At 39.9% G+C, this 72,089-nt stretch overlaps 2 protein-coding genes across 2 annotated transcripts; one reads left to right on the top strand and one right to left on the bottom strand.

The window, feature by feature from the left end:
- Positions 1–4,820: 4,820 nt before the first annotated feature.
- On the bottom strand, positions 4,821–13,631 carry LOC142942135 (single-minded homolog 1-like). The gene is made up of 11 exons (XM_076084343.1): positions 13,083–13,631; positions 11,590–11,672; positions 11,358–11,447; positions 11,106–11,214; positions 10,640–10,725; positions 10,106–10,305; positions 9,766–9,872; positions 9,455–9,602; positions 6,747–6,903; positions 6,244–6,628; positions 4,821–5,782 (listed from the first exon to the last, which is right to left on the bottom strand). Exons 1-11 carry the CDS (start codon positions 13,255–13,257, stop codon positions 5,049–5,051), a joined length of 2,274 nt encoding a protein of 757 aa, XP_075940458.1. The 5' UTR covers positions 13,258–13,631; the 3' UTR covers positions 4,821–5,048.
- Positions 13,632–41,683: 28,052 nt separating this feature from the next.
- Positions 41,684–45,296, top strand: LOC142941916 (uncharacterized). Its single transcript, XM_076084041.1, has 6 exons — positions 41,684–41,693; positions 41,778–41,954; positions 42,107–42,278; positions 43,749–43,861; positions 44,020–44,194; positions 44,824–45,296. The coding sequence occupies exons 1-6, from the start codon at positions 41,684–41,686 to the stop codon at positions 44,915–44,917; spliced, it is 741 nt and encodes a 246-aa protein (XP_075940156.1). The 3' UTR covers positions 44,918–45,296.
- Positions 45,297–72,089: the final 26,793 nt, after the last annotated feature.

Raw genomic sequence — 72,089 nt, 5'->3', positions numbered from 1 at the left:
CTGTCTGAGCCTTGGTGGTGGTGTATGTGTGTGTGACGGGGGGCTCAGGATATTGTACTTGTAGTGTTTTTTTAATTTCCTTATTGCTCAGGGATTAGTGGGTTTTAAATGAAGGTGGTTTTGTTACGGTTTTGTGAAAATCATCAATCTTTTGGTATGATTTTGATCTAAAAACAACAAAAAAAAAATCATATTGAATGAGGTAACATCCCGTCACCATGAGACAATTCTATTTTTACGTTTGTGGGATTTACTCTATGGCCAAAGTTTTTTTTTGTTGTTTTTATGTGAACATCATGAGAACCCTGAATGCTGCAGATTCAGCTGATCCAATCTTTTTGCTTAACTTACTATTTAAGTCATCACTCAGAAAAACTAGTGTAAGAAACAACCATCATAGTAAAATGTTAATTTATTTCTTCAAAAAACATTAATGTCATTACACAATGACACTAATCAAAATGATGATAGAATGATGGAATAAAGCACATATGACAAAAGGTATACCTCTATAGAGTCTGCGGGGACCCAGTGGGTAACATGAGGGTTAGAATAAAGAACCAATGTGGACTGTCAGCCACCAGTTGTTTTGCTATTTTTGTGAGAAGTATACAGTAATGAAAATATCAAACCTGGTAACTTTATACTGAGTTGGTGATTTCCCACGACAAATTAATAAGATAACAGAAATGTTATGAATTGTCTGAATGCTTAAAGTAACGAAATGCAGTTTGACTGTGAGATTAAAATCCCTGACATCATTGTATCCTACTTGAAATAGTGTTTGCATTTATAAAGTGTTAAAATATTTTATATTGTTCTTATTGTAAACGGATCAAAACCAGCAAGTATGGTCTGTGTAGCTGAAGCCTGATATAACTTATTCCTCTGTGCTGTAGATAAATACATAACGTCTTTTATCCTTTCATTTCAAACTATGTTTATTAAAACTGGTGAAATTCTAAAAGAAAGTCATCAAATACCAAGAGGAACCGTCTGTAATTAGTGGCATATTTTCAAAGCAGCGCTCCTTACTCAGGTGCTGTGACACAAAGAGAAACCTTATTTCCTTTCCACTTTGCAGAACGACCTCAGTCTCCCGGCTCAGCCAATCAGATCGACCGGATGACCTCAATATCCTGGTCCACCCGATCAGAACATCTAAATGGGCTACGGTGCAACAAGGTCTGCCATAGAGGTGTCACTAAACGCCCTGGTTGAATGATTTTCCCAGGTCCTGTGCTGCTGTCTTGCCCTTGGTCGACTCATTTGCCGGTGACTCACCGGCAGAAGTGGACGATTTTATTGCTGCAGGGGAAATGTTTTGAGTACACAGTAGGATGTTTGCATGGCCTCACACTTTGCAACTGGGTTTTTGAGGCAGGACATGTAGAAGCTGCAATTTCCAAGCTGAAATAAAAATTATAAGACTCTGTATAACTCTCAAAGAGGCCATAAAGAACGCACAAAAATGAGAAAAAACATTGACACATTTTCATCTGCGATGGTCTGAAGCTGCTTCATAAGGATGACTCTTCACTAAGCGCCAGGTTGAATTATGGAGGCACTAGTGGGGGAACACTTTAATTGATGTATGAATATACAATTGTTCCTCAATGTTGGCCCTGAAATCACTCAAGTAGACATTCATGGGCTATTCTTCGCCACCTGCACCCCTGTCTTCTGTGGTTGTTTGTTAGGTTAGGATCTATTTCTCTTTCACTGCAGTTGTGAAACCCTGGGATCTCGCTCCTGCGGTTCCATAGTTCACTTCCACATGGAGCCAATGGCATGACACAGCCAGCATCTTTATCTCCTCTAACTGCAAATGCCTTGTGGTGTAAACAAAGCTGATTCAAGCATGCTTTTTTATTTGCAGTAGCATAGTGTAGTTCAATTAACTGCAAATGCTTTAATTTTGTAGCGCTGTGGTTCATCATGAGAGGTTTCTGAGAGTAAGAAAATAATTAACCTAACACATCTGTTCTTGCTTTCATATCTTAAGATCCTTTTTTTAAATTTATTGCTGATTTATTTGATTCTAGTCCCAACATCTGCTATTCTCCAGCAACTTCTGAATTACTCCAAATTATGCATTTCTACTTCTTTTTTTTTTGTATTTGACAGTGATGGATAGTAACTCAAGTACAGTACTTATACAATACTATTTTGAAATACTTCTACTTTACTTGAACATTTCTGTTTTCTGATACTTCTACCTCTACTTTCATTTCAGAGGGAAGTGTTGTATTTATATAGTCATATTTGTGATCTGTGTAACATTTGTGAATTATGAATTCATCATTGATAAAACCACCAATTACAAAGTCTAAGGGTGCCCTATTAGAGAGTGGCGCATGCTGATTTGGCATACAAAACGTGATATCACTTCTAAAATAAGATTATTTATTATAGATTAAATAACACAGCAATACACAAAGTAGTTTAAACCGTGACCATGCCACAGCATAAAAATGCTGCTTACACATTATTTGATCTATAATTATGCTATAGTATAATGCATGTAATAAATGTAATATAAGTGTATCCAACTAACATTGATAGTACTTGCATACTTTTACTTAGGCAAGATTTCCAGTGCAGGGGTTTGACTGTAATGTAGTATTTTGTGGTATTGGATCTAAGTGCTTCTTCAACCTCTCCTATTCTTTATTATCCGTTTTTTCTCAAAATCTGTGAGAAAACTATTAATTTTCCTCTCTGACGCTCTATAATTGCCTGTTTCTCTCTATAAGACTGAGGTAGAGAGGATTTTGGGTGGAGGGGTGTATCCTAGTGTACATAGTCTGGGCAAAAGGCCCAGTGTTTGGCCACATTTGTAGCTGACTCTACATGTGAAAGCCTTCAGGGCACATCAGGCAAAAGCCCCAGTGTTTAGAAGGGGGAAAAACTCCCTTGTTATTGAAGTATCTCAGCAAGAAACACACACACACACACACAACACACTTCCTTCCAAAGGGTGCTGTAGTTCTACCTCCTGGAATGACAGCAGCAGTAAAATCTGGCAGACCATCACATGGTCATGTCAGCAGTGACTGATGGGAGCTCTGCATCCAGGCCCAGACTGTGTCCAGGTCCCTCACAGCTTAGACAGCGAGGCAGGCCAGCTCTCCAGCTACATGTGAATAACTTACATATATTAAAATACATGGCAGAGAAATTGCCTCTGAGCAGAGGTCAGAGCGGCTAAACGTGCAAGTTCAACTGCCTCGAACAGCAGGAACGTGCTGCTGCAAGTCCATTTAAAATGTGACAGCTCGGTAGTCACACTAGCAGTTTGCTGTTGTAATTACTTGAATGAGGGGTTTGGACAAGGTGTTTGTAATAATGCCCTCCTTTAATTCTTGTTGTCGGGTACATCTAAGAAACTCAAAGAATGAGCTTTTGGATTTTCTATATTTTTAATTATTGTCAACAAATCCCATGGAAAGACCAAAACCAACAAATAAAATTGAAGTTTTATCAATATATATATCTTGTTGTATTATTTGATAAATCGCAAAATGTTTTGGGATGGTTCCAAATGTTTGTCTTTACACGGAAATAAAAACGAATTAACTTAGTATCGTTCTGTCTATGTAAATCTAGATTTATATCTACATCTATACATCTCAAAATGCCTTGAATAAAGCTGGCACGATTGTTCACATTGGATGAACAACAGCAACATATATCTACAATATGTCTACAATTATGGAGTTTTTCTGAGGCAGCAGCATTTTCTGAGCCTGTTCATTCGAGGAACTTTTGTTGTGCAACAAAAATCAAAAGAGACAAAAGTTATTTGTTTGCAACTGTATTCAGATTTAAGACTTTTTAAAACCAATTAATAAATAATCTTGTCACTTCTTGTTCAAAAGTATATAAGATATTTACATCATAAATTAAATAAGAAACTAAAGACATTCAACATGTTTCTATAATTACTTTAACCCTTTAGGCTGTCATGACAAAAAACTAAAACAGATGGTTTTCTTTGAGAACAATTGCATGTAGAGCAGGATTTAAGGATTTAAAACCATACTCTACATATGCTAACAATTTGGCAGATAAGTGAGGTAAAAACAGGAAAAATTATACTCTGATATGTAAACAATATTGTTTCACCACCAACTGTAAGTCGATTCATACAATGCCTATATTTAGAGGGCATGGGGAGATTACAAACGTCTTTTTGTGTTTTACACTCTCTTTGCCCTCTAAGCCAGGGCATTTCACATATACATTAAAACAGTTGTTGACCTGCATATTTTACACTTTTACATATCAGAAGCGTGTTTTTCGTTCTGTTTTTTCACTTTTTCAAATTTGTATCTTATATTGGTGTAATTCAAACACCAAAACAAATTTTATGCGACCAATAACAATTCTACTTAAACAGAAAAAAATGACACATACAGAAAACAGCCCACTGACAAATAAATACCAGGAAACATTGACATCTTACAATAGTGAACCTCTCGCCTCTCCTATGTTGCACTTCTAGGGTCAAACATTGTGCTCTGACCAATTGAGTTTTCAGGCAAAGGGGTAATGGAACAACACGTTTTCCGACTGCCTTTGGAAATAATTTCCGAGACAGATTAACTTGCATGACCAATGGTGCATGAGGTGTTTGGAACAGAAACTGGCTTGATGTTTAACCAGACTCTACACTTAGGTCTCCTTTGGAGGGAGGGGAATTCAGTTCACCATTAAAATAACACTATATTCCTTTGTAATGGAGCAAACCTTCGTCATTTGAAGTGGCATACCAAACATCGGTTCTTGAACACTAGCTACTATATCATCCTCTGATGATAAAGAAAAGAGAATGATATGATACAAAGGCAGGCAAAGACAAATTGTGCTGAATCAGCCACCAAGGGCGCATCAACCCAGTGCCGGTACCTTTTATTCTTTTTTTTTTTTTTTTTTAATTGTCCAGCCATTTGTATCAAGCGCCTGATCAGTGTTTGCATGTGCATAAAGCACCACCACTGTAACATCCTCATCTAGAGAACAGGACCCATCTACACCAGATATCGTCAGCTCCCGTTGGTTATGATAACTGAGGTGGCCTTGTGTCCCTGCATCTGCTCGGCCTGCATCCTCACATGGGACGCCACATCATACTGGACTCCCCCACAGGCCATGCCCGAGTAACTCCGCAGGTTCTCTGGGTCGTACAGGTGCTCCAGGGAGTATCCGCTCAAAGCATAGGCAGCTTGCCTGTCCAGTGGCTGCCTCTCCTGGGCTGGATAGAGCAGCGGGCTCCCCTGCGGCTGTGGAGGATGGGGGGACAGATCCGTCTGCATGTAGTCTTTGGTGAGGGAGAGGGCCGCCCTGGGGATCCCATCAGAGTTGGGGCTGCTAAGACGAGACAGAGACGCCGGACTGGTCGTGTTTTCGTCATTGTCATGCGGACCGAGCAATTTGACACTGTCCTGGTGATGGAGGCGTTCAGAGGTGCTGGGAGCTCCCGGGCCGCGGCACACCACGCTGGTCATAGTGAGCTGGGAGTGGTGCGGTAGTGAGGAGGTGAAACACGGGCTGTGAGCTTTGGCGAGACCTGAGACGTCCAGCGGAGCCTTGTGTTGCTGCAGACGGCTCTCTTCCTCTTTGATCATCTGCTGCGTGGCTCGGATCAGCGTCTCCATCTTGCTGGGCTCTCGAGGGGTTGCCCGGAAGTGGTCACCATGGTAACGCTCACCAGAATCACTGGTGGACCCGCCTCCATCAGGTGAACTCACTACACTGTCTTCATCCCAGTGGCCCCGTCCTGCAAGGAGAGTTCAATGGCCACATTTCAAAACAATGCAATTAATGAATTACATTGTGTTAATAAGTAATTTGATTCTGAATTTACAAAGTGTGTGAAAACTACTTACAACATGATCTGCATCTTATACTTCTTTTCATATATTTTAAGTGCTGATCGTTAACACCATAAGTTGCCTGTGTGATGCATACGTTTTGCTTTAAAAGGGTATAAAACCATGGTCTGTTAGACTGAATGTCTTGGGGGGTTGTTTCCCTGTTTGAGGATGTGAAATGTGAAACAATTTGGCTTTCAATTGCAGGCAATTTTTGAACAGATGGTAGCAATCGGCACACTGGCAAGGGACGGCGTAAACAACTTAGCATGTCCCATAATAACATTTGGAAAACAGCTACCACAAGAAGTTAGGCCAGTGCTATTTTCAGAGACAGATGGTTCTGGTCTCAACCCTAACATCTCACCGTGAATGGCTCCTTGGTAGGATGTGATTTCGTAGCCCTCGCTGCTCTCCACGGACGATTTTGGCAGCGAGAGCACAGAGCGCGTGGCGTCCCACCACACCTCTCTTCCCGACTGGGGGGTTCCAAGGAAGTAGCGACCGCTCTGGCAACGCACGCGGTCACAGGTGGCGGTGTGAGGATGTGTTTGGGCATGGGCGAGATCGTCTTCTGACAGACCCAGGCTGTAACACAGGGAGCCTGAGTCTGGATACAGTCTGTAGGCACAAGATGCCTCCGCAGCCTCACCGGGATCCAGCAGCTGAGGAGATGCAGAGTCTGTCAGCGGGCTCCCTCCCCACTGGCTGTCTTGGTCTGACTCTGAACGCTCTGGATTGAAAGCTGAAAACTGCTCACAGAAACAAGAAAATCCAGTTTATGAGAGTTTGTGAACTTCTTTCTATCAATTGTGCCTGCACCACGTCTCCTTTCTGGATTTAGCTGCATGAAACAGGTTGTTTTTTTACCTGCGGGTAGGGTGACACTCTGGCTTTGGCCTTCGTCTGGGTCAGACGTGACTTGGTGCTCTTCCTGTCTTCAACGTGACTGTCAGCGTAGGGGAAGGCTGGCTTGGTGGGGCTCATTTGGTCCAAAGACAGCTGCATTCCCTTATACTCAGTATCCCTTTTGACACAAACAAAATATATGTTAGGGATAAAACTAAAACTTTGAACCCATATTTATCCAGGTTGTGACTTTTTAGCCATGCTAGCGGCTCTAGGAATGGCAATGTCGGTCAGTCCACCACTTTGGTCAACACTGGAATATCTCAACGACTATTGGGTGGATTGCCATGAAATTTGGTACAAACAAATTCATGTGCTACTCAGGATACATATTAATAACTTTGGTGATAGCCTGACTTTTTATTTCGCGCCTCTAGCAGCTCAACATTTTAATTCATCCAAAACTTTGATTTATGATATCCTGCACAACTGATGACATTCCGTTCAGCCAAAACTGTACTTGTGTTTAGTGCGGATCACAAACGTTTGCATGCTAACTCGCTAAACTAAGATTGTGACACTGCTACAAATTACACCATCAGTATGTTAGCATTGTCAGCACTAAGTGCAATTCCACATAGCTGCTATCTCAGTGTTGATGGTTGAGTGCCTTGCTCAAAGACACTTTGAATGTTGCTGATGGAGGGCATAGTGTTACTTGTTCACCTTTCCCTCCAGGTTTTCCTAATCAACTCCGAGCTTCTCAAACCTTTAGACTAACATTTTCCACAAATAATCTGTGGACCTTCTTTCTTCCTTCTACAGTCTCGTGACATAATCAGTAATTAGTCTGCAGCAGACGTCATGGTCAATATTGAACATAGATAACTTCACTGTACAGACTTATTTTACCAACACACTTTTTATACCATGAGCGATGTGACGACTATGAGAAGTGAAAACATTTCAGATAAATTCAAGAGAAAGTCCTCCCACCTCTGAGATAAATAACAGACACCACGAAGAAAGTTAATCATTCTTTTCTGCCGTGCAACCATTGCCAGAACCCAGCTAGAAAACAATGCGAGTGCGTGAGCGCACACAGACACATGCATGTGGACGTACATTATCGCTGCACTCGACCTCCTTTGCAAGCATCTTATCAGTAAAAAAAAACATTTGTGTAATGCAGGTGGCTTTTTTACTTGTATATGTGCATGCACCTTGTGCACCATCTTTGACATTTTAACCCACTGTCCTGTGGCTGAACTCAAGTGTCGCTGTCGAGGGACTGAAAAGGCTCCTGTGTCAAGTGTTCAGCAAACATGAGCCTATTCTTAACTTATCACATCAACAGTATGTAATAGCAGATGCCTGGCATTTTAAACCCTGTGGCCCATCCCCGACCCTGCACAGCCAGCCTCTTTAATATGACTCTAAATATGACCCATTCTTTATGTACAGCACCTTGGGGGAAATGCTGTGTTTGGATAGCCAGTACACAGTGTGAGTGCTATTTGCTCTTGCAGGTATAGTTGCGGTGGCTGGTTCTGCATCCTATCTGTGCCCTGGATGACTTATGTCTGAGCCAATAATGTTGGGCCTTTGTGCAAACTCAGCTGTGTTAGCCGAATTCCACCTCAGGGTCAATGTCAGAGCACCTCGTGTCTGAAATACGCCACCAGCCAACCTCCAAACATGATTTATTAATGGATTCTTGTTGGGGTAAAATGCTGTCAGGGCAAGGTGATTGAATTGCTGTTTGTTTTTAAATGTAGGTGTTTTTTTTGTGCTCCTGCCGCACGTGAGCTTTTGGATACTTCTGTGTTAGAGCTAATTATGCAATTGGAAATTCACTGTCACTTTAATGCAGTTACTGTGTTTTCTCCTTGCTGCATTGCATTGGAAAAAATATCAATGGGTAGACTGCAGCTATATGCATGCAAGCACATACAGAGAAACGCACACACACCGTGTTACACACACACACAACGACACAAACACACACGCACGCACGCCCCCCCCACCCCCCTCCCCACACACACACAGAAAGCACATGTGGATCAACCAAACTTAACAAGGAAAATCCAACAAGCGCTACAGCTATGAGATGGCTATTGATTCCTAGTTCACCGTTGGATCGATTTTGCTTTCCTTCGACTGCCGATCGATGGTGACAGTAGAGGTTTTTAGATGGGGTTGAACCCTGATGTTTGTCTTACTGTCTCAAAGGGCCTTAGTGTGCTTTGTGCTCTCATAACAACTGCCTGAGCCCTGCAGCCACACTATTTGGTGGGTTTTTACAGAGAGGCTACAGAGGGGTAAAGAGAAGGATTTCTCAAAGAGACACAGAAGCTAGAAGCATGGATCATAAGAGTGTATGATATGATGTTATACTTAATCTAGTTAAATAACCAATGCTCCTCCCTCTGCAAACACCATTAAAAATGCAGCTGCTTTTAGCCCAGCATAGCCCTTTATACCTTGTGTTACGTTAACGTAGCTGTGATTTAAGAGATTTCGGTTCAAAATGGGATAAATTCAACAACCCTATATCTGAAATGCTTGATTCACACTTACATATGAAAGATTCCAACCAATTGGTATGCATGTGTGGTACCTTTTTCTATGAACAAATGTCTCACAAAGTATTATGAATATATTCTTAAATCAAGTTTTCAACTTCTTCCCTCTCTGATTTTTAGAAGGGAATATTAAGTGGGACTTACGTGAGTACATAGTTGACGCTGACTATACAGTGAGGTCTTGAGGACCGGCTGTTGTGGACGATTGTGGCGTAACTCTGGACCCATACCCAGCCACCGTGCTTGGCCAGGAAACGATAATACTTAGTGGTGACTTGTCCTTTTACTAGCACTGAAGGAGATGAAAGAATCAGACAGAAGACATGATTAACGTATTTAACAGTGTGTGATTTCCTGCATGTGGCGGCTGCAGCAGGTTGTCTGAGCAGTTACTGTGATAAAAGAAGGTCGGCCAGCCTGTTGTAAAAGAATGATAGTGCAGGTTTGAAACTCACAGAGGTGGTGTGCACAGCGGAGGTGGAAGATGTCGCAGCCGTGGACATGATGGTAAAGGGTTTTCTCTATCAGGTCCTGGGGCTCATAACCTGTCAGCTCTGCCACCCTGGAGAGAAATTAACCAGTTGTTTTTAGAATATGCAGAATTATCAGGGATACCTCAGTTTCTCTGTTTTGTTTATGTTTTACAGGCAACATTTCTAGTAGTTTCTTGGAGAACTCATTTAACCCTCCTAATGCTTAACAGTAAGCACACATGCTCAATAAAGAACTTTGGATTAGAAAGAAAACACCTCAAGAGAAACAATTATTGTCATGGACAGCAAACTGGTTGCGTACCTGGAGTCCAGGAAGATGAGCTTCATGTCCAAACTGGCCCTGAACATAAACATGTTGCTGTGCAGTTTGATCTCAGTCACAGCGCTGGGCGGCAGGGAGTGACCCACAGCCACCAAACCCACGTTCTGGTAGCAGCTCTCAAAAGGCGACATGTCCAAACTGTACTGACGGATCTTCAGGTAGCCACTGCAGTGGATCACCTGGTGGAAGATTACAGATAAGGAAATCCTGAAATGTTCCTTTATAAAGAAGATGGGGTAGTATGGCATGATTCATAGATGCATATGCTACTGACCACAAATATAGAATTATTATTGAAATACAATATTATAGAAATACAAAAGGATATTATAATGTCTGTGGTAAAAGTAAGGAAAATAGTCTATGAAGAGCAAGGAAATTCATTTGAATATCGGTCTCCATTTTTTTCAATTAAATTAATTAATGAATTATTCTACCGCAATTAAGAATGTTGCTAATTTATAAATAGTAAATTAATACCACAGGCCAGGGACAAAGCTTCATTCTCACTACCTTGTATCCACCACTGGTGAGGCCTGCGTTTCTTTTTGCCAGCACACATTTCATCCGCAAAAAGAAAGAGCGCTCCGCTTCATATTCTGAAGAAAGAAACACTGTTTCAACTAATTGATTATAAAATACAAGTCAACTAAAAAACTCTCATAGGAGCTATTAAAGAAAAATAAAAACTGACTATAGACTGTTGCCATGCGTCTGCTTATTTAAAAACACAAACTCCAAGTCTCGAGTGCATTTTATATATGCAACGGCGTTACATAAAAAATAAATACAATATTAAGCTTTCTTTTTTTACTGTATCAAAGTGCATCCTGCAAGAATACCAAAGCATATTTCTAAGCTCATTTGCATATGTTATCCGTTGCATTTATAAGCTTCATGCTCTGTTATAGTACGATGTTAATTAATTGCAAACAGACGACGTATAATTGGGAAACTGTAGGGAGGAAATGTATTTTACCTTGAACGAAATGTGAGTGATAGGGCTGATGTGGCGTCAGCACAGCTGTCATCTCATCGTGGTCGGCAGGATGGACATATTCATAAATACTGTTCCCAGTCAACTCTACCTGTTGACAATAACTCATGTAATTAACAGGTAAAGACTATGATGACTTAATTTCCAAAAGCAGTTTCAACACGATGTTTTTGTATTAAATTATGAGATTAGCAGAAATGCAGTAAATAATTAAATGTGATCGTACAAACGGACCTGAGACAGTCCTAAATGGACCGACGCTGTCTCGGAAATATACATTATTTTCCCATCTGGAGCCACAACAAAGATGAATCCGTCCAACGTCTGCAAATAAACGACAGTTACCTCTCAACATTATTTCACACGACCATATTCCTGTCTTGCAGATAATTAATAGTTATTACGGTGATAATAATAATAATAATAATAAATAACAATCGGTAATAATACATAATAAATAATATACCTGCAGTAAATGAGCTCCCAGCTCTCGTCCAATATTGTCCAAAGATCTTGTCCGACTTGCATGACCCCAAGCTTCGCCCAAACCTGTAGACAGTGAAATAAGGAATGTTGTTTGGCTGCTGCATGACATTATAAGGAAATGGAGAAGATGACGTGTTTTATATCGATAATGAAAAAAAGCATTACGATATTTAATTATTATTATTATTATTATAGTTATAATTATGCTTCTGAAAAAGGCCGGACACACACACACACTCACCCTCCAGCCAGAGGCATGCAAAAAGGCCTGTTTAGTGTTTAGGCGTTTACAGTGTCCATTCCTGTCTGTCACCTGTTCAGGCGGCAGACATGAATATCGATAATCTGTTGGTGTTGCACAATGTCATGTGTCTCTTATAACAACTGCAATATAGACTTTCAATCTGGAGGGATGGCATACATTAAATGCTTGGATGATATTTAATTTCATTCTGATGCTCCAGAAAATATTATTTTATCATTATTATTATTATAAATAAACAGAATATCCAGATGTGTAATGCTATCCTATATTTAATCACAGTTATGGCCATCTTTCAGATTTTTAGGTCAATAAATCCTTTAGTGTATAGGCCTATATTTTCAGTGTAAGTCGAACAAAGCAAATATAGCCAGTGCTGCTCATTGAAATTCATTCTGTTTCATGAGATATTTCGTGAGCTCAGGTATCATCAATAAATTAGGCGCTGCTGTAAATGGAAATTAAAATATGTGTTCGCTTTCGGACATAGTTTAATATCAATCCCACCAGATGAGAGGATGTAGAAAAAGGACCCTGGATACATAATATAAAAAATACGACATGTGTTATTTTTCCTCATACTTAAAAAATATATTTTATGTTACATGTAATGACAGCAAAACATCATTATATCTGTAATGACAGCACGTGGGCAAGGTTGTTTGTGTCTCGCCAGCTTCGTGCATGGCTTTAGGTAATTAGAAGCCGTGCCGGACCGTTTTTTAAATAATTGGTATGTCTAGTTCTCAGTCACGCCGTCAAAGAAGCCTGTAGAGACCTGTATAAAAGATGGTGGCATGATCGCCTTCTTTAGGCACACTGAATTAAACTCGATCATGATCCATTTGTAAAGACTCCCTGCAGATCAGTGAAAACTGACTGTAATGTTCCTATAATATTTATTTATGGCTTAAAGTGGTTATGTGAGCGCGGCTATATTAACAGTATCCGTTTGAAATTTAATTTTATATAATTTTTTTAATCTTCCATAACATCACTACAGTAGTGTTGATATTTCAGATATTATTGATAACTATAATATTGTATTTGCGGATTTAAAACTATTTATATTGTGGGACTAAATGATAACGGAATATTATTTAGTTTTTGAAAATGTATTTTATTTTATATTATGATATGATATATAATAACGGGATTTTATCCCTCGAAGACCCTTAACATTTTCTGTTTGTTAATGTGGTTTCGCTCACCCTGAGGGAAAACAATTCTCATCTTCAGGTAACTTGTTGTGAGTCTTATTATAGAGGCTTTGTCCAGCTGAGAGGTGATGGCCGACGGTAAAGGCAACATTTTGGCCAGTTCGTAAAATTCACTGTTCTCCTTTTCCCGTCTAGTCCTTGCGGCCGTTTTGGATTTCTCCTTCATTTCGGCGCCTTTTCACTGTATCCTTCCTTGTATGAGACGGTGGTCATTCAAATCAGCAGTTTCACTGATTCCTCTCCGCTTTGACTCCTTTTCATTGCAGATTTTTATCAAATAAAAAAAAGCTGGAGTTTTAATGTCGAATCCCAAAAGAAAAGTGAGAATATCCCTGTTAGATAGGCCTACTCCCGATGGCAGTCAGTGATACTTCAACTGGTTGTAGTCAAACCTCCACGGTACTGCGGTATCGCATCCATGACCTGCAAAACACAGAAAGAAAAAAAAAAAAACATTATTATGACACGTTGATCTGCAGATGACCACGTTTAGACCGACCTTGATGCCACTGTCTCTTGTGTTATTTTTAATTAAATCTGGTGCAGGCCTGCAGATCAGATGGAGCTGACCAGGAAAAACAACACTATTGATACATTTACACATCAATATTTTATGAAAACAAATGTCTAATTTATTGAAGAGGGTATAACCTGGACATGCTCGGCTTTTAACAGAAGCATTACTACGAAAAGCAGCAACAATATTAAAAACTGTACATTAAGAGACAACACGGTGTACAAGAGCGTAATTGAATTTCATGAAGAGATGTAAACAACTTTTGACTTTTAAAACAAGCTCACCCTGCGTGAGGGCACACTTCAAACATGACCGTCTCATGCCATTTTAGCCACCAAGCCAGCCTTTACTTTTTATCTTAAGACCAGTAAAACTTCTGTCAATGAGGTGAAATAAATCTGCATTGTCTGTTGCTTCAGAATAACGAAACAACGCATCATACGGCGGATCACTGCAGTAGTGCAAAAAAACAACAACAACTGTGACACAATCTAACAACGCTACAGTTTTCCCCCCTTGTTTTAATAAAATAACACGTTTTAACATCTAGTATATCTGACAGATTTGTTGAGACGTATATATTTGCAGTATTCCTACCCGCGCTGAGATACACTGTATTTTCCTACACGTGAATCGATCCTGTGGGCCTTGCAGGCAGCCAGCTGGGAATTTCACCTGTCCTGAACCGAGTTCACCAGTCGTCCCAGTTAAGTTTGGTCTCAGTTCCTCCTGGATTTCCACCTGGAAAGGCGAACGGGCCGTGCGCTGCATACACCTCTCCAAATTATAAGGACGCGCAACGAGTGGCATTCATGCCCAACAAGCCTCCTCTCCTCAACTATCTCAATGTCCCTCTCCGGAGCTGCTTTGGACCCGCCCACCGTGCGCCGATCTCGGTTTGATTGGATAGAACTGCTGAAAGTCATTTTGTGATTGGACTCTTATCGGGGGCGTCAGCTTGGTACTGCAAGGTATGCGCGGCGCTTGACCGTGCCTGAAATCAGCTTAGATGCTGTGTTTTTGTCATTAACTTGGAGATCACGCGGATGAAGCTGCAATAAATAGATACATCTTCATAAAATGCACTTCAAGGGAATGTTTTGCATTCAATAAAAGACTGCAGCCGGTGATTATTTTAAGGAAAATATCCAGAATAAAACAAAGATCTTTTTTATTCCAGAGAAAAATAAAACTGTAATGTATTGTCACAGTTAAATCAGGTAACATCAACAATTTTGTTTAGTTTCCTCACATTTCATATCACGAGTTTTCTGTTTTACATGACACCTAAATGGTAAATAATCCGAGTGTCATAATATGTAATCAAGACGAAACAATTTTTCTTTATTTGCATGGCCAAACTGCATTTCCTCAACAGGTCCAGGGGATGTTATAAAAACACAAACACAACAGGGGGATAAATGATTGAAAGAATGTCACCGCTACGGAAAAAAAGGGTTGAAGTCTACTCGTGCCGCTGCTGTTGTCTAACGAATAGGCCTTAAATCCTACATTCAATCCTCTCTCTGATTCAATAATATAAGGTCTCTTTAATTTTACAAAAATGTTTACAACCGACATAAACATGACCTGTTCATCTGTTTTAGTTGCAACACTAAATATTTCACTTGCTTTCTGAGGGATTTCCTCCCTCAGGATTCAAACACGTTTTGGTTCAGAATGGGTTTATTATTGGTTATTCTCAAACACCAAGGCGCTATTTAAGCAGGCAGAGGTTCTAATTATTCGTAAACTTTAAATTTGAAATTTAAATGTTGAGGTTGCATGCTTTTTTTGCGCATGCAGACAACTGGACTTGATGATATTTTAAATTTTCCCTTTCATCAAACCCAACCCGTTGGGCTATTTAGAAGTTGGGATTTTCATCTTTTTAAAAAGCCAAATGCAAAACAGTTTAGGCCTACACCCGGCTGAGAGAGCAGTGCGCCGCGTCCAATAGTTTGGTGTCCGTCAAACACGTTTATCTGAGGATTAATTTCCATGGTGGGAATCAGATGAGAGTGCCTCGGTGCATGTAGTTTTTTAATTAGGTACCGAGCGCTCAGATGGAGGGGGGAAGGGTAGGGGGGTTAGAGCAGCGGGCGCGGTGACGGGGGCGCGGACGCATGGCGGTGAGCTCATTACGCACATAATTAGCCCATAAATTGATGCTGCATCCAGCCATAATTGGAGACACTCCTACTGTCTCCTTCCTTTTGTGTATGCTTGTGTGTGTGAGAGAGAGAGAGTTACTGCATCCTTCACATCTGATGTTTCTAAAGAGGTATACCTATCAAGTCTTTGAAGTTATCACAAGCTCAGTTCTACTTGACATCTCTCTCTGTGACGAATCCCTCATCACTAGATCTCATTTCCTTCCTATGTTTTACCCAGCCATCCACAGGTCAGAGGTCACCGCGTTTTTTTGCCTTCATAGATCCTTCTCCCTGCATTGGTGCTCTAAAGCTTTTTTTGAATGGGTATGCAAACAAAACATTCTTACAATTAAAACAGTCATTGTTAAGGGAGATTCAGCACCTACAGATCAAGCTTAAGGCAGCTTGCTATCATCAGTGCCCCCTCTGTAGTGAGTGACAGCCTGCCAGGGAAGTTCTCTGAGGTGAGCTAGAGCTCCGATCGGCTGCTAGAAGATTTACCCTGCACGGACATCCTGTTAATGCCCCACCACAGGCCGCCACAACAGGGGAGCTCGCTTTGCTGTCCTTCCAACCCCTCCCTACCTCCCTCCCTCGCCACGAGTCTCACCCGTCTTTCCATTTTTATTGTGTTTTACAAATCACGCTTCTCAGTGGGAAGCCGGGCCTGAAATTCTCCCCATAGTTATGGGAGGGGGCAGGTTAGTGAAGGTTATTTAGGAAAAGGATTTGAGGAAAAGGTGGAAAGGAGGTGAGAGGGTGAAGGTCGGCACTAATTGATGAATATGGTGCGGTGCATCATTTCCTCTAACGAGCTCACAGGATGAGCTTCTGTTTCATGATCAGGGCCAGTGATTGTGCCCTTGAGCAAGGCACTTAAAATAACTTTAAAAAGCATATTTTCTCCATTACCTCTAGTGGCTTCCAATCAAGTTGATAGGGTGAAGATTTAATACGATTCAGTACTTGATTATCTTCCTTCAATATCTGCCTTTGCAATGTAGTTGATATGAATTTGCTTTGGTGAGCTAAAATAAACCAGCAGAAACCAGAGGACATCACACAACACTGAGACATGAAACTATAGACCTAGACCGTTTTTGACAGGTTTGCTGCGGTTCTGAGGTACCCGTCTCTCAGATGTACAGTTTTAAAGAAGGATCGTTATCAAAGGATAAATCGATGCAGCAAGCGGAACCAGAGATTCGTCTTTTTACTTCCACACATTTCTTCTTCCTTGTTAAAACCTGGTGCCTACATTACCCACAATGCAACTCACTTTTGGTGTGTTATGCTGGTAGTGGCAAATTTAGCCTTGAGTCGCTAGCCTCAAGCAGAGATAAGGAGCTTAAGATGTCTAGGAAGATCAGATCTTTCTAACTCCACACCTCCAAATTATTCTAATTTTCAAACTCGTAGTCTTCAGCCGTTGTTGACCCAAGTGACATCACTTGAAGCAATTCAACAGACTTTTTAGCAACTCCCACAAAAGGCTTTGTACACATACTGCATGAAGAAGCCCTCCCTAAGACTTGTAAGCAGACTTTGATGTTTAAAATTGGTGTTCTCTTTTTTAGCTTTCAAAACTAAACACCAACCCATCTTTCAAGAATTGTTTTACCAGTCATTCTGGATGATAGCCTACCAAGACCTTGCTAGGCAAATTTTCATCAGAAGTGCTTTGTGAGCATTGATTTGAAAGCTTACATTGGAAAATGGGCCACCAAAAAGTATTGCATTTATGAACTAAATCAAACCTGGAAGACCAACAATAAGTTAACATGGAAATCGTGAAAATAGCAATGTGAATTTGGTAATTTATTATGCTTCACCCTTCCCCCATGTTTCATGAAAATTGGTTTAGTAGTTTCTCCACAATCCTGCTGACAAACAGACAAACATACCAACAAACAATACTGAAAACATAACCTCCTTGGCGGAGGTAATGAAAATGGTTTTGTAGGTTTTGAAATTGACATCATATGCATTGAGCTGACCACAAGTGATCGTACTGCCCCATGTCTTCCACATACAGTAGTTTAATTTGTCGGGTTGGCCACGCTGCCTTGGAGATCCACCTTTGGATTAATAACCTCTTCTCCACTTCCTCTCATATGTCCCTTTCTTATACACTCCCCATAACTTCATAGTGATGGACTAATAAACCGCCAGTACAGATTCAAATAACTTGATTAGATGTTAGATCATATACACTGGGAATAAGACTAGTAGGAGAGATTTACAGTGTCTATATGTGGAAGTGAAGAGACATACAAAACTGTAAGGAAAATTCAGGAGATATTGTGGAAATGGCAACAAGATGTTAAAAAGAGGAAAGAGAGATGAAAAACACAGAACGAGAAAAGCAATGAGACTGATGCACCATGTTGGGTTACACTCTGTGCTCCGAGATTGAAACGGTCGGGCATATGTAAACAGGCTGCATGTTTGACCAAGATTTGCCAGTTGTGTTTTCTGTAAGCTATTACTGACTCTTTGTGTTGTGTTTTCCCCTAAAAGACTGAAATATTATTTAGTACTCCCCGCCTTCTTTAGCTGTTAGTTTTGAACCAGCCACTTTATTTGTACAGTGATGGTTGGACATTTTATATTGTGTTCTTTTTCTCCCATTAGCAGTGACTCTTTCCCATCAATTCTCGCACTCTGTGTCTCTTTCTGTCAGGCCCTTCACTGAGCCCATCTGTTGTGTGCGAGTGTTAATTAACCACGCTGCCATTTCCTCTGTGCGCTGCGATTGAAGGTGCTTGGAGTACACGAGTCAGCCCCGCAAGTTCATCAAAATGCTAATTCAGCCCAAATTAAAGTTGTGATTAACATTACACAGTTTCCTGTGCAGACAAATTGATCCTTCCACGAGCGCTCTCTCTCTCTCTCTCTCTTTCTCTCTCTCTTATGAGTGTCTGGGGAGATGGGGAGAGAGAGAGAGACTTTCCTCTTGGGTGTTCTTGTCATCATTGCTAAAGTGGAAGAAAATCAGAAATAGCCCATAAATGAAGCTAATGCCAAGTGAGAAAGATTTGTGTCTAAATGCTAACCGTTTTCTTTATAACATAAGTCACAACATTATATTTTTCCCGATAAGAAATATGAATTCCTATTTTGCTTTTCAGTTCACATGCATATCAAGCCTTATGTTTGTGTGCATGTTCTGTACCTGTGTTCCTGCTCCGTCTCAGAGTGTGTACATATGTGAGGAACCAATAAGCTGCAGCGCTGATGCTGTGACACAGTTCTAACTGTATTTACCCTGCTCTCCAGCTGCCTCTGCACCTCCCAGACACTGATAGGTTCATGGAAACAAGGGTAAAAAAAGGTCCTATCAACGTAATACCATTATTTTTATCCAAATCCAATGGTATTTTCCCCTTTCATTTTGTAACTGCTTCTTTTTTTATCACCTTGAATTTGACCTCAATCACCTTGAGTTTCAATGCTACTGTCTACAACTTGTAAAATGTTAAACACAAAATACATTTGTAGAGCTGAAAAACAGATTAGTGGCGTCTCTAATAGCTGAGCCTTGTTAATTCATGAAAGAAAATCACCAAATTCGTGGTGCAACAGAGGCGGTGCCATATAAACAACAGCAGCTTGACATTCCCAATGGTAAATGACAGTGGAACGCTTATTTAGGTACATACTGTAGTCTCTCTCTCTCACACCCACACACACACACACACACACAAGGATAAAGTTCTTGTGGTAATGAAAGCCTCTAGCGTTCATCACTCTGTCTTAAGCAGTGGTTATTGAGGCATTAAATATGTCTACACAGGGCTCAGTGAAAGGCTGCCAGATCAGTGTTCTCCTCTGAGGGGGCTCTGTTTGCATACAGACAGGTTGGGGGATTGGGAACGTGCACCGAATGGAGCCTGGGAGTCGTAACTGGGTGCCCACCACTCTGGTGTTAGTGCCATTATGGGATGTCACTGTGGGAGAACTGCGGCTCTTCAGCGGGATTACTGAGATTCTTGCTGAAATTGAGCAGAATTGGAAATGTGGGCGGCGGATTCTCTCCGGAGTGATTCTTGCACAATACTGCCACACACACACACAGACTCTCAAACACCCTTACATTCACGTTCAAACAAATGCAAATGTGCATTTACGCAAATATTTTTGCCACAAGGGAAACTCAGGCTTTGAGCAAATGTCAGTTTGATCAACTATGAAATTTGTCATCGTTGTTTTGTTTTGATTTCTTCTCACAGCATGACGAAAAATGCAAAACAGCTCTGGCGCATAACTCAACAGCCTCTACTGTCTTTGGTGCATGTTTGCATAGCATGCAATGTGGTGGTTTGTTGTGTTTTTTAAACTCTGCTTGTAAACCAAATTTCCCATAAGGAACAATGAAGATTTGAATTGCATTAAAATACAGTGAACTGAAATGGGTCTACAACGTGAAGGTAAACACAGACTATAATTCTGAAGTCTGCGTTGTAAAACAGAGTTGGTTTTGTTCATCAGGGCATACATGGGAGCATTCTTTCGTTATGCTACTGTGATGGACAGTAGCCACACCAGAGCATCAGCACAGACCAGTGTAACTACATGACTCAGGCATAAGAAAGGGCCGTTTTTACAGCTCAGTAACCTTCCTTCTAATGGTTGTGGGGGTCAATGTGTTGAGGCCACACTCCCTTCTGAGGTCCCTTCTCCTGTGTCATAAAATAAACACGCTGGGTGCGACCCCGGTGAGGGTGAACATTAACACCCCAGCCGCTGGCCCAGGGGTCAGCCAGGGGTCAGCAGCCTGCGGTGGAGGGAAGGACAGAGATTATTCTTCCACAATGACAGAAGCACCAACATGGCATCAGCGTGTGTAAGAAACTCACACCCCTGGTCTTATGTAAATTCTTTCTGAAGGATTAATGGCAGCAAACAAACTCTTTTATGGCAGGCTGTGGGGCTGACGATTTACAGACCTTATTTGCTTGATTAAGTTAAGGGTTGTTATCGAATCTGATTTTAAAGGTAGAAATACGTTTTTGATTTAAATGTGCTGCCTCAAAGTTCAGCTGCATTATTTTACTTATTATTTATTATTACAATTCTGAAGCTGTAGCATGTAGGAGCCTCATACATTCCCATTACATTTATGATTAGCAATTATAGCATCAGTGCTTGTGTAAATAGCTGTAATAATGCGTTTTAGAAAAGCTTAAATTTCTCAAAGCTGCAATAACTTTACAGTAACAATATTTTTTTGGCCGCATCGTGGCAGTGGAAACAATGTGTAAACACAACTCTGACGTATTATTACCCTTTAAGTTGATACAGCGATTATGTTAGCTGTGTGCTTTACATCCAACAACTTCAGCATTCTTCTGGAGGCACATTCCTAGTCACCTAATAAATAAAAGGCCAAAATTAACTATCATTTTAGCCTTTAAATTTAGCTCTACAGCAACCTTTTTGACTTTTAAATGCTCCACTATGTTCAGCTCACTGTAACTGTCTACTATTTGGCAGACAGCATACAGTCAGTGTTTAGAGCTTTTTCACTGAATTTAGCTGCCTGCTGCAGCCAAAAACAAAGCTGATGAAAGCAGTGAGAGTGAACCAAAACAGTGAAGTTTTAAGGCCATAAGAAACAAAGGAATGACTTAAAGACGCTAGAACGCTCCATAGAGCTGAGTTCATCTGCGGAGTCGGGTACAAGTGACCATCAGAAGTCCTGTGATAATTATGAAAAATATTTATTACAGTCACTCACAACAAAGGTTCAAGGTGTTTCCATTAAAATGTTTGTAGCACATCACAGATCCCGAGACCAGAAGAGGCAGAGCAGAGTGATAGTGGCGCCCTGGTGCATTATTCCGTCTGGCATTCACCCTGACGGTGGGGAGCCACAGATGTCAGACATGGCTAACCAGCTATTGTAGAGAGCAGACACGGACATCAGACCTGCCAAGACTGGTCAGACTTGATGGTGAACTACATATTCTATATTGACAGTAAGAAAGGATCGAAGGAGAGACTGAAATCTATTATTGACAGCCATTCAGACAAAGTCAAACACTTGTAAATATTTCTTAAGGTTTGTATTGTATTTTGCTTAGTATGCTATTTAGCGACAATTGTATATACATACAATGTAAATCTATATGTTTTCTTGAATATAATTGCAATGCAGGAAAACAAAACAGAATGTGAGGAGTTGTAAGAAAACTACAAGCCATAGGATTTACAATGTGCTTATAAAACCTCCCCCTGCAACATTTAGGGGGGTATAGATCACATTCATGCCTTCGCAGAGGCCAGATAACAGCACAAGGCTTTGGGACATCTCATTCACATTGGGAACGGTCTGGAAGATGCTTTCCTAGATGGATTTATATGTTGCCCGTGCTGCTTTCTCGTGATTGAATGTCCGTGTGCATGTGTTGAGCTGACTCTGTGTGGATCTGTCAGGGGACTCATAAGGCAGGTTTGAATTAGGCATGAGATAGGAGGAGGATGTGTGTGTGTTTATGCGGGTGTGCATGTGTGACTCTGAGTACTTTATGGTGAAAGAGCGTGCAAATAGTGACTGGAGACAGATGTGGTCTCATCCCTGAAAGACTGAGGATAAAAGATAATCGGGACGAGACCTTATCAGGGCAGAGCGGGACATTTCTCAAGATAACATACTTCCAGCATGTTAAAGTGGAAAGGAGGCAAAATACGTAAATGGCACAAACACACAGAGTCTTCTTTCTCTCTATATAACGGCATTACTGGCTGATAATATCCAGTTGCATAAAGTGTAATCCAATCTGGGAAAATCTTTTTCATCTGTGCAGGTTACAGATTTACCTAAGAGGTTAGATATAGCTCTAAACACCACAAAGCCTATAAAACATGAGCTGGAGAGTTGTGAGACACATAAAAGCAGTTCCTTTTAATGTTATATTGATTTACAAACCGCATGTTAAAACACCTCCCTGTCATGGGTCTTTACTTTCAACCCCGAACGAATTGCGCTGGGTGCTGAACTGGAGCCTGTGCACATGAGGCACTCCACATGTTTAGATCCATATGCACAGGTTTTGGGTGTCCTGGTGTCTAGACAGTAGCAGACAAAGAGTAAAAGCTTGAGCTGAAGAAAGACATACAGCGGTAAAGTAAAGCAACAGTATCTTGATAAGAACTTGTGAAGCAGTGCTATTCATCATGCAGTGCCTTGGAACTGCTTAAATGAACAATTTTAAACATTCAATCTGATACTTAAAGTCTTTTTTTTAACATTACATTTGTTAGATATGATGACATGATGTGGGAAAAGTATTAGATTAGCCGTCAGGATTGTGTAGCTCCAGATATGTGTATTCACTATTTGTATGCTTATGTTGATTAGTACAATTAGAACAATTAAAAAGAAAAATTACTGTCTGAATATATATATATATATATATATATTTACAGACTTGATAGAACAATAAAGTTCTGGACTCATTATTCCCGGTGTTTACACAGTCCAACAACCGTTATCAAGATTGATGACTGACAGTCAATGTCTGACTTTATTAGAAAACAAGAAAAAGACACATCAGAGACACCACTAAAAAAAAGAAAGAATAAATAATGAATATAATAAAAGAAAAGAGCTGTGAAATAAATGAAAATTGCAAACATTAACTAAGAACTTAAGATGACTATTATTCTATGAAGGGATACTGGTAACATTTTAAACTTGAAGTAAACTATTGCTGGAAAACTATTTTACCTAGCAGCCTATAGTTTAAAAGCAGGATAGAAAGAAATGCAGCTTACAATGCAAGTACACTCTTTAAACTAAAACAATGGACTGATTGGTCCTTAAAGTGCTCTAAACATGTAATTCAACTACTGCAGTAATTAAAACAACAACTTCTGTATTTTATTAAATTGTGATAGTTTCCTGTGAAACTGCTGAATTTTAATTAAGGTATGTTGACTCTGAAGTTTCATCTAACAGTTTCATATGGAAAAATATTTTCTTTTATCTGCATATATATATGTGTTTAAAGCAGAAATTGAGAAAAAAACATCCCACTGATATTTTAATATTTTCTGCGATTTTTATTTTGTCTTCTAGGGGAGTTTACATTCTACATACTTTTTGAATTGAATTGGATTTTAAACTCAGTATATGTAAATGTGATTACTGTAAGTCAACATTTCTCCACCAGAATTTCATTATTGGCAAAATGTAGAGAGCTTTGAAACACTATTTAGACCTTTATGTTGGGGAATAAAACGAACGGAAAATATAATTGAAAAGTTAACTGAAAAAAAGCAAAATCTAAATAATTAATTAACTAGCCTAAGTCTTTCTAAAACACTGGCTACAGCCTTGGAAGTAGTAAAATGACTTGTAGTAGCAGTTACTTGGTTAATTAAACTGTATTTGAACAACACCATAACACAATTCTTATCCTTAAAAAAAGCTTTCACTGTATTTCATACCTTTCACCGGACAGACTGAACATGCAGCCTCTATACTCCAGCATACTGCAAATATGGCTCCCATTTACATTTTAATTCACCTACTGGTAAATGCTTCCACGTGAGGCTGTACCCCTATGGAAAGTTATGTTCTTCATCGCCAACTAGTATTATGTGTTTAGAGGCCTACAGTATTTATTTATAGGCACTAACCAACCAACAACAGCGGTAGCAACAGCATCAACCCTCCTTTTACACATATCATGCAAATGTTTGTAGTAACACCCCCGTCATGCTTTGTTTTCCCGTGGTAACGCAGCATTTACATTTCATGAGCTCACTATAGGCTTTATTTCTTTTTTTGTTGTCCATCAACATTGACTTGTCACTGGGCTGTTTAATGGACCAGTCATTTCCATGCAGACCAGTGGCTGAATCGCTCTCCCTGCTGCAGATGAATATTTACATGGCAGTTAACAGGTGGCGAGTAGTTTAATGGTGGTAATTGCTCCGTGGCACGTGTAGCAGGAGAGGAGGTGTAATAAGAGTTGTGTGTTGCTTGGGGCTGTCCCACTTCTGTGATGATGTATCCCGGGGGATAACACACATGCGTGTCTGTGTGTGCACCATGTGTTATACATTCAAAGCTAATTTATATGCTGTTCAGCCTGTGTACTATTAAAAAAACAGCATTATGCACTGTGATACAATGTATTACAACATCAGTGTTTCACTATATATTTGTATTTAAATGTGTTCGTTTTTTCTTTACCGTTGTCCGTGTGATAACTACTATTTTCATTTTGTGTGCTGATGATTAAAAGAAGCTAAAGGTCCCTGCAAGCAAGCGTTTGCTTTCAAGACAGTTTAAGTATTTTCATCATTATTCCATAATACACTTTTAATCCTGTGGCTCATAGATAAGAAACTCAAGTTCTACATAATCAAGTTTATTAAAGACTATATATAATCAAGATCAAGACAAATCCTCATTTTCCTATATATTCAAGGAGATAGAGACCTTTTTTAGACCTGCTATTTCACACAAGCTTCATTTTTTTTCAGCTCAGTGAAGGGAGATTAGGTTTTATTGTCTATCTGACAGCCATGCAAATGTTAAAGCACTGGAATGTTCCACAAACCCAGGCAGATGGACACAACCAGCCCCGACCTTTCACTCTCAAGGAACATGACATCACCACATATGGTCGCAGTGATTGATCTGTCATTAGGGAGTGATGGCTGGCCGAGTGGAGAGAATGGGGAAGGGATATGCGCAGAGCAGAGGCACGGTGTCGGCATAATGTTTTCCATGGCAAAATGAATCTACTCCAATTCATTTTACTGCGGGTTGTGTTTTTTCTTTTCCAATTGTTGCTATCATCACAGAAGAAGTCAAAATATATAAATAAGATGAATTAATTGTCATTAAAACAGCAGATTTTCTTCCATGTTTGGTAGCGCAGAATGTAAAATACAGAGTAGAGGCTGTACTTACTCTAATTATACTTACAGATGGATGATAACGATAGATAGAAATGCAATGGTTTGCACCATTAAGCTGCAGCAGCACAAGCTATTATTCACCGGTTGGTGCAGAGAGAGAGAGAGAGAGAGAGAGAGAGAGAGAGAGAGAGAGAGAGAGAGAGAGAGAGAGAGAGAGAGAGATGTTGGGGAGAAAGCAATAGGATGGATATGCAGTTTCAGACACAGAACAGAAGCTGGGAGCTTGTCTTGTCCTGCTGTGCCTCTGGCAGATTGCTATGGAGCCTGTCATTGCGGCCAGCGGGGTGTCCAGCCACTACATGGCATTCAGCAGGGGAGCTGAATAAATCACTGGAACACACACAGTCCAGCTTATATTTTGTCTGACAAAGCCAAGACTGCCCTCTAGTCAAGCCTATACTTTGTACGGCTACATAACCAACACTATCCTCCTGACAGCTAAGGCAGCAGCATTTATTTAATTGATTTAACAGAAAAGGGCAACGCAAATGTCATCGAAAACATAAATGTTTATTGTCAGTTTAGATAGTAGAAGGAATAAATTGTCAATTGGAAAAATAGAAACATGGAATATGCAACACTATAACGTTCCTTCAGCAACACATTTACACTGAAACTGCATGTTCAGGGTTGGACCTGCCATGTTGCTCAACAGGGGTGGACGTGGGGTGTAATTTGGGGTCCAAAAGGAAAAGTCCAGTGTGGGCCCCCTTGAATCCCAACCATGACCCATTTCAATAATTAACCTTCAACATTAGCAGAGCAAAATATGCAACTACAGGCCTTCAACTCTAGATTGATATCAACTCATGTCGGGATGTTTTCTGAGTAATGGTATTATTAAAAAAAGAAAAAGAATAGTTTACCAATCAAAACTTGAATCCTCACCGTAATGAACGGAATTTCTTATGTTTAATTTCTGCATTTGTCACATAATCCAAATTCAAAATTCAGGTGAACTGTGTTATCTGTTTTTAGAGTTTGTGCTCATTTCACAAAAATGTTGACTCTGCCAATGTGTCCTTAAGTGACTAATTGCTTTTTTATATTTCATTTCCACATAAAACCACACGATTTGAGTCTGCGCACAAACATTTCATTCGATTTCAAATTGCTAAAAGAAAAATTAGTTTTTTAACAAAATAATTGCTGTGAATGTAGTAATGCAGAAATACCTAATATATAAGGATACAACTCCTTTCACATTTCAAACATTTGACATTACATCATCAACTATTAAACCATTTATGTGTAGTAGTAAAAAAAATTGCTATATCCAACATATTTATGTCTTCTGGCAGAGCATTTTACATCCAAACGACGGACCTGTGAAACAGCTTTGTCACGGATCATAAAGAATAAACTGTTCAGCAGATCGAGTTTTTACAAATGTTCTTCAGGCTTAATGCATAACTGACATTAACATTACTTCAATGACTACCAAATGTTTATGAGAAAATTTCAATAATTAATGCACAGTTGAATGTTGAGACTGATTTTTATTGTTAATGCGTTTAAAGCTATTACACCCAGATGATGTCACTCATCATGGCTTTGAGCAATAAATCAAAATCCAGGCATCAAAGCATTTCTTCAGAATTCTTTACAGTTTGGACAACCTTAAAGCTCTGGTTGCATCTTTGCAGTGTTTCTGACCTTTTATGTGATTCTTTAACCTTTCTTGTCCCCGTTATACTAAACCTATAAGTGTGATAAGTGTACAGGGTGTGCTAACAGCATTCTCCAAAGGCTATTGTCAAAAAGACCAATAATTGACTAATGTCAACTATTTAAGTGTTTATTATTGCATAGCTCTGGACGTTTTCTGAGAGTTCGGCAGATTTGGAGTCTCTTTTACAGACAGTATCACATTGAGTTATTAAACAATGAAACAAACTCAACGTCCCCTTTAGATAATAAATGCTACGTGCACAAAACTAGCTGGAGAGAACTGGAGTTGTGTGGTCCCAAGTTTACATGCTCCATTTCATAAACAGGCTTAAAGGGCACAGAGATGTCGTTGTCACCTCGTTTTATCCTGGAATGCAACTAGGAAAAGCATAAATACCCTGCAATTGGCCAGAAAATAATAGACTGTGCTCCTGGAAAGAGTGGCTCATTGGTTTGGATTGAGGAATGGCATATATTTACATGATACACCCACACAGCCCTCCATAATCAATCTTCCAATCTCTCAGGGTGCAGACTCAGCCAAGAATCAGCGTGCGGGATAGAAGTCATGGTAAACAGCATGAATCTTTGCCAGCAGTCTATTTAAAACCTTTATTTATCCACAGAACTGAATCTTTTCCTGCAGTGTCATACTAAACATTAAAGTTATGCACATGCTGGCATTTGGGGATTTATGTTTGCCATCTTAGCCACAGACAGATGACAAGATTTCCATTTCATCTGCGCGTCCACAGAGATAGAATACATAGGTCCGGGATGTGTTAAGCCCTTTCTGGAAGCAGACAAAACATACAAGAGATTTCTTATTTACATTTTCTTTATCTTGTTTCCATTATATATCGAAGAGGATTTTCTGAACAGTTTTCTTTACAGTGTGCAAAATTGGAAACTGTTGTCGGAACAGCTGCTGTAGGTCAGGGAATAGCTCCAGTGTGAAAGCTAACTGCTCCTAAAACCACAACCTTCTCTATACATCAAATGCAAAATACACATGTACTCTATATAAGGCAGGTTTGGAGTTGTTTGACGCTTAGGAGCACTGACCAAGTTGCAGTATTTGATGCATTGGGGGTGAGAATATGTTGTCAATGAGCCTCTTCCTTCAAACTTGTTGAACGAGGGCAATGACATGTTCTGTCATCATTAAAAAGTAATATTTTGCTTGTTTGAAATCTGATGTGTGCACAGATTCACTGACATGTAGAAAATAATCCGAAGGCATATCGAGAGATATAACTGGGAGGAAAAAAATCAGCCTTCCTCATCGCTCATCTCCATTTCTCTGAAAGGCCAATGTAAACACCTCTATCAATACCAATGCCAAGAAAGAAGAATATCAGGGATTCACATGCGGCTGTGGTGACACACTGTCAGACACCAGCTAACTACAATGCAATTTTCAGTATTTTCCAAGATCACTCTGAAGTGCACATCTTATGAGGGAAACTGATGTTGAGCATTGAGAGCAGCACAATAACAGAGTGATCACCTGTGGAGAAAAACAGCAGGATTAAGGGATGGAGGAACCGTATGAGAAGCAGAGACGCTAGTGGTCATTTAAAATGAGCAGTCATGAACACTTTAGGGTGAATGAGTTCTCTGGTGCAATTACAAAGCAAATCTCAGTGTGACTCACCAGAGCTTGGCTTTGTTGGTGCAATAATGGGCGACATGAGGGAAACTTGAGTGTTTATGTGTAAAAAGTGAATGTTTTCCGTCTGCATAATGGAGATAGGTGGGTGAGAGAGTGGAACAGGTCAATGGTGTCACTAATAATTGCTTATCGCTTGGTGTTCTTCATGCTGTCTCCTTTTCTCTTGAGCTTAATTTTCTGTGACTCTGCTGTCACCTCCTTATGTCTCCCTTTCCTTCTCCTCATGCTTTCTTTGTCCTTCCCCCTAACTTCAGCTCAGCAGACCATGTTTTTACATAATCTTAAAGCCAAACCAGAACTAGAATTGCCAGTTGATACAGGGAGCTGTGTGCCAAACCGTTCAACCCATATTTAAGACTTGGCACAATCAGCAGAGCTGACAAACTAATAGCTGTTGCCTCATACTTCCAGTGTCCAGTTCATTTTCTCATTCACAGTTTGCCAAAGAGCATTGGCAAATACATTTACAGTTGGTTTTGGCCTGTAAGTGGCAGATAGTTGACAGCACTGTGAGCACCAATGAATTCAAATAACCTACCTGGAAGTACATTGAAGTATGACTGAAATAATTGTTGTTCTTGAATTGTAATATTGCAACCATTTGGTATTCCAACATAGAGAAACTCATCAGTTTGGTGGCAAAGAAACCTCTGAGACAAAGATGGCCACAGGTTGTATTGTCATATTGTGTACATCAAGTTCAGATCTTAAGTTTGCACTCTAGACTCTGTAAGTCTCTCTAAATAAAAGTGCAGTTATTGAAATGTTAATATTGCTAATATTGGACCTATTGCAGGGCAGACCAGAACAATTACTATAAATGTATTCAATTTGAGAAAAGAAATGCTGGAATTAGCGGTCCTCCAAATTATGTCTATGGCCTCTTGAATGACGCATTGAAGCGTTTTCATTTCAGTCACGGCATCTGTGCCTGCCAAACCCATTAAAGCATTAGGTTAGGCGCAAAAACAACTTACTACAAGCAACCCACTTGCTCAACTTTTCAAACCATTATAAACGTATCTACTTGAAGACATTTTAACAGTTTGAGACAAGTGGGAATAGTTTAATTAATCTTGAAAACATTTATGCTCCATTTTTAAGGATAATTAACATATTTCACTGTCTAAATTATTTTACATTTCAATGTTGCTTTTTTATATTTCTCTAGCCCAATGTCCACTTAAGTGAAAGCTGAATTATTCAATAGCTTTTGTCTCTGTCCTTGAAATTTTTAAGTTTGCTCAAATGAAAAAGCACAATATTTTCTTAAGTTGTCCAAAGACTCATTTGCGTATATTTACTTCATTTTTTGTCAACCCTCCTGTTCTGGTTCCAGATGGAGCACTGCCAGCCAAGAAAGGTGTTCGCTACAAACCCAGCTGTGTAAATTGTTAATTTTCAATCCGTAAACAAAAACCTGAGTCGTCCGCTGAGGCAAATATGATAATTGTTTGCGGATTATGGAGATCTGGCTGGCAACTCGGTAGAGGCTGTGAGTAAACGGGAAGCAAGCTCAGCTCAAACAAATGCAGTTACTCAGCCAATGGAGCAGTATAAGGCTTATGGCACACACTGGCGTGATCCATGGGGGAATATCCAGCATGTGGGCTCAGGAGGGTTTCTGCTGGGATCATCAAGACACACATGAACAACTGTGTAGTATGTATTTGGAAATTAAATTTAGCACACATGGTATAGACGTAAGGAAAGGTTAGCCTGACTCTGTCCAAAGGTAACAAATTCACCTGCTGTTGGTGGTTCACGTGTTATAAGAATTTGTTTAATCCGTACAAAAACTGTAAAAAATTGTGGTTTTACGAGGGTTTATGTGCTGGACTATTTCTTGGCCGGGCACACAGTTGCTTCCTGGCAACCAGCACAGACTCCAGGCCAAAAAGTAGTCCCTTACATAAACCCCTTGAAAGCCCCAATGTATCGCTTTTTTCACATTTTGTTTTTGAATGGATTGAACAAAAAAGACATAACCTGTCAATTAGGGAACTTTAGAGGCTCTGGTAGGTAATATTTGTTACCTTTGGACAGAGCCAGACTTGCTATTTTCCCCTGTTTACAGTCTTTATGCTCAGCTAAGATAACCATCCGCTGGCCGTAGCTTCATATTTACCATACAGACATGAGTCAATCTTTTTATCTAACTCTTGGCAAGAAAGCTATGCCTATTTTCAAAGAAAATCTGTTGCTTTAACAGTGTTTTGAATGGAAATATGCAATATGCAAAGGTTGCCAGCTGGAATTAAGTTGCAAAGTCAGGGTTATAATGTGCATCCTAAACTACTCAACCACTGGGACACACTTAGCTATTTCAGCTACAGAGTGAAGGAAGCTTTGTAGTGAATCAACTTTGAGAAATATTGAAAAAATTGTCTTATACGCATTTACAATATAGACTGTTTGTACAACCTGAAGTTCGATCGCAAGTGATTGTTGCAGTAATATATTAAGTTTAGTGTTGCTGTTCTCATGCACGATCTTAAAGGGCCACACGGTGTTGTTTGGCTTTGTTTATTACGAACAGTTTAAAGCTGGCTGGGTAGCAGGGGATGGTAACTTCTCTATGACATCAGCCTGCTCAAAAAATAATGCAATTCCATTCTAAAATACCACAGGGAAAATTGAATCCACACAGAAAGCAACCGTCTGCTATTGTCTGTATAATGCAAACTTAGTCATTTTAAGCATGACTGACATCTTCCAATACAGCATCTACTGACCTTTAACGTGGTTGTTGTGAATGGCTGCTCTTTAACGAATAATTGTCTATCTGATCCTTTTCAAGAATTGCGATGGTTCTGTTTAGTGGTGAGACAATCTAATCTCTCAACCACTGGGGCCACATATCCCAGCAAATCTCTGGATCAAAGCCTACTGGGGACTCCTCAACATGGTATCCCTTGATCGCCTTTTCTATCACAAAAACAAAATGCCCCCTAAGAGTGTGTGAACTGCCCACTCTGGGGAAAAATGGAAAAGAGACTTTTATGTATGGATCGACGTAAGTAGAGTTGCTTGACACTCTTGTCATTGACACACAGCCGCTGTTGGTGTCTCTGTGTGAGGCAATGGTCTTCAAGGATGGGTGGTCCGTCTGGGGCTGAAATCGGACGTGTGTGTAGGGGTGTGTGAGCTCCCTTTATGTTAGGGGAGAGGGGCCTTTGTTCTCTTAACCAGGGAGGTGGGACCAACAGATTAAGCCTTTAGAAGTGCAACCGACCACCATGAGGGCACGCCACATGAGAGAATGTGTTTGCATGTTGGTGTGTCTGTGTGTGTGTGTGTGTTTATGTCTTTGTGTGTATGTATTGTATGTTTCTGTATGCATGCACAGTATGTGTTGTGGAATAAGTGCGTAAGTAGTAACAAAAAAAAAGAAAAGAGGAGAATATAGAGAAACCAACCGAAAGAAATGGAGGAAAAGTCAGAGTGAGCATTTGTACCAATTTGCATGCGAATTAGCATGAGTTAGTGAGAATCTGATGCAGGTCAGCAGGTCAATAGTTCTTATCCATCTGTCCTTCTGATGGCATGCCTCCCAGGTCAGTTTGATTCCTCTGTGAGGGAGCTAATCTCACCCCAGTGCTCAGTGAGCCTCTACAGCGTCCTCTGATCTGCTCCTTCAAACCCCTCTGCTCCCAACACACACAACAAAATGGGCCTAAGCTGAGGGGAGGAGGGAGACACACACACACACACACACACACACACACACACACACACACACACACACACACACACACACACACACACACACACAAACAGATGGATAGTTAAGATACTAGTTTTTTTCCAAATGATTTACATGACAAGCTTCAGAATTACTATTTAAACAAAATAAAGACTGTAAATCTCTTAAATGTGGTGCAGACATTTAGTAGCTGTTACTTCTATAATAATATTTTTGTAAAAGCCTTCTTCAAGCATCATCAGAGTTAAGGCCCCCAAAGAATGACTCTTAAAATACTGTCATGAAGTTGTCAATGACAGTGAAGCATCCCTAACTAACTGACATTCAAACACGTTCCTCTTGTTGTCTAAATTTCCTCACACTCTTGTCGTCCTGTGTGGTGTATTTCGTCTTTTTAGACACTAAGAAGGTTACAACATATGTTAAGAATTATTTTTATACTGTTCGACCCATGTCTGCAGAGAGCAAAGCTTTAGGGAATAGGACAAGCACACCATCTGTGTAGTCCTTCATCAGTCGTCTGTCTCATGAAACAGCTCAACCTCCTCCTCCTCCTCCTCCTCCTCCTCCAGTTCTTGTTCACTCTCTCGTTCTTCAGATTTCTTCCTTCCCAGTGTTCCTCCGTCTGTCATGGCGGCTGTCTGAACAAACAAACACACGAGGGTCCACGGCGAGCCAGACGGCGTGATGTGGGATTGTTTGCTTTGGTTGCTCCCGTGCGGGAGAAAGTTTTCTTAAGAGGCACACTGAGGTCTGGAGCTCTACAGAGAGACCACAAAACAAATATTTACCCTCCAGCCTCCAGCGCCCGGGCCCTTTCCTATCTTCCTTAGACGAGGAACAAGAGAATGGACCCACTTTTGGTTCTGAATAGAGGAAGAGATGTGGTCAACAGATACAAAGAGGCTTGACTGTTCATTTCTGGGTTTTTATTGGTTTTCTAGATTATCAATTGACAGTTAATTCTGAACTCAACATAGAATCATCTTGCCGTCGCACACATGAGTCCTTGATTCTAAAAGGGACCAAACAACAGGGCTGTAATACTTTTTTTCCAGTCTCTAAACCCTTTCACTCAGTGATTCCTCTAAATATCCTGCCAGTCCTGCCATGCTCTTACTCTCCTACTTGTAATCTCTACTCTTTCCATGCCTTCCTGGTATGATCAAACAGAAATCAACAGATATCACTATCCCTCCAATGCAGCCATTAAGCACAGCCTCTATCTGAATTTAAAGTGTTTCTCCCGGCACTCCCCTACCTGTAAATATGCACATGTTTGACTGCAGGGTCAGCGAGGAAGACAGGAACTGGGCAGTAATGCCTACTTCCTGGAGGAGACGGCAGCAGCAGGAGGGCTCTACCAATCATGCGTCATCACAGATACATTCTCGGATGCACGCTGTCACACATCAGAGATGAACAATAAAGCGTATAAGGTGAGTGAGAGGGCGCTCACAGGAAGTGGATGATTTCACTTGTTGAGGTGTGAGGCCTTTGATGGACAGATATACAGGTGTTAATATCCTGCAGAAAGGAAAGAGTTGTACGCCTTACTGACCTCCACCGGGCAGGTGGCGTTCCTCAGTTTGGGCACAGAATTGTTAATGCCTGATTCTCCTTCAGACTACATAGTCACGCTAGACAAACTGCTGGGGCAGTATTGACTACATTTTAGTGGAAATATGAAAAATGGTGTGATGCTTTATACGTTTACAGCACAAAGCAGAAAAGCCACTGAAACACATCTTTGTTTATGTTCAACAGCATGGAGACCCTGAAGATCAGCCGAAGAACTATAGCGCCCTCTTGTGTTATATAGTGGACCAACTTTGTTTCCAGCACCTTGGCAGGCTATTTTAGGCAGCCTGAGCATACTGAGGGCTGAGGGACAGATTTAAGGCGACAGACTACAGGCAAAAACAGAGGAGAGGAGAGTTTGGACAATTATTTCATCCTTTAGACGAGTGGAAAGAAAACCATAACAAGATACACACTAAGGTGTTTCTTTTACTACACGTCTATTCACGTCTAAGTGAGCAACAAATAATGCCAAAACTAATGCATTGACTTTCAAAGAGCTGATAGCGGAATAATGTTGGTGCCCCATACAGCCAAGTATATCCTCTGATATACAGTGAATCCCTCTGTCCAACATCTATTTCAGTGATCTTAAACTTGCTTCACGAATCACATATGATTCTTTTTCAGGTGTCTTTGATTCCTTTTTTTTACCTTTTTACCTTTCTGTATGTTTTAAAGTCAGACACTGAATACCTGTCACCGTGATAAAGGTTGGTGGACCAGTGACAACGATGGAAGTCCTGCCTTTATTACTCCATCCCTGACAAAGTCTGGTATCTGTATAATTATAAATTGCCCACTAGCCTGGTGTTTAGGGCCAAATGCCTTGCAGCAACTGTTTGTGTTCCTTTTAAATATTTACAAGCAATCCAGTCTGAGTCACATCATTTATCTTTTGTTAAACTGGGTGCTGATATGCCATACTATACTATGTTCAAAATATAATAAAGCTGAAAGATGTCAAGCAATGAAAGGAACAGTTAATTTACATGCAGTAACCAGAGCTGGATTCCTGTTGCACCAGTGGGGGCAGCATTTGTTCTAGTGAGCTTTGTCCTTCAATCACAGAACCAGGGTTCATTGAACGCTGCTGATTGTCCTTCGACCAGACCAGGGAAGTGTTTCTTTATTTAATCCTGACATCACATCACCTTGGAGGGTTGCAAACAAGATGAAACCTCCTTACTGGGATCAATAAAATACCGACAGAAAAAAGAGAGAAGTACTGTACAGCAGCTGGTAACTATTTTCACCACTAGGTGTCAGCTTAGTGTTACTGTACTGCAGAGGCACCGGCAACAGTTTGAAATTATTGCTTTAGAGTTCACAAATAATTAATACAGAGCTTTACATCAAGTGTGATGATACATTAGCATGAGGTGTTTGCTAATCATATACAATAACACACCCTACATGACTACTTTTTAAATATTCTTCTTTGTTCTCATGCACGGCCAATAACCCTCTAACACCAAAATATCCATAAATTATAGATTATATTACATGATGTTATATTACAAGATGTTTTACTATCCATATATTATAGATTATATTACATGATGTTATATTACAAGATGTTTTACTATCCATATATTATAGATTATAATTGTACAGTTTTTAATGCAGATTTCTGTCAATATTTAAATATCATCTGCGACTGTCAATGTAAATCATCCATGCTGTACATACAGCATATAGTTATTTTACATGTACTTACTGCACATACTATAATCCAGTCCATGTATATCCATTAGAATTTATTTCTCCACACTGTAGCTTTGTTGTCCTTGTCCCTAGTTGTTATTTATATTTCTGCGCAAGTACATTGAGAGAGATGCAAAAGAAGGAATCAAATAAAGTCCTTGTATGTGCATGGAAAGGTGATTCTCCGTCTGATATAAATCAACATGTTTGTATTTATATAAATCTATTTATGAGATGCAGTTGCCTATATTTAGAGGCAGCAGGTAAAAATCAGTTGCCAAACAATCTTTAATTAATCAAAGAGCAAAGAGGATGTCAAGTGAAGATAATAAGTAGGCTTCATGTAAGACTTGCTGGATGACTTCAGACTACAGCACTGGGAAGGATTCTTTAGACATGCAATCCATCACAAAGAGCTGAATGCAACTTTGAAATTATAATTATTGATCAAGCATGAAATGGTTTTAAATTTAATTACAGAATTCAAGATATTCAAACTCATTTTAATTTCATTTAATTTAATTTATTTTGATATACGATGTCGATCAGCTAGTCGGTCTACCACTTTGATCCAGACTGAAATATCTCAACTATTGGATAGCTAAAATCTCGTAGTTCTCGTAGATCTGGTTTCACCTGTTGCACCTGTTACCTCGTCCAACCCGGTCGTCCAGCCGCCCCACAAACAATAGTGTTAGTGTCTCATTCCAGCTGAGCAAAATAAACCCAACAGCCCTTCTTAGGACCAACCATTTTCCTCTAAAGAGCAGTTTTCTCTCAGCCAATCTGCTTATACTCCAACTCAGCATTTTTTCAGCTTCCCCCTCACACACACACGCTCCTCGCACAAAACAGAGGCTCTCCGCTGCACACACAAGTCACAATGCAGCAGGCACAGCTCATTCACTTCCTCACATTTTCATGAGTAACAACTACTCGTCTAAAATGTGCATTACTGACTTTCAACCACCTCCCACCCATCAGGCTGAGTTAGTAGTGATATCCCAGCACAACCTTTGACCTTTGGTTGGGACACAGAGTTGAACGCTGATGCTGTCATACGTTTTCAGCAGCACGGCCATCACCAGCACTTGCGAGGCAGCCTTCCCTTAGGCTGCAGGGAACCAACACTTGATTCACACAGCGGGGAAGAATGCTACAAGCCGGCTGCAAACTATTTCAACAGACACCACACAGACGTGCGTGTGCCTGCTTACGGAGCACAGCCAGCTACCCATGTATACATGCATGTTAGGGTTAGTTTCAAGAAGCTACACGCTCCAGTTTGCCGGTCTGGCAGAGCTTCTGAGTAAGGAAGCGATCTCCCACGTCCCTCCTGGAGAGGACATCAAGGGGTTATTTTCTCACGTTTTTGTCACACCAAAGAAAACAGGTGGGCAGAGGCCGACTTTGGACCTGAATTTGTTCAACAGGCACATGCTAATAATTAGACATGTGTCGGAATGTTTGCGTTGGCCCAACTGGTTCACTTGCATCAATCTGAGAGACTCCTTTTTCCACATTCATATTATTTCAAAGCAATGAAAGTTCCTGTGTGTCTGGTTCCAGGGAATAAAAAACCAGTGCAACCAGCTTCCATTCGACTATTCTCTGACTCTCCAAACTTTCTCTAAACTTTCTGTTGTTACAAATTGCGCCCCATAGAGTGGTGACAGTGGTGCGTCTGCTAGGTACGATGCCAGCGATCCATGTGGTGGTCCCCATTTGACCCCTCTGCACAATAAAAACCAGAGGTGGTTTGGTGGCCTCTGCCTTGATCCAGTTCAGCACAATAGATGCCTTCTGCAGTCAGACCTTGCATACTGGAAAAAACCCATCTTCCATCTTCCTCCGCAGGTGCCATACCACCCCCCCTTACTTATTCAAATGTTGCTGGACAGGTTTGGGAAGGCAAAGGTGGATCTGTTCACCTTACGACAATGGTTCTCCATGAACACACAAGACCATTCTCCACTAGAGGTAGATGTCGTCTTTCACAGACCATGGCCCCCCAGCTCCTCTGATTCATCAACTGTTAGCAAATAATTTAATGATCATTCTACTGGCACCAGAACGCACAAGCGCATCATGGTTCCCCACCCTGGTGCAGCTGCTGGCGGAGAAACATCAGATTCTATGAGTATAGGAGTAGCCCTCTTAGCTGTGGGCCCCTCTGGCACCACCTATGGCAGCTAAAGGAATGCTGGTTTAAATCGGGAGCAGAACTATGTTGGTCGCACGGCTGTGCAGACGCGTGAGGGGACCCATGCAGGGCACAAGCCACAAAAAATCGTAACAACTGCGCGTGCGTGCAGAGATGAACCGAATAGTGAGCCCACACTCATAAAATCAAGAGTTACAGTATGTAACTATGTTTTGAAAAACTACTGGGCCGGCAACAGAAACATGTATTCTGACACACCTGTGGCACATCACAATTAGTGACAAGCCCAAGAATCGTAAGTGAGAGAAGGAGACACTTATATTTCCCACAAGGGGGACAAACCAGACAGAAAGAAACAGGGAGAGACAGATAAACTAACACAAAGTTGATGTTTTTTCAGGGTAAAAAAACAAGACAACACTGCATTCTTTGGCTTGTTGGTGGGCCACACACACACACACACACACACACACACACACACACACACACACACACACACACACACACATAAATACAAGCACTTAACAAAAGCTTTTGTTCATGTGGGCCTGTACAGCATGTTTTACCAGTTTGTGGATATGATCTCGTGCACCTCCCAACACATATTCTATGTTCTATTGAGCTTCTCAGCTCTTTATACAGTAACAAAGTGGAAATGCTGCAATCAGAGAATTTTTAAATAGGATCTTCATCTACCCATCAATCCATCTCTCTCTCTCTCTCTCTCTCTCTCTCTCAATTCCATTCAATTCAAATCAATTCAAAGTGACTCTATTGGCATTACAGTTTGTAAAAACAATGTGGCCAATGCATCAAAACACAAAAGCACACGATAGTATCAATATGAAAATGAACACAACAATAACACAACATTACGATAGTAATATAATAATGATGTATTTCTATAGAGGTGTGACCAGAGAAGAATGGTGGAGTTACACACCTTATATCCAAACATTGTTTTGTCATTAATTTACTTTATTCAGTCTCAACAAAAACAATGCAAACTGCCGTGCGCTCTCTCATGCTGCCCGGCTCCTCGGAGCGCACGCAGCCCAGCGTCCACAATACAGTCAGACTCTGACGGCCTGTTGTTACTGTCTCTATGTCCTTCGTTGTGTTTCACAGCCACCAGAGCTCCAGCCTACTGCTGATTAACAGGACGAAGGATAATTAGCAACAATTTACAGCTGTGCCAACCAATTAAACTCACCCTGGCACTGTTCCCCTGAACCACTCCCATACATCTCTCCCCTGAGCACAGACCATGCCCACTACCACAATCTTGCTCAGTTTTTTTGAATGGGGCATTTTGTAATGCTTTCTGTGGGTGAGGTCTGCAGCACGTAATTCCAGTGAGCGTGAGGGTTTACCAGTCACAGTATTTACATATCTTCCAAAACCATGTCTGATTGGAGGAACAGGAGAAACAGGAGAAACAGAAGAAACAGGAGAAACAGCAGAAACAGAAGAAACAGGAGAGACAGGAGAAACAGAAGAAACAGGAGGAACAGGAGAGGCTTGTTAACCCACATTGAGGTTCTATAAAACCAAGCTGTTCAGCTGAGAGGTACTGTGGTGAAGACTCTTGTTTCTGCAGAGAAAGGTAACGTAGTGTTTCTTCTGAACTTAAGTTTTAGATTGTATTGTAATTTCACAGATATTCTTATTTAACAATGTATGTCTTTATAAAGTGTCATTTTTTAAAATTGTAACTTTATGTTTAAATTAAAATGTATTTAAAATTGAGATCTTAAATATAAAGAGAAAAAATTGAATATTCATTTTATTCCACCTCTTATTTTGATAATGCACAATTGTATTCATATTTCTAAATGCAAACAACTCTTTCCTTCCAGGTTTGAAGGCCCAGTATCTATACAATCATGATCAACTTGGTAATGTATTCTGTTTTTCTTTTTTGTCAATGCAGATTTACATGTTCTGTATAGAGTATGCCATATTCTGTGATTGTAACCCTCTTGTCTTCTTTCAAAGTTAAGTGTTGCCATTTTGGCCGGATTCTTCTTCGGTAGGCTCATTTTAATAACTTCAATGGTCAAGATTAAATGTACAAATTTTGACTACTCTATAATCAGAAAAATACACAGTCACAGTAAACTCTATTTTTCCTAAATTACCTTTAGTAGCAAGCAACCAGCACCAGACTACTGTCCCTTCGATTCCAGTGACTGAAGGTAAGAGATTGCAGTATGCCATATTCTGTGATTGTAACCCTCTTGTTGTCTTTTATAGTTAAGTGTTGCCATTTTGGCTAGATTCTTCTTCGGTAGAATCATCTCAATAACTGCAATGGTCAAAATCAAATGTACACATTTTGACTACTCTATCATCAGCAATATACACAGTCACAGTAAACTCTATTTTTCCTAAATTAGATTTTGCAACAGTGGAACAGCAGACTCCTAACCTCTTGACTCCAGTGACCGAAGGTAAGAGATTGCAGTATGCCATATTCTGTGTTTGTAACCCTCTTGTTGTCTTTTATAGTTAAGTGTTGCCATTTTGGCTAGATTCTTCTTCGGTAGAATCATCTCAATAACTGCAATGGTCAAAATCAAATGTACACATTTTGACTACTCTTTCATCAGCAATATACACAGTCACAGTAAACTCTATTTTTCCTAAATTAGATTTTGCAACAGTGGAAGAACAGCAGACTCCTAACCTCTTGACTCCAGTGACTGAAGGTAAGAGATTGCAGTATGCCATATTCTGTGTTTGTTACCCTCTTGCTGTCTTCTATAGTTAAGTGTTGCCATTTTGGCTAGATTCTTCTTCGGTAGAATCATCTCAATAACTGCAATGGTCAAAATCAAATGTACACATTTTGACTACTCTATAATCAGCAATATACACAGTCACAGTAAACTTTATTTTTCAAGTTGACTTGACTCCAGTGACCCAAGGTAAGAGATTATTTTCAGTGGCAATCCTGATATTTAAAGTACAGACAAAACCATTCATTGGTTCACCTGGTATAGAAAGGTCATTCATTGTTTTCTTTTTTTTGTAACTCCATTCTCCGTGGCCTTGCTACTATCCCACCAATATTCATAAGGAGATTCCACATTTTTGTTTTTTATATTTATTTAATCTGTCTGGGTATATATCTTTTACTTTTGACCGATCACAACATATACAATTATTGAAAGATGTCAAATGTCTTGTTGGTAATTTGTCTAAATTCCAAAACCTTGGTCCAGCATGCTGGACACAGTGGTTTGACAGAGATAACCCCAGTGGAACTGGGGACTGGGAAACTCTCCGCAGTCTTCGCAGAGCGAACCCAGGAAAAATCTGCCCAAACCCAGGAGGTATTGAGGTCCAAACTCTAACTGGGCTCACTGTGGCTCAAACAGGGGATGTGATTTATAGGTAAGTTCTGACCGAGTATAAATAATTTCAATGTGTTTACACTCAACACCACGAATGTCAACTTTCTGGTTGCGCTGATGGGAGGTGGTCAGGATCACCAAAGTTGGGAGGATTCATCCTCTGGGGACCAGGAATGTTTTTATTAAGTGCCACTGTGTTTCTTTTTTTCAGAAGTGACACAACTAGAGGATTCGTCTGCAGAAACAGAGACCAAAGGAGGAGGCGCCGCTGCCGCTGCCGCCGCCGCCGCCGCCGCCACTGCCGCTGCCGCCACCGCCGCCTCCGCTGTAGTGATTATCGCGTTCGTTTCAGCTGCCATCCCGCTTTCTGTGGTGTACAAGGTACTGTGTGAGCAGATTCATGTGCAGTGTAAAGCTACTAATGGAAAGATGATTTACCCTTTTCTTCATCATTTCTTGTGCATAAGCGTTTTTTTAGAATGTTGCTTTTGCGCTGCAGTTTCCCACCAGTCATCATCTCTCTTTTATTGCTCCGTGCAGTGTGCTGGACAGACTGGTTTGACAGAGATAACCCCAGTGGAACTGGGGACTGGGAAACTCTCCGCAGTCTTCGCAGAGCGAACCCAGGAAAGATCTGCCTAACACCAGTAGATATTGAGGCCCAAACTTTAACTGGGTTCAGTGTAGCTGCAGCAGGGGATGTGATTCATAGGTAAGTTCTGACCGAGTATAAATAATTTCAATGTGTTTAATGCAATTATTCATATTGTGTGTGGTGATGCCTGACCGGAGTGGCTTCTGAAGTGGTAGGAGGCAGACACGAGAGACTTTGTTCCGATAACAAAAAGGTGTTTTATTTACAAAAGTGCCCTACTACACATGTAACCAAACATATATATACAAACAAAACAAACATTTGACTTAGCTTAACTGAATAAAACTCAACTCATCATAAAGTAACATGTGCACACAGCTATCTTCCTTTCTCCGCTGTTCAGTCAAAGTCATCTCCTTATATAGAGCCTTCTATCAGCAGGATCTAGATCCTACCATGAGTGCAGGTGACACCAATTACTGACTCCAATAGTTACCAGACAAAAGCTATACCTTACAGCACCCCTTTAGGTAGCCAACAATTTGATATGGTTTACAATTTGGTATACACTCACAACAATGTCAAACAGATCACAACTAACCTACAAATCTACATGTACATACTCTACACCCCCCATACTTGGTTTGACCCAATGACATCACTGATGACATCATCCAGTGTATAAATAGAGTAAATGGTTGGGTGCCTCCCCCTTTAACCTCTGGAACACATGGTGGGTATGGTACACAAACAATTGACAAGCATGGTTTAGATTTATAGATAAGTGTAATATGGGGACAAATGATGTGTTCTCACCCACTTTGTCACATTGTGTTTTACTGAATGTGATGCATTAATGTTGCTACAAGATGTGTTTGTGAGACCAAACATATTTACACATTATATTCTGTTCTATTGATCAGCCATGTACTTGCTAACCAATGAGCATCAGGAAATGGCAGCATACGTAGAAAAACAATTTATCTATTTGTGCGGTGGTACAATATAAATATTTCTTATATTAAGAGAGTGACATTTACTCATTGAGCAGTCACAATAGAATAATACGTTGGGTATTGAATATGTTTAAATTTAAAAAGATATATTCATTGTGTGTTATACCACACTAATAAAACAAGAAATTAGGCAATGTGAAGCTGTATGAACAGTGGAGGATTGAACTGAACGCTAACACAATGTCAAAAGTAACATGCTGATTATTAAGCAGGTATAACGTTTACAAAGTGCATCATCTTAGTTTAGCATGTTTGTTCGCATGCTAACATTTGCTAAATCTCACTGAACACGACGTACAGCTGAGGCTGATAGGAATGTAATTAGTTTTCGCCGTTAAATAAAAATGTTGACCTGATGATGATGATGATGGGAACACCAAAGTGATTTCACTTCATGAATGTGTTTAACAAATGTAATTATTATCCATCCAATAGCTATCAAAACACCACAAATATCAACTTTCTGGTTGCGCTGATGGAAGGTGGTCAGGGGATCACCAAAGTTGGGAGGATTCATCCTCTTGGGACCAGGAATGTTTTTATTACTTTCCACTGTGTTTCCTTTTTTCAGAAGTGACACAACTACAGGATTCATCTGCAGAAACGGAGACCAAAGGGGGAGGCGCCACTGTAATGATTATCGCGTTCGTTTCAGCTGCCGTTCCCCTTACTGTGGTGGAAAAGGTACTGTGTGAGCACATTCATGTGCAGTGTAAAGCTACTAATGGAAAGAGGATTTCCCCTTCTCTTTATCATTTTTGAGTATATGCGGCCATTTAGAATGTTGCTTTTGCCCTGCAGTTTCCCACCAGTCATCATCTCTCTTTATTTGCTCCATGCAGTGTGCTGGACCAATTGGTATGACCGAGATAATCCCAGTGGAACAGGGGACTGGGAGCGTTTGGTTTACCTGAGGAGACAATACCCAGGACAAATTTGTGACAATCCTCTGCACATTGAGGCTGTTACCACTGACACAAATACCCCAGCCACCTTAACAGGGGATGTCATCTATATGTAAGTGGCCTCACAGGGAAATACTTTAAAATGTTGCTACCAACCACCAAATAATAAATCTATACTTCTCAAAATTAAAACTTCTTTCCCAAAGTATCCAAATCATCATGATGTACTGCCTGGAGCTGCTGCTTGGACAGTGAATAGAAACGTTGTAGATGCACATTTACATTAGATAAGATGACATTTTAATGAGCTCCACGAGGAAACTGGCTCATAGGCACATAATGTCTAAAGGTTTTAGCTGAGCCTTACTTTATTCTTGTGCTAACAGCTTTGTTTGAGATAACATTATTTGTGGTCTGGAGAGTAAGAAACACTCATAACCCAATGTATTGGTCTTCCTTATTCATGATTACTTTATTTAAATGTAGTTGGCTATCTAAGATATTTTTTTATTTTAAAAGAACCTACACCTGGCATCAAGAAAAAAAGAGGAAAGATGATTACAATTTTAACATTTGTGTACAGTACTTTCATAAGCTACATCATGTTTGTATTAAAGATAAACAATAATGTACTGTATGTTTCAATATTGTACACCACTAAAATTAAGTTCTTGTTTAATTTCAATATGGTTTCCTTTCTTTAAATATTATATTGACCTAATGTTTGGAATCATATTTCAGCTCCAATCCAACCCAGGGATTTGCTTGCCGCAAACGGGACCAGAGAACTCGCCGGTGCCGTGACTACAAAGTCCGGTTTGGGTGCCCATGCTAGAAAAAAGCCCTGACTCCAAACACTGCGATGGATAAGAAGAGACAACGTTCAAATTTTGATCACTTGAATTTTTGTCAGATTTTTCTTTCATGTTATATTTTATCTCTTATTTTTCCAGGTGGAGGAAGTACATGTATAATAGGCCTTTTTTACAGCAGACATTTTGACTTTTGACTTGTAGGAAAAGTAAAGATGAATCAATGATGGATCTGTTCTATACCAGGACCCTATGGATCCCAGCCATAGTTCATTCTATTATGCTTCTGCTTTTACCATTCCAGAACGTTTTGTGGAAAAAGGCCCATTATGTGCTTTATCAGTCTATTCTCTTTTATTTCTAGTGATTATGAAATCATTGTCTTGTATTGTAAGAAATCAATCAACAGTAAAAAGCAATAAAACTGCTAATCAACAGCAAATCCATTTTGTCATTAAGTTTTGTTTAACAACTCTGCCTGTGTTATTAGGAATTTATTAGCAACTTATGATTTGGTGTGTTTAGAACAGATGGTGGGAGCAGTTATGAAATACAGACAGCAGGAGGTGCTGGATAGCAGTTCATCACTGATGTTAGATGTAAGAAAAACATACAGTATGGCAGTGAATCTGTATTTCTTATCAACACACCCGTGCACTAACAGGCACAGTTATGACTGTAAATACTTTAAATGTCATTAAATGAGGGGAGAAAACATTTCCACCATCTGCTGTGTTAAAACCCTGTGTACTTTGGGTGTTTCGCAAATACTTGCACTGCATCGATATTTGTGCCCTTTAGTGGAATTCCGCTTAAAGTATGCTTGTCTGTCCTCCAGTAAGACCATGTTTCAGTAGGCAAAAGAAAAGACACAGAGGAGGGAAGGAGTAAACTGAATCTGGGGGAATTTCCCTCTTCCCTCTTCACTCTTTTTTTTTTTTTTTTTTTTTTGTCAAAAAAAGTGGAGAAGTAAAACTAAATCTGAACAGAAGTACAACCAAAGTGTTGAAGTTCAGCACATTATGGTGTTCCATTAATCTACCAATATTCCATGGCTGTGAAGGCCTATTTATAGAGCAGGGGATGATTAAGTGGAGTATGTGCCACACAGGGAACCAAGCTCATTTTCTCTTCCCATTCTCTCTCTTACTCATTCTCTACCTACTTCTCTTTCTTTCCCTCTGTCGGCGACTTTATCTTCTTTCTCACTATCTTCTCTCTCTTCCTCTCAGTCCTCTTTTTTCATCAGCATTTACACTATATTATACACCAACCTCATTTCACATAGTTTAGTTGCTATGCAGTGAAATTATGTTAGACTCAAGGGGGTACGGATAAGTCCTTCAATTCCATTTTTTTCACATTTAAGCATTTGAGAAAATGGTTTATGGAAGTGTTAATTGTTATGAGGTGACACAAGGAAGAGTGACAGCCTTAACAAGAGAGGGTAAAGCCCCATCTGGCATATATTCATCGCTAAGCTGGATCAAATGGTGTCCATTGGAAATGCAGGAGTAAAATATGCACAGAGATCCTTCTCATACCTGCTATTGCAAGGTGTCCTAGAGTGGAAGTAGAGCGCTGCGCGGGAAGAAGGGTTAAGCTCATTTGCATGTGTACAGTCGTGATTAATAGGGGAGAGGGATGGGTGAGAGGAGAAGAGAAGAGAGGTGAGGAGAGGACTGACCTCGCCAAGCTCAAGACCGGCCTCATTTTATCACCTCCAGAACAGTGAGGGCATAAATGAGATCAAACTCTTCTTTGTGTTTCCACACTGATGCTGGTCTCCATCCAGATTTTTCCCTGAGTTTTACAGAGGCTTAGGTGGCAACATTTTACTGCAGGGTGGATTTTGTACAGGGCTTACTGTAGATGCTGAGGACCTTTGTAACAAGTATGTGTCTATTAAAACCACTCCAAGGATTTGTACATGGCAGAGAAACGACTGAAAGTAATTCAGAAGACTTGAGACTTGAATACGTTAAAATTACCATTTTGTCAGCCAGAAAAAGCAGGTGTCTGCATATAATTGTAAGTGGGATGTTTAGAATTCCTTACTGAGAGTCTATGAAGCCATCTATCGCTCATGCAATGAATTTAATTGTGTTTTATGAGCAAAAGATAATTTGTGATTGAAAGTATATGAATATATTGTGACTAAACACATCTCACATGTCCTTAATCTCTTACATTTCTTTACAACCACCAAACAGCCATTGCCTGACAGATTTGTCACACAATTAAGTATTTCCGTGTGTCTGTCCAATACATTTTTGTACCACTGATGTCTTGGCAGCTCATGAAAACACTTGAGCTGTAGAAGGCACAGTCCATGTACCTTGAGTTATTTTGGATAAATCCCAAACCAGGCAGTTTGATAATTCTCAAATCCACGCGTCAAATGCCATTTAATTTAAAGACACACATTTATCACATTTATGATGATATAAATTTGATTCATGCTGCTTAATTTGTAAATGAATAGCTCCAAAACCTCCATCACTACAGTCTGTGGGTAGTGAAACTTTAAACTTTAAATCCCTCTTGGCAAACAAATATGAGCCTGAAAAGCTATTAGAGCATGACTCCTGAGAGGTGAACAAGACAAAAGCATTATGCCTGTACCTTTCCACAAGGTGAGAACAATACCAGGCTATTGTCACTCTGACAAGACATATTAGTCGTGCCAGCTTTTGTCTGCCGGCAACTGCTGCGTGATCGCTGTCTGGGACATTTTGTTTCCAGTCACAGTAGCTGATCCTTTGATTGAAAACATTGAATGGTGAGAGGGTGTTATCCCTGTTTGGAGTTTCTGATCCTGGATGTTTGAGGCGACTGCTGCCGTTTCATCCCCCTCCTGCAACAGTTGATCCCTGGATCTTTGTGGAAACAGAGTGGGTTGCGTTACTGAGATGGAGGTTAGGGATGTGTGCCTGCTGTAACTCATCCCCGACAAGACCTTTTCAGGTGCTTTCATGCATCAATTCACATGTGTCAACACAGTTTTATAGAACATGTTGATCTGTTATTGTGTACATTAACAGGTTGTATGTCTCTTTTGTCAGTGGTCTGTGAAATGGTTAGTATTAGATCAAACCCTAATTAGTTACTAATAGGCACCAAGAGATCACATTAATGAAGCCCCAGATGTATGAAAATCAACCGTGCGTGTCCGCTCTTTGTTTACACTTCCATGTCTGGCTTGGAAAGGCCCTCTTCTTACTCTTCTTTATGGACACCAAATATGGAGATATTTTTGCAGAAAGAAAACTTTATAGGAGACTTTCCTGTATCAGAATGTTAAGTCTTGTGATCTTCTCTTATTCTCCATTCTGTCTCTGCAGGCAAATCCTTGGCAGCTAAAAGTCCAATGGGAAAAGTCACTTTTTGCAATCATTGCCAAGATTTCTATTTGATGGCCAAAATATGTAGGCAGACAGATGCATCTGTCCACATTCTGTCTATTCCTCTCTTCCAAACGTTCTCTCTGGGGTATCTTTCAGTCTCTCTCTCTCTCTCTCTCTCTTATACAGACACACACACACACACACTCACACACACACACACACACACACACACACACACACACACACACACACACACACACACACACAGTGGGCCGTTTCCTCATCGTTCACACTGACTAATGCCCTGTAAGGACGTCCTTATCCTGCAAACCAGACTCTGCTGGATGCCTTGTAATAACAACTCCAGCCGTCCACCATCCAATCAGCCTAGTTTCATTGATTTTTGTGTGTGTGTGTGTGTGTGTGTGTGTGTGTGTGTGTGTTGTTGTGGGTCTGTGTCTGTGAATATGTATGATTTCTTTCCTAAGATCTGAAACCACAAAGAACAGAAAGCATTAATTTTCCTGGCAAGAACAAACACAAACAACAAAAAGGGGGACATTTCTTTATTTGGACTTATCTATGTTGATATTATGTTTTGGGGGTTATTTTTTAGAAAATCTCAGGATCTTATATTTCTCTTATAAATAATGCTGTTGACAGTATCATGACTATTCTGAACACCAGAGATAGAATGGGCAAAAAAAGTAACAAAATATCACGAACAAAATATCACTATTCTGCAGTCTAATAAATGTACGAGACATCGGCATGTTTAACAGCAATTTGATACTTTTAGAATATCTTTGTGACATCTGAAGAAATACATGTACCATACGTCTCAAAATGCATGGGAGCTTGACGGGACGTTTTGGGGCTAACAGAGAAACTACAGCCTGGGATAACGTTTCCCACTTCTCCCGCCCTATTATTTCTCTCTCTCTCTTTCCCTCCATCCATCTCCCTCTCCCTCATTTCTTTCTGTATATTCATCTCCATTCTCTCTCCCTCACTCGCCCGCTCTCTCTCTCTCTTGGTGCGCGTTCACAACACTCATCTTGGCTCGACGTCAGTGCAGTGCAGTATAATGGGAGCGCAAGCAACCCGCGCCTCATACGTGGCTGTATATCGCTGCTGTGCGTTGTGCTCTGTAGCCCCTCTCCAACCCTCTCCAGTACCTTACCTACAGCCCATGCTTGGGCTCCCCCCTCCCCACTGGATCCGTACCCCTCGACATGGATGTCCCACCGTCCCTCGACCCGAAGGATTGTTGCTTCTTGGCGCAGTGAAGGAGGAGAAGGAGAAGGGGAAGGAATCATGCCGGGACTGCTAATGGATTTAGGGAAAGCGCGAGTGACCATGCCGTGATGTTGCGCATCCAGGGCCACCGTCACTCTGCCTTGCCCAACGAACGTAAAATAATTACGGGAGAATCAAACCCGCGCACCGGGGGGATTAAACCACTGTGCATTTTTTAAAAACAACATGAAGATAGATTACCTCCCATCATTTGATGATAAGCAGTCTCGTTTTCAGGTCCAACCTCAGGCTGATCCCGCTTCTGCTGCTGTTTCTTGGTCACTCTCGCGGGATGCCACACGTTTTAAGATTTGGTAAGAATCTGTTTGTTTATAATACGGTATCATCTGTAACGATGTCTGGCGACACGCCGCTTCTACCAGACTCGTTGATCACGGAGTCTTGTATCTTCACGGCCTTTTAAACTGCTGACACCCCAACATGTCCTCTGCAGTAAATGTATACATGTCAACATTACACCCGGAGTGCAGATCAATCCCTCTAATCTGTCACAAGGGCCAATCGATATGCCGGGCAGTAGGCTACTTTACATCCTTAATCCCACTCAACTGCTAACCAACGGGAATCCCCGTGATTTGTCTTATTTATACCATTATTGGCATCGATCAATCTAATAGTCCCGGTTCTCAGTGGGGATTGGCTGAGGCACGTTGGGAGCCAAATGTACTTACAGAAAATAATAGCTCATACTGAGAGTATGTTGTTCATTAGCCTCAACATTGATTAGTCTCTGCTATTCATCTGTGTTCCCACCAAATCACGGCCTCCTGATTAATACACAAAAATGAAACACGTGCAAGTTCCATACAAGTTTCCTACCACTGCTTTGAATGCATAGACTAGTTTATAATAAGCATTTTATTATGTAATGTTTTGTGTTGTCAGTGGTAAATGTTGAATTCATATTGATAGTTATGATTTCTTATGATATAGCAGTGAGGACAGCGTTTAATGGTTGCAATGATTAAACATGGTTATATTATCAATTCCAACTGTTCCAGAATGTTCCTGCCATTTTCAAATTCAATAAAATATATTTAAATCATTATGGCTTTTATGTTTTTATGTCTTATGTAAAACAGGACATGATAATGTGTGATAGTAGATGTTTTTCTCCAAAAATGAATGTTGTAAAACTTAAAAAATGCACTCTCCCTGCTCTATGAAACATGTATTAAGGATTAATCATACATGTTTTCATGAGACATACATTCTAAATATATCTGTAGTTTAAAATTTGGTATAGATACTCACTATGAGGGAATTCTTGGTCTGGGTCAAAATTGACCCGGACCATACTGTGAAGGCATTAAATATGAACAGTATAGGGTTAAGAGTCAGGCTGCGTCCGCTTCCGCTATGGTAACGGGATGTGCTTGTCTTCGTACTGCATCCCGATGAGCGATTTCGCCGGGCGTCTATTCAGTCATCCATGGGGGAGGACAAAAGTCCCTGCACGGTAGCATTTTACACAAAACTTTCCATTCCGGCAAACAAGGAGTACATTCCTGGGAGAACCGATGTCGGGAAAAAATAATACGATATTTGTTGCACCTCGGGGGGAATTTGGGTAATTGATATCACGGTAATTTGATGAAGTCAAACAGTATCAGATTAGATTCGGAGTCATTAGTTGACTGTACGTCGCCATACCAAATATATTACATATGCTGAAACCCTGCAAGGCATCCGGCATCACTGACACGAAGGGAAAATAATCATGCAAGGCAAGTTTATTTGTTTAGCACTTGCGGGATAAGAGGTGATCCATGTCACCGTAAGATCAGTGGTAAATCATGCCTGATTTTGCCTGTGTTCTGGAGGCAGGAGCGGCTGAAACCAGTCTAAAAATTGGCGGGTCTCTGTCCATGGTCCTGCTACTGCGACCAAACAAGACACTGAACCGCCTGATCAGGACCACGGACAGCGAACCTGGCAGCCTGCTACCTGTTGCTGAACAAAAAAGCACAATTCTTATGCTTTTAAATAGACTATGATGCGACGCTGGGTTTTTGAACAGCATTTACTCTGTCAGTCAAGCAGCAGCCACGTCTCATCTATCCGTTGTAAGATGGCTTAGTTTCGTGTCGTGTAATTAATTCTCTTTAGAAAAGATGATATGTGTATCTGTCTGTGTTTCATTGTAAAGGAGCTGAGTATCCAAAAGAGAAAGATAGACTCATGTGTGCTTGATTTTTATTAAAAAACGAAAATGCAAGTTGGTGCAAGTGGGTGTGTTTCAGTGCGTGTGATGTGAGAGAGGAGAAATACAATAATGCCTTGAGAGTCAATGGAGCCCCTTTGTACTTTTTATATGCATTTCCTGTCCTGTAGGATGAGACCTTTACACATGCACACACACACACACACACACACACACACACACACACACACACACACACATGAATGCAAGCACTTAACAAAAGCTTTTGTTCATGTGGGCCTGTACAACATGTTTTACCAGTTTGTGGATATGATCTCGTGCACCTCCCAACACATATTCTATGTTCTATTGAGCTTCTCAGCTATTTATACCGTAACAAAGTTGAAATCCTGCAATCAGAGAATTTTGAAATAGGATATTCATCTCTCTCTCTCTCTCTCTCTCTCTCTCTCTCTCTCTCTCTCTCTCTCTCTCTCTCTCTCTCTCTCTCTCTCTCTCTCTCTCTCAATTGAATTCAGTTCAGTTCAATTCAATTCAATTCAAAGTTAATTTATTGTCATCACAGTTTGTAAAAACAATGTGGCCAATGCATCAAAACACAAAAGTACACAATAATATCAATATGAAAATGAACACAACAATAACACAACATTATGACTGTAATACAATAATGAAGTATTTCTATAGAGGTCCTTGAGGGGTCATTAAACTCTTTGAAACCTGGGATTACAGAGTTGAATAATTAAAAATAAATGTTTCTTTATTTCATGACATTTTTCTTTATTTCTCTCTCTCTATTCCCATTCTAATTAATTTACTTTATTCAGTCTCAACAAAAACAATGCAAACTGCCGTGCGCTCTCTCATGCTGCCCGGCTCCTCGGAACGCACGCAGCCCAGCGTCCACAATACAGTCAGACTCTGACGGCCTGTTGTTACTGTCTCTATGTCCTTCGTTGTGTGTCACAGCCACCAGAGCTCCAGCCTACTGCTGATTAACAGGACGAAGGATAATTAGCAACAATTTACAGCTGTGCCAACCAATTAAACTCACCCTGGCACTGTTCCCCTGAACCACTCCCATACATCTCTCCCCTGAGCACAGACCATGCCCACTACCACAATCTTGCTCAATTTTTTTGAATGGGGCATTTTGTAATGCTTTCTGTGGGTGAGGTCTGCAGCACGTAATGAGCGTGAGGGTTTACCAGTCACAGAATTTAAATAGCTTCCAATACCATGTCTGATTGGAGGAACAGGAGAGACAGGAGAAACAGGAGAAACAGAAGAAACAGGAGAAACAGGAGAGGCTTGTTAACCCACATTGAGGTTCTATAAAACCAAGCTGTTCAGCTGAGAGGTACTGTGGTGAAGACTCTTGTTTCTGCAGAGAAAGGTAACGTAGTGTCTCTTCTGAACTTAAGTTTTAGATTGTATTGTAATTTCACAGATACTCTTATTTAACAATGTATGTCTTCATAAAGTGTCTTTTTAAATTGTGACTTTATGTTTAAATGAAAATGTATTTAAAATTGAGATGTTAAATATAGAGAGTAAAAATGTGAAACATTGTAAATGTCAATGAATATTCATACTATTTCATCCACCTCTTATTTTGATAAAGCACAATTGTATTCATATTTCTAAATGCAAACAACTTTCCTTCCAGGTTTTAAGGTCCAATCATGATCAACTTGGTAATGTGTTCTGTTTTTCTTTTTTGTCAATGCAGATTTACATGTTCTGTATAGAGTATGCCATATTCTGTGATTGTAACCCTCTTGTTTTCTTCTTTAGTTAAGTGTTGCCATTTTGGCCGGATTCTTCTTCGGTAGGCTCATCTTAATAACTGCAATGGTCAAGATTAAATATACAAATTTTGACTACTCTATAATCAGAAATATACACAGTCACAGTAAACTCTATTTTTCCTAAATTAGCTTTAGCAGCAAGCAACCAGCTGCCGACTCTTGGCCCCTTCATTCCAGTGACCGAAGGTAAGAGATCGCAGTATGCCATATTCTGTGATTGTAACCCTCTTGTTGTCTTTTATAGTTAAGTGTTGCCATTTTGTCCGCATTCTTCTTCGGTAGAATCATTTCAATAACTGCAATGGTCAACATCAAATGTACACATTTTGACTATATAATCAGAACACTACACAGTCTCAGTAAACTCTATTTTTCCTAAATTAGATTTCGCAACAATGGAAGAACAGCAGACTCCTGACCTCTTGACTCCAGTGACCGAAGGTAAGAGATTGCAGTATGCCATATTCTGTGTTTGTAACCCTCTTGTTGTCTTTTATAGTTAAGTGTTGCCATTTTGGCTAGATTCTTCTTCGGTAGAATCATCTCAATAACTGCAATGGTCAAAATCAAATGTACACATTTTGACTACTCTTTCATCAGCAATATACACAGTCACAGTAAACTCTATTTTGGCCGCATTCTTCTTCAGTATAATTATCTTAATAACTGCAATGGTCAAGATCAAATGTACAAATTTTGACTACTCTATAACCAGAAAAATACACAGTCACAGTAAACTCTATTTTTCCGAAATTACCTTTAACAGGAATGGTAGAGAACCAGTCTTTTGAAGTCATGCATCATATGCCCCAAGGTAAGAGATTATTTTCAGTGGCAATCCTGATATTTAAAGTACAGACCAAACCATTCATTGGTTCACCTGGTATAGAAAGGTCATTCATTGTTTTATTTTTGTATAACTCCATTCTCCCTGGCTTTGCCATCATCCCACCAATATTCATAAGGAGATTCCACATTTTTGTTTTTTATGTTTATTTCATCTGTCTGGGAATCATCTCAATAACTGCAATGGTCAAAATCAAATGGAGAAATTTTGACTACTCTACAATCAGCAATATACACAGTCACAGTAAACTCTATTTTTCCGAAATTACCTTTAACAGGAATGGTAGAGAACCAGTCTTTTGAAGTCATGCATCATATGCCCCAAGGTAAGAGATTATTTTCAGTGGCAATCCTGATATTTAAAGTACAGACCAAACCATTCATTGGTTCACCTGGCATAGAAAGGTCATTCATTGTTTTATTTTTGTATAACTCCATTCTCCCTGGCTTTGCCATCATCCCACCAATATTCATAAGGAGATTCCACATTTTTGTTTTTTATGTTTATTTCATCTGTCTGGGAATCATCTCAATAACTGCAATGGTCAAAATCAAATGGAGAAATTTTGACTACTCTACAATCAGCAATATACACAGTCACAGAAACTCTATTTTTCCGAAATTACCTTTAACAGGAATGGTAGAGAACCAGTCTTTTGAAGTCATGCATCATATGCCCCAAGGTAAGAGAATATTTTCAGTGGCAATCCTGATATTTAAAGTACAGACCAAACCATTCATTGGTTCACCTGGTATAGAAAGGTCATTCATTGTTGTTGTTTTTTGTATAACTCCATTCTCCGTGGCCTTGCTACTATACCACCAATATTCATAAGGAGATTCCACATTTTTGTTTTTTAAATTAATTTCATCTGTCTGGGTATCTATTTTTTACTTTTGACCGATCACAACATGTGCAATTATTGAAAGATGTCAAATGTCTTGATGGTAATTTGTCTAAATTCCAAAACCTTGGTCCAGAATGCTGGACAGAGTGGTTTGACAGAGATGACCCCAGTGGAAGTGGGGACTGGGAAACTCTCGCCAGTGTTCACAGAGCGAACCCAGGAAAGATCTGCCCAAACCCAATAGATATTGAGGTCCAAACTCTAACTGGGCTCACCGTGTCTCAAACAGGGGATGTGATTTATAAGTAAGTTCTGACCGAGTATAACTAATTTCAATGTGTTTAATACAATGATTCATATTGTGTTCTACTGAATGTGATGCATTAATGTTGCTACATGATGTGTTTGTGAGACCAAACATATTTACTAGTGCTGTGCAACGATTAAAATATTTAATCGCGATTAATCGCATGGATTTTTTGCGATTAATCGCGATTAATCGCATTGTTATGACAAAGTTCAATAATGAATTCAACAGTAGTGTATTGCGCAATTTTATTTTAAAAGTACTGCTATATGAACAAAAGGGCAATAACATTTGGTTCACGAGATGCAGGTAGCATGTTTTATACTTAATATGAATATAATTCATACTTTGTTGGCATCTTATTCTGAAAACCGGATGTTCGTCTGAAGAAACCGGATGTTGTCTCACGCTAATATTTCCGCTAACTTTCAAAGTCCTTCGCTCGCTCCCGACCTGTCCCGTTTGAATGAGTTTACCGTGAATTTCAGCATATAGGTGCACTAAAATGTAAGTGTCTGCTGACTTTACGCAGCGATGTCCAGTAGTCTCCAGGCAGAGCAACAGCTGGTGCAAGTTGTAACACCACTTGTCTTGCTTTTGTTTATCTAAACGTCTCTCACAAGCTGCATCAACATAGTCTGCTGAAGACTTCCTCCACGGACTTTCAAAATAAAAAAATGCGTTAACGAGCTATAAAATTAATGAATGCGTTAACGCAATAATAACGAGTTAACTTGCCCAGCACTAATATTTACACATTATATTCTGTTCTATTGATCAGCCATGTACTTGCTAACCAATGAGCATCAGGAAACGTCAGCATACGTAGTAAAACAATGTATCTATTTGTGCGGTGGTACAATATAAATATTTCTTATTCTTATTAAGAGAGTGACATTTAGTCATTGAGCGGTCACAATAGAAGAATACGTTGGATATTGAGTATGTTTAAATTTAAAAAGATATATTCATAGTGTGTTATACCACACTAATAAAACAAGAAATTTGGTTCTGAGAGGCTGTAGGAACAGTGGTGGATTGAACTAAACTCTAACACAATGTCAAAACTAACATGCTGATTATTAAGCAGGTATAATGTTTACAATGTGCATCATCTTAGTTTAGCACGTTTGGTCACATGCTAACATTGGCTAATATTCACTGAACATGTCGTACAGATGAGGCTGATAGGAATGTCATAAGTTTTGGCCTTTATATTAAAATGTTGACCTGATGATGATGATGGTGATGGTGATGATGGGATCACCAAAGTGATTTCACTTGGTGAATGTGTTTACCAAATGTAATTGTTATCCATCCAATAGCTATCAAAACATTACACTCAACACCACAAATGTCAACTTTCTGGTTGCGCTGATGGAAGGTGGTCAGGGGATCACCAAAGTTGGGAGGATTCATCTTCTGGGGACCAGGAATATTTTTATTAATGCCAGTGTGTTTCTTTTTACAGAAGTGACACAACTAGAGGATTCGTCTGCAGAAACAGAGACCAATCAGGGAATATCTGTAATGATTATCGCGTTCGTTTCAGCTGCCCTCTTTCTTTCTGTGGGGTACAAGGTAGTGTGTGAGCACATTCATGTGCAGAGTAAAGCTACTAATGGAAAGATTATTTACCCTTCTGTTCATCGTTTTTGTGCATAATCGTTCTTCCAGAATGTTGCTTTTGCGCTGCAGTTTCCCACCAGTCATCATCTCTCTTTTATTGCTCCATGCAGCGTGCTGGACAGACTGGTTTGACAGAGATGACCCCAGTGGAACTGGGGACTGGGAAATTCTCGCCAGTCTTCGCACAGCGACCCCAGGAAAGATCTGCCTAACACCAGTAGATATTGAGGTCCAAACTTTAACTGGGCTCAGCGTGAATGTAACAGGGGATGTGATTTATAAGTAAGTTCTGACTGAGTATAAATAATTTGTGTGTTTAATGCAATGATTCATATTGTGTTCTACTGAATGTGAGGCTGTAGGAACAGTGTTGGATTGAACTGAACTCTAACACAATGTCAAAAGTAACATGCTGATTATTAAACAGGTATAACGTTTACAAAGTGCATCGTCTAAGGTTAGCATGTTTGGTCACATGCTAACATTGGCTAATATTCACTGAACATGGCGTACAGCTGAGGCTGATAGGAATGTCATTAGTTTTGGCCTTTAAATTATAATTTTGACCTGATGATGATGATGATGGGAACACCAAAGTGATTTCACTTAATGAATGTGTTTACCAAATGTAATTGTTGTCCATCCAATAGCTATCAAAATATTACACAACCAACACCGCGAATATCAACTTTCTGGTTGCGCTGATGGAAGGTGGTCAGGGGATCACCAAAGTTGGGAGGATTCATCCTCTTGGGACCAGAAATGTTTTTACTAAGTGCCACTGTGTTTCTTTTTACAGAAGTGACACAACAACAGGATTCGCCTGCAGAAACAGAGACCAAAGGGGGAAGATATGTAATGATTATCGCGTTCGTTTGAGCTGCCCTCTTTCTTTCTGCGAGGAAAAAGGTACTGTGTGAGCAGATTCATGTCCAGTGTAAAGCTACTAATGGAAAGATGATTTACCCTTCTCTTCATTATTTTTTGAGCAGAAGCATTATTTTAGAATGTTGCTTTTGCTCTGCAGTTTCCCACCAGTCATCATCTCTCTTTTATTGCTCCGTGCAGCGTGCTGGACAGACTGGTTTGACAGAGATGACCCCAGTGGAAGTGGGGACTGGGAAATTCTCGCCGGTCTTCGCAGAGCGAACCCAGGAAAGATCTGCCCAACACCAGTAGATATTGAGGTCCAAACTCTAACTGGGCTCACTGTGGCTCAAACAGGGGATGTGATTTATAGGTAAGTTCTGACCGAGTATATATAATGTCAATGTGTTTAATGCAATGTTTCATATTGTGTTATACTGAATGTGATGCATTAATATTGCTACATGATGTGTTTGTGAGACCAAACATATTTCCACATTATATTCTGTTCTATTGATCAGCCATGTACTTGCTCACCAATGAGCATCAGGAAATGTCAGCATACATAGAAAAACAATTTATCTATTTGTGCGGTGGTACAATATAAATATTTCTTATATTAAGAGAGTGACATTTAGTCATTGAGCGGTCACAATAGAATAGTACGTTTGATACTGAATATGTTTAAATTTAAAAAGATATATTCATTGTGTGTTTATACCACACTAATAAAACAAGAAATTAGGTTATGTGAGGCTGTAGGAACAGTGGTGGATTGAACTGAACTCTAACACAATGTCAAAAGTAACATGCTGAATATTAAGCAGGTATAACGTTTACGATGTGCATCATCTCAGTTTAGCATGTTAGTTCACATGCTAACATTGGCTAATTATCACTGAACATGTCATACAGCTCAGGCTGATAGTAATGTCATTAGTTTTGGCCTTTAAATTAAAATTTTCACCTGCTGATGATGATGGTGATGATGGGATCACCAAAGTGATTTCACTTAATGAATGTGTTTACCAAATGTAATTGTTATCCATCCAATAGCTATCAAAACATTACACTCATCACCACAAATGTCAACTTTCTGGTTGCGCTGATGGAAGGTGGTCAGGGGATCACCAAAGTTGGGAGGATTCATCCTCTGGGGACCAGGAACTGTTTTTATTAGGTGCCACTGTGTGCCTTTTTTTCAGAAATGACACAACTACAGGATTCATCTGCAGAAACAGAGACCAATGGAGGGGGCGCCGCTGTAATGATTATCGTGTTCGTTTCAGCTGCCATCCCCCTTTCTGTGGTGTACAAGGTACCGTGTGAGCAGATTCATGTCCAGTGTAAAGCTACTAATGGAAAGAGGATTTAACCTTTTCTTCATTGTTTTTGTGCATAAGTGTTCTTTTAGAATGTTGCTTTTGCTCTGCAGTTTCCCACCAGTCATCATCTCTCTTTCATTGCTCCGTGCAGCATGCTCGACAGACTGGTTTGACATAGATAACCCCAGTGGAAGTGGGGACTGGGAAATTCTCCTCCATCTTCGCAGAATGTATCCAGGAAAGATCTGCCAAACACCAGTAGATATTGAGGCCCAAACTCTAACTGGGCTCACTGTGGCTCAAACAGGGGATGTGATTCATAAGTAAGTTCTGACTGAGTATAAATAATTTCAATGTGTTTAATGCAATGATTCATATTGTGTTCTACTGAATGTGATGCATTAATGTTGCTTCTCGATTTGTTTGTGAGACCAAACATATTTAGACATTATATTCTGTTCTATTGATCAGCCATGTACTTGCTCACCAATGAGCATCAGGAAATGGCAGCATACGTAGAAAAACAATTTATCTATTTTTGCGGTGGTACAATATAAATATTTCTTCTATTAAGAGAGTGACATTTAGTCATTGAGCAGTCACAATAGTATAACACGTTGGATATTGAATATGTTTAAATTTAAAAAGATATATTCATTGTGTGATCTACCACACTAATAAAACAAGAAATTAGTCAATGTGAGGAACAGTGGTGGTTTGAACTGAGCTCTAACACAATGACATACCCCTTGTGAGGACCTACTGATCAGTGACCATAAATGTATTTTCTTTGATTTTTCTGTAAATGCTGAACCCTTTTGTCTGAAACGAACATTCCACTCCCGCATTATTACTCAAAGTACAGCTGATCAGTTCTCAATGCACTTTTGCTGTGATATTAACACAAATCACAATGATGTTGAACTCTTAATACAGTCTTTTAATGAACATTGCACCACATTGCTGGATAAAGTGGCACCTCTTAAGGAAAGGACCAAGGCTGCCTACAACACTTCTCCGTGGATGACAGACGCTGTCTGCAGCCTGAGACGGAAGTGTCGCAGGACAGAGCGGCTATGAAAAGCCACTGGGCTAGAAGTGCATCGCTCATATGCATCGCTCATATCTCAAAGACCTCAGAGTTTATTTTAATGCTAGAGTAAATGAAGCTAGAACTGCTTATTTTGCCAAATTAATCTCTTCCTCAAAGAGAAATCCCAAGATTTTGTTTGACACAATTAAGAGAATTGTTTCACCGTCTGTCTCTACATTACCATGCTGTTCTGTTGATGATTGTAACAAGTTCCTTCCCAATCTTTTGAGGCAGTAGCACCGAGGCTATGGAATGCTGTGCCTGCACCTCTACGCCTATCAGATTGTGTGAACACTTTTAGAAATCAGCTCAAAACGCACCTTTTTAGACTGGCGTTTGGAAAAACCCCATGTCCTAGACCTGCTTTTAAACTGTGTTTTAATTTTTAATTTATTCTGTGTGTATGTAAATTATTGGCCCTATGGTCACATTGTGTTTTTTATGCTTGTCATTTCTGCTCTGACTTTTGTCTGTGAGAAGCGCTTTATAAATACGTTTTACTTAACTTTTACTTACTTACTTTACAAAAGTAACATGCTGATTATTAAGCAGGTATAATGTTTACAATGTGCATCGTCTTAGTTTAGCATGTTTGTTCACATGCTAACATTGGCTAAATCTCACTGAACATGTCGTACACCTGAGGCTGATAGGAATGTCATTAGTTTTGCCCTTTAAATTAAAATTTTGACCTGATGATGATGATGATGGGAACACCAAAGTGATTTCACTTAATGAATGTGTTTACCAAATGTAATTGTTATCCATCCAATAGTTATCAAAACATTACACTCAACACCACAAATGTCAACTTTCTGTTTGCGCTGATGGAAGGTGGTCAGGGGATCACCAAAGTTGGGAGGATTCATCCTCTGGGGACCAGGAATGTTTTTATTAGGTGCCACTGTGTGCCTTTTTTTCAGAAATGACACAACTACAGGATTCATCTGCAGAAACAGAGACCAAAGGCGGAGGCGCCGCTGTAATGATTATCGCGTTCGTTTCAGCTGCCTTCCCCCTTTCTGCGAGGAAAAAGGTACTGTTTGAGCATATTCATGTGCAGACTAAAGCTACTAATGGAAAGATGATTTACCCTTCTCTTCATCGTTTTTTGTGCATAAGCGTTCTTTTAGAATGTTACATTTGCTCTGCAGTTTCCCACCAGTCAGCATCTCTCTTTTATTGCTCCATGCAGTGTGCTGGACAAACTGGTTTGACAGAGATAACCCCAGTGGAAGTGGGGACTGGGAAACTCTCGCCAGTCTTCGCATTGCGAACCCAGGAATGCTCTGCCCAACACCAGAAGATATTGAGGTCCAAACTCTAACTGGGCTCAGCATGAATGTAACAGGGGATGTGATTTATAAGTAAGTTCTGACCGAGTATATATTATGTCAATGTGTGTAATGCAATTATTCATATTGTGTTCTACTGAATGTGATGCATTAATGTTGCTTCTCGATGCATTTGTGAGACCAAACACATTTCCACGTTATATTGTGTTCTATTGATCAGCCATGTACTTGCTAACCAATGAGCATCAGGGAATGTCAGCATACGTAGAAAAACAATATATCTATTTGTGCGGTGGTACAATATAAATATTTCTTATATTAAGAGAGTGACATTTAGTCATTCAGCGGTCACAATAGAATAGTACGTTTGATACTGAATATGTTTAAATTTAAAAAGATATATTCATTGTGTGTTATACCACACTAATAAAACAAGAAATTAGGTTCTGTGAGGCTGTAGGAACAGTGGTGGATTGAACTGAACTCTAACACAATGTCAAAAGTAACATGCTGATTATTAAGCAGGTATAATGTTTACAATGTTTATCATCGTAGTTTGTTCACATGCTAACATTGGCTAATATTCACTGAACATGTCGTACAGATGAGGCTGATAGGAGTGTCATTTGTTTTTGACTTTATATTAAAATGTTGACCTGATGATGATGATGATGGGAACACCAAAGTGATTTCACTTAATGAATGTGTTTACCAAATGTAATTGTTGTCCATCCAATAGCTATCAAAACATTACACTCAACACCAGAAATGTCAACTTTCTGGTTGTGCTGATGGAAGGTGGTCAGGGGATCACCAAAGTTGGGAGGATTCATCCTCTGGGGACCAGGAATGTTTTTATTATGTTCCACTGTGTTTCTTTTTTTCAGAAGTGACACAACTAGAGGATTCATCTGCAGAAACAGAGACCAAAGGGTGAAGCGCCGCTGTGAGGATTATCGCGTTCGTTTCAGATGCCGTTCCCCTTACTGTGGTGGAAAAGGTACTGTGTGAGCACATTCATGTGCAGTGTAAAGCTACTACTGGAAAGAGGATTCTCTTCTCTTCTCTTTATCCTTTTTGTGCATATGTGTTCATTTAGAATGTTGCTTTTGCCCTGCAGTTTCCCACCAGTCATCATCTCTCTTTTTTTGCTCCGTGCAGTGTGTTACACCAATTGGTATGACCGAGATAATCCCAGTGGAACAGGGGACTGGGAGCTTTTGTATTACCTGAGGAGACGATACCCAGGACAAATTTGTGACAATCCTCTGCACATTGAGGCTGTTACCACTGACACAAATACCCCAGCCACCTTAACAGGGGATGTCATCTATATGTAAGTGGCCTCACAGGGAAATACTTTAAAATGTTGCTACCAACCACCAAATAATAAATATATACTTCTCAAAATTAAAACTTCTTTCCCAAAGTATCCAAATCGTCATGCTGTACTGCCTGGAGCTGCTGCTTAAACACAATGAATAGAAACGTTGTAGATGCACATTTACATTAGATAAGATGACATTTTAATAAGCTACATGAGGAAACTGGCTCATAGGCACATAATGTCTCAAGGTTTTAGCTGAGCCTTACTTTATTCTTGTGCTAACAGCTTTGTTTGAGATAACATTATTTGTGATCTGGAGAGTAAGAAACACTCATAACCCAATGTATTGGTCTTCCTTATTCATGATTACTTTATTTAAATGTAGTTGGCTATCTAAGATATTTTTTTATTTTAAAAGAACCTACACCTGGCATCAAGAAAAAAAGAGGAAAGATGATTACAATTTTAACATTTGTGTACAGTACTTTCATAAGCTACATCATGTTTTTATTACAGATAAACAATAATGTACTGTATGTTTCAATATTGTACACCACTAAAATTAAGTTCTTGTTTAACTTCAATATGGTTTCCTTTCTTTAAATATTATATTGACCTAATGTTTGGAATCATATTTCAGCTCCAATCCAACCCAGGGATTTGCTTGCCGCAAACGGGACCAGAGAACTCGCCGGTGCCGTGACTACAAAGTCCGATTTGGGTGCCCATGCTAGAAAAAAGCCCTGACTCCAAACACTGCGATGGATAAGAAGAGACAACGTTCAAATTTTGATCACTTGAATTTTTGTCAGATTTTTCTTTCATGTTATATTTTATCTCTTATTTTTCCAGGTGGAGGAAGTACATGTATAATAGGCCTTTTTTACAGCAGACATTTTGACTTTTGACTTGTAGGAAAAGTAAAGATGAATCAATGATGGATCTGTTCTATACCAGGACCCTATGGATCCCAGCCATAGTTCATTCTATTATGCTTCTGCTTTTACCATTCCAGAACGTTTTGTGGAAAAAGGCCCATTATGTGCTTTATCAGTCTATTCTCTTTTCTTTCTAGTGATTATGAAATCATTGTCTTGTATTGTAAGAAATCAATCAACAGTAAAAAGCAATAAAACTGCTAATCAACAGCAAATCCATTTTGTCATTAAGTTTTGTTTAACAACTCTGCCCGTGTTATTAGGAATTTATTAGCAACTTATGATTTGGTGTGTTTAGAACAGATGGTGGGAGCAGTTATGAAATACAGACAGCAGGAGGTGCTGGATAGCAGTTCATCACTGATGTTAGATGTAAGAAAAACATACAGTATGGCAGTGAATCTGTATTTCTTATCAACACACCCGTGCACTAACAGGCACAGTTATGAATGTAAATACTTTAAATATCATTAAATGAGGGGAGAAAACATTTCCACCATCTGCTGTGTTAAAACCCTGTGTACTTTGGGTGTTTCGCTAATACTTGCGCTGCATCGATATTTGTGCCCTTTAGTGGAATTCCGCTTAAAGTATGCTTGTCTGTCCTCCAGTAAGACCATGTTTCAGTAGGCAAAAGAAAAGACACAGAGGAGGGAAGGAGTAAACTGAATCTGGGGGAATTTCCCTCTTAATTAAATTAAATCTGAACTGAGCAGAAGTAACCAAAGTGTTGAACATTATGGTGTTCCATTAATCTACCAATATTCCATGGCTGTGAAGGCCTATTTATAGAGCAGGGGATGATTAAGTGGAGTATGTGCCACACAGGGAACCAAGCTCATTTTCTCTTCCCATTCTCTCTCTTACTCATTCTCTACCTACTTCTCTTTATTTCCCTCCCTCGGCGACTTTATCTTCTTTCTTACTATCTTCTCTCTCTTCCTCTCAGTCCTCCTCTTTTTTCATGAGCATTTACACTATATTATACACCAACCTCATTTCACATAGTTTAGTTGATATATGCAGTGGAATTATGTTAGACTCAAGGGGGTACGGATAAGTCCTTCAATTCCATTTTTTTCTGATTTAAGCATTTGACAAAAGGGTTTATGGAAGTGTTAATTGTTATGAGGCGACACAAGGAAGAGTGACAGCCAAAGAGAGGGTAAAACCCAACCGGCATATTTTCATCGCTAAGTCAAGCTGGATCAAATGGTGTCCATTGAAAATGCAGGAGGACAATATGCACAGAGATCCTTCTCATACCTGCTATTGCAAGGTGTCCTAGTGGAAGTAGAGCGCTGCACGGGAAGAAGAGTTAACCCTCCTGTCGTGTTCGTTTCTCCCCCCTTACTTTAGTGTTCCTGGTCAAATTGGACCGGTCTGTTTTAACTGCTCTTACATTAACACAAAAACCATCAATCATCACCAAATTTTATTTAACACCCTTTTAAGCTGTAAACAATCTATCAGACTAGTGGTTTATATGAACAACTGCTGTGAATATACAAAGAATAGACACTGATATATATATCGCTAAATTAAATGAAACTGTTGTAAGGACATTGTTGACAGGAATATAGGCCTCCCGGACTCCGCATCCCACAGACTTTTTCTGGCCTCATTGTTTGACCAATATACTCCTGCTAGAATCAACAGAGCCATGTAGGCTTGGAGGTCTACCTGGTCCAATGCTCTCCACGCGTCCCCAAACACACGCCTCCCCTCCAGGTTTGTCATGTCTAGTATAATACCTTCAATGGACTCTGGTAAAAAGAGTTAGAAGCTGGACTTGACGTCATCCACACGAGATGTTGCATATCGTGTTGGCCCTGGCGTCATCCTTATTATGTTTTCAACTCTCGCTCTGCCTCCTCTGTCCTGGGAGGATGAATACCAGAGCAAGTTGACACCACCCTTGGAATGGAATGTCACCTCAGGTGCCTGTTTCTCTGGTGCCACTTCCTCGCCATCTGTTGACAGGTCAGTCTCATAATAGTCCGGATCAAAATCAGGATCAATGTTGTCTTCAATTTCTGAGACATCTCCCTCTATCTCCGGTTCAATCTCCTCTTCATGTGGTTCAAAAGTTAGGTCCAGAGCCTCTCTAACAGAAAATCGCCTCATCAGTGGCCTACTCATTGTGCTCACAGAGTAAAATGAGAGCAAGGCACAAATATAGGTTTATTTAGGGGGAAAGTGAGAAGATATGAAACATTGTTTAGTCTGAAAGGTGTGGTTCACTCGGGGGGGGGGGGGGGGATGGGCACATAAGCACGGTATAGAGATGGGTTCCCATAACAAACACCTGATTTTTTGTTTGAAGTTTGAAATGTGTACAACTTTATATATGGGGCTGTGAACAGGTGTTTACACAGGTGTGAGTGTGAGTGTGTGTGTGTATGGGAGGGGGGGGGGGGGGGGGGGGGGGTTGTGGGTGTGTATGGGGCTGTTTTCCATCTGATGAATGGACACAATCTAGTATTTCCCATTAATTTCCTATGGCGGTCACTTTTGACTGGGAACACCATGGTTGTTACAAAGTTGACTAAACCACTAAAAATTCAATGAAAGTAGTGATCAGCAATTTTATATGTTGAAATGCCTAGTGTGGAGGATATCATGAGACCTTGAGGCAATCTGATGTAAAACACAATATTTATGATTGATTAAAGTTGTAAATCGGTCAAATTTGACCCGAACACGACAGGAGGTTAATGAGCTCTGGAAGCATCCATATCCGCTGACAGCCCTTCCTTAGCGGCCTCTTTTAGGGAGTTTAGGGAAGTCAGAACACACCGGCGCCTGGTACACGACAACAGGAAACATGTCCTCCTCCTTTAATTATGAATGAGGATGTGATTGTGGAAGTTCAACACGTGCTATGTTGTATTTTAAAGAGTATGTAGAGTAACCAGAATTAGAACACACATCACTTATCATGTGTCATTTTCCATATTAATATCCTGGTCATGCCTCAAATTCCTAAAATAACATATGACAGAGCTCAGTCAGACACAGTCTGTTCATTTATTATACACAAATAAGTATCATGTGTCTATCTGTGGTGCTCATATCACACCCCTTAATATTGATTATGTGTAATATTTCTATGCATAACCCATTGTTACGGCCTATATAGTTAATTATACTGAGAGAATATTGGGAAACTGTTGGTTGATAGACAGTGTTTATAATCACTTCTTGATAAGTGTTGTCTGTACTGATTACATGCCCATTAACTAAATGGTTACTGATTAAAAGAAAGATTGTTTGGCAACTGATTGCTACCTGCTGCCTCTAAATATAGGCAACTGCATCTCATAAATACATTCATATGAATACAAACATGTTGATTTATATCAGAAGGAGAATCACCTTTCCATGCACATACAAGGAATTTATTGACTCCTTCTTTTGCATCTCTCTCAATGTACTTGCACAGAAATAGAAATAACAACTAGGGACAAGGACAACAAAGCTACAGTGTGAATAAATACATTATAATGGATATACATTGGACTGGATTATAGTATGTGCAGTAAGTACATGTAAAGATAACTATATGCTGTATGTACAGCATGGATGATTTACATTGACAGTCGCAGATGATATTTAAATATTGACAAAAATGTGTATTAAAAACTGTAAAATTATAATCTATAATATATGGATAGTATAACATCTTGTAATATAACATCATGTAATATAATCTGTAATATATGGATATTTTGGTGTTAGAGGGTTATTGGCCATGCATGAGAAGAAAGAGGAAGATTTAAAAAGTAGTCATGTAGGATGTGTTATTGTATATGATTAGCAAACACCTCATGCCAATGTATCATCACAATTGATGTAATGCTGTGTATTAATTCTTTGTGAACTCTAAAGCAATAATTTCAAACTGTTGCCGGTGCCTCTGCAGTACAGTAACACTAAGCTGACACCTAGTGGTGAAAATAGTTACCAGCTGCTGTACAGTACTTCTCTCTTTTTTCTGTCGGTATTTTATTGATGCCAGTAAGGAGGTTTCATCTTGTTTGCAACCCTCCAGGGTGATGTGATGTCAGGATTAAATAAAGAAACACTTCCCTGGTCTGGTCGAAGGACAATCAGCAGCGTTCAATGAACCCTGGTTCTGTGATTGAAGGACAAAGCTCACTAGAACAAATGCTGCCCCCACTGGTGCAACATGAATCCAGCTCTGGTTACTGCATGTAAATTAACTGTTCTTTTACCATTGTCATTGCTTGACACATTTTAGCTTTATTATATTTTGAACATAGTATAGTATGGCATATCAGCACCCGGTTTTACAAAAAAATAAATGATGTGACTCTGACTGGATTGCTTGTAAATATTTAAAAGGAACACAAACAGTTGCTGCAAGGCATTTGGCCCTAAACACCAGGCTAGGGGGCGATTTATAATTATACAGCCAGCAGACTTTGTCAGGGATGGAGTAATAAAGGCAGGACTTCCATCGTTGTCACTGGTCCACCAACCTTCATCACGGTGACAGGTATTCAGTGTCTGACTTTAAAACATACAGAAACTCTCTTTTTAGAGAGCAACAAGGTAAAAAAAAGAATCAAAGACACCTGAAAAAGAATCATATGTGATTCTGTGAAGCAAGTTTAAGATCACTGAAATAGATGTTGGAGAGAGGGATTCACTGTATATTAGAGCATATACTTGGCTGTATGGGGCACCAACATTATTCCGCTATCAGCTCTTTGAAAGTCAATGCATTAGTTTTGGCATTATTTGTTGCTCACTTAGACGTGAATAGATGTAAAAAAACCACCTTAGTGTGTATTTTGTAATGGTTTTCTTTCCACTACTCTAAAAGATGAAAAAATTGCCCAAACTCTCCTCTCCTCTGTTTTTGCCTGTAGTCTGTCGCCTTAAATCTGTCTCTCAGCCCTCAGTATGCTCAGGCTGCCTAAAATAGCCTGCCAAGGTGCTGGAAACAAAGTTGGTCCACTATATAACACAAGAGAGCACTATAGTTCTTCGGCTGATCTTCAGGGTCTCCATGCTGTTGAACATAAACAAAGATGTGTTTCAGTGGCTTCAGCATAAGTAATATATTTGGTATGGCGACGTATAGTCAACTAATGACTCCAAATTTAATCTGATACTGTTTGACTTTATCAAATTACCGTGATATCAATTACCCAAAGTCCCCCCGAGGTGTAACAAATATCGTATAATTTTTTACCGACATCGGTTCTCCCGGGAATGTACTTATTGTTTGCCGGAATGGAAAGTTGTGTGTAAAATGCTACCGTGCAGGGACTTTTGTCCTCCCCCATCGATGACTGAATAGACGCCCGGCAAAATCGCTCATCGGGATGCAGTAGGAAGACAAGCACATCCCGTTTCCCTTTTTTGTCAATTTTTTCATATTGCACCAATTACGACCTTTGTGCCTGGTTTTGGGCACCTTAACTTGGACCTACGATCTCTAAATTTGAGTAATTTAATCTCCACGGCCCTCTCTTCATTGACAAAAAGGATTTATTCCTCTATCTTACTTTAAAGTATTTTTGATGAATTAAAAGACTGTTAATGACGTATACATGTGTCTGTTTATGTTGGGTGCAGTAAAAACACTTGTAAATGGCTGATTGTCCTAACATTGACATATGATGGACACAAGAGGACTCTCTTCAAGGTACAATTGGATAAAAAAGGTCCGCCATTAAAATCAAGTCATTAGCATGCTGCTAACAGGAGACAACTTTCCAGAGGGCTGAGAGACAAGGTCCTTGGTGAGCAAGCTCAAGACCTCAGATAGGATGGTGGGTGCAATTCCCAGACTGTTTGACCTATTTGATGAGTTATTTTGCATGTTGTAGGAATGGAGGACGTTTGGGTCAATGTCGGCCGATTGGTTTGGGATTTTTGGACAAAATGGTCAGCCCATACATATTTTGTCGAAAATGGCTGTTTTTGAATTATAAGGTTACTTCCCTTTATAAATGAAAAACGGCCATTTCGAGATAATATGTATGGGCTGATCATTTTGTCCAAAAATCCCAACCCAAATTGCACAAATTAACCCAAAAGGCATTAGGAAATCCGGGACAATTACTGCCGTTTGGGTCGGGATTTTTGGACAAACTGAGAGCCCAATCAAATGTAGTCGGAATGGCCATTTTTGGAAAATTAGGGAAAATTAGGGATCAGGCATTTTCCAAAAAAGCTATTTTCAGTCTTTAGAGTCAAGAGAGTTTTTCTTGGGTCCTATAAAAACACTAATAAATTACATATGTTGGACACCAGAGGACACTCTACTAGGATCAATTAGTTTGATCTCATTAGCATGCTGTTAACAGAAGATAGTTTTCCAGAGGGTCTGCAGGTTTTTCTGCACCATTTTCTCATTCACGTCATCAAGGGGGACTCTTTCATGCAATTTCCCATCAAATTCAACCATGTTCTGAGAAGTTATGACTATTTGAAGGAAGGGCCATTTGCTCATCATTTTCCATTCATTTTATCCTAGCAAAATTCCCCATTCAAATGTAGGCCAAGACCCCCTCTTCCCGCGCAGGCATGCTAAGTGCTAGGGAGTACCATCCAACATGAATGTGCCTCATTTGGGCGTGTCTACAACATATTAAAAAGCACTGCTCTGACAAGTTTAGAAATAAAAGTTGGTCCAATCTGACCAAGAGCACGACAGGGTGTACAATTTAGGGACCTCTACACCATGCTGAGCTCTGAGTGTCATACAGGCAAATTTATTTTCTAGATAATTTAGAGTGATTTTGTTCACGTGACCTTATTGTAGGTCTAGTCCACAATGTGTGTCCACAATGTTTGTCCACAATTTGTGGGTTCTGGGACCCATATTTGAGAGATTATGGCCATTCTTGCATATGTCAAAAAATCCCCAAATATAAGGGAACATGGCATCAATTAAGCCCTTTGGGGCTACTTTTGGGGACCTTAACTTGCAGCTACGATGTCCAGATTATAGGTATTTAATGGTGACAAGCCCCTCTTTGAAGGGGAAAAGGATTCAAATATCTACTTTGATTTAAAGTGTAAAAATTAAGAGAAAAGACTGGGAAAAATGGCTTACGGCCACTTGGGGACATTTGTGCTGTTTGGGTTGGAATCATTTCTGTTGGGTGCAATAAAACACTTGTAAATGGCTTGTTGTTGTAAAATTGACATATCATGGACACAAGAGGAACCTCTTCAAGGTGCAATTGGATTCAATTCATTAGCATGCTGCTAACAGGAGATCATTTTCCAGAGGGTCTGCAGACTTATTGCTCCATGTGTCCATTCAAGTCATCAAGGGGAGTGTCCCGTTTCAACTATAACACATTCCCAGACTGTTTGACCAATTTGATGAATTATTTTGCATGTTACCTTATAACTCAAAATCGGACATTTCGAGGACCATTTCGTCCTCGAAATGGCATTCCCTTATAACAGGCAGTTAAATCCTCTACCCCTGTCAAGCACTTTTCCCTGCAGGGGGCTAATCATGATTTTCAGACCGACGCCCTCTGTAAACTATCAATGGATATATCCAAAAAAAGAAAAGTCACGGAGGAAAATAGAGAGTTTAACTCTGCGTGGACGTCTTCATTTGCTTTCACTGCCAACAATGCTGGCTTACCTGTATGCTTCCAGAACAAGCACACAGCATGTGCTGAAAAGTGTCACGCTGGAGATGAGCGAATTCTAAGCTGCTGCAGCAAACTCTCCTCTTCATAAGAGTTTGATATTGTTATAACAGGTAAAATTGCAAAACAATGTCAAGAATTGTCTTTATTCTTGTTCTATATTTTCATAAATACAACTAACTATAGTTTTTGTATATATAATATAACTATAGATACAACTTTATAAGCTGTGATATCAAATAGCTTTTGCGGCTCAAGACGAATTTTATTTGGTGGAAAAGAGGGCAAAATGGCTCTTTGGATAGAAAAGGTTGCCGACCCCTGATATATCCATATATGTTTCATATATATATCACTTTTTAAACTCAATAGAGAAATAAAAACTGTCAACACACTGTCTTCTTCATTCGCATTCAGAGACGTTTT

This window comes from Anarhichas minor, unplaced genomic scaffold (assembly GCF_050575085.1).
Source record: "Anarhichas minor isolate MPS153535 unplaced genomic scaffold, ASM5057508v1 ptg000136l, whole genome shotgun sequence".
Lineage (NCBI taxonomy): Eukaryota > Metazoa > Chordata > Actinopteri > Perciformes > Anarhichadidae > Anarhichas > Anarhichas minor.
The sequence above is the reverse complement of the archived record's forward strand: the minus strand, read 5'-3'. Positions and strand labels throughout refer to the sequence as shown.

Coding starts and splice junctions, on each gene's coding strand:
- LOC142941916 (XM_076084041.1), top strand. Junction 41,955..42,106: donor TGTGGTGTACAAGGTACTGT/GTGAGCAGATTC, acceptor TGCTCCGTGCAG/TGTGCTGGACAGACTGGTTT. Junction 44,195..44,823: donor ACAGGGGATGTCATCTATAT/GTAAGTGGCCTC, acceptor ATCATATTTCAG/CTCCAATCCAACCCAGGGAT.
- LOC142942135 (XM_076084343.1), bottom strand. CDS start 13,257: ATGAAGGAGAAATCCAAAACGGCCGCAAGGACTAGACGGGAAAAGGAG. Junction 11,673..13,082: donor GAGAATTGTTTTCCCTCAGG/GTGAGCGAAACC, acceptor CACTGTCTACAG/GTTTGGGCGAAGCTTGGGGT. Junction 5,783..6,243: donor CTACCAAGGAGCCATTCACG/GTGAGATGTTAG, acceptor CTCTCCTTGCAG/GACGGGGCCACTGGGATGAA.